The 72,089-nt window shown below is 35.8% G+C and overlaps 1 protein-coding gene across 1 annotated transcript; it reads left to right on the top strand.

Moving 5' to 3' along the window:
• Positions 1–23,606: 23,606 nt before the first annotated feature.
• LOC100477768 (disintegrin and metalloproteinase domain-containing protein 20) lies at positions 23,607–42,723 on the top strand. The gene is made up of 2 exons (XM_002930892.2): positions 23,607–25,722; positions 42,203–42,723. Exons 1-2 carry the CDS (start codon positions 23,607–23,609, stop codon positions 42,721–42,723), a joined length of 2,637 nt encoding a protein of 878 aa, XP_002930938.2.
• Positions 42,724–72,089: the final 29,366 nt, after the last annotated feature.

The raw sequence follows: 72,089 nt of genomic DNA, 5'->3' as shown, positions 1-72,089 counted from the left end.
AAATGTTATGAGAATTGTCTTCCAACTATGGGTTTTCCATACCTGGGGAGACTGATGTGGTGTCTGAGCTTCTCACTTCTCTGTGCTTATGGTGTTCCTCCAGTTTGTGCTTAGTTTTGCTGGGGGTTTTGTTTACAACCATTCTTCATCCCTCATACACTTTTCATTGTGGCTTCCTCTCTATGAGTAACTGAAATGTCTGTTCTGCCAGGCTTTGGGCCATTTTCAGAATTAGTTATTCAGATGTAGCTTTTTTTCAGTGTGTCTGGGATGAGGTGAGCTCAGGATCCTCCTACTCTGACATTTTCTCAGAATCCTATAATATGGTATTGTTAATTATAATCATCATGCTACCCATTTAATCCTCAGAACTTATTCATCTTATAGCTAAAGGTCTATACCCTTTGATGAACATATCTCTATTTCCTTCACACCCAGGTGCTGTACTATGTACTATGAGGTTGACTTTTTTAGATTTCACATAGAATGATATCATACAGTCTTTTTCTCTCACTGTCTAACTTATTTCACTTAGCCTAATACTCTCAAGTTTCATCCATGTGGTCAAGAAAAACAAGATTAATTTTTTTTGTCTGATTATTCTATTTTATATACAAACTGCATCTTCTTTAATCATTCAGGCATAGTTGGACACTTATAACTTAGGCTGTTTCCACATCCTGACTATCATGAATAGTACTGCAATGACCATGAGGACACAGATATTTCTTTGAGATATTGATTGAATTTCCTTCAGGTGTATACCCAGAAGTGGAATTGCTGTAAAATATGGTAGTTCTATTTTTAATATTAAAAAAAAAACTTTATGTGCTTTTCCATAGTGACTGTACCAATTTATATTCCCATCAAAAGTGCAAGGGGCTCCCTTTTTTCCATGTCCTTGCCAATGCTTGTTACCACTTACCTTTTTGATAATAGTCATTCTAACAGGTGTTGCATGATATCTCACTGTGATTTTGATTTACATTTTCCTGATGTATGGTGATGTTGAGCTTCTTTTCATGTACCAGTTGGCTGTTTGTGTATCTTCTTTATGAAAATATCTGTTCGGTTTTCTGCACATGTTTTAATCAGATTTTTTTAAATTGATATGTATGAGTTTCTTACATGCATTAGATATTAATCCCTTATTAAATGGATGGTTTGTAAGTATTTTCACCTATTCTGTAGGTAGCCCTTTTCATTTTGTTGATTATTTCTTTTCCTGTGCAGAGGCTTTGTAGTTTGATATAGTCATATTTGCTACTTTTGGCTTTCATTGCTTGTCCTTTTAATTTTTATTAAAAAAAAAATCATTCCCAAGACTGAAGTCAAGAATCTTTTTCCTTATGTTTACTTCTGGGTGTGTACACTTTTTGGTTTCCCTTTATAGTCTTAATCCATTTTGACATAAATTTTATGTTATGATTAGGGTTCCACATTCATTTTTTTTTTGCATGTGAATATCCAGTTTTTCCAACACAATTTATAGAAAAGCATATCCTTTCTCCAGTATTCTTGGCTCCCTTTTCAAACATTAGTTAATATGTAACATGGATTTAGTTCTAGTTTTTTAATTCTATTCCAATCACCTGTGTGTCTGTTTTATGCAGTTCCATACTGTTTTGATTACTATAGCTTTATAATAAAGTTTGAAATCAATAATTGTGATGTCTCCAGCTTTGTTATTTCTCAGAACTGCTTGGCTATTAGAGTTCTTTGGTGGTGCCATACAAAATTTTAGAATTATTTTTTTCTATTTCTGTGAAAAATTTTATTGGAATTTTAATATGTATTGCATTGACTCTATAGATGGTTTGGGGATTATGGACATTTTAATAATATTATTTTGATTCATGAACATGAAATATCTTTCCATTTGTTTGTGTTCAATGTCTTTCATTAAAGTCTCATGGTTTTTAGTGTAGATATTTTATTTCTTTGGTTAAATTTATCCCTAAGTATTTTATTGTTTTTTATGCTATTTTAAATTGGATTCTTTTCTTTATTTCTCTTTCTGATAGTTCATTGTTAGTATGGAAATGTGATCCTGAAGTATGTTCTGTGTATGCTTGAGATCATGTTTTCTGTTGCTGTTAAATGGAATTCTTATTCATTGTTGATGAGAATGAAAATGAGAAGGGCTCTGCATGTGTGGGGGCAGGCAATATATGGCAAATCTCTATACTTTAAATTTATTTGCACGGTAAACCTTAAACTGCTCAAAAAATCAAGTTTATTAAAAAAATAGTTCATCACTCTAGATGAATTTTTGGAATTAGTGGATAGACTGAAGTAGCTTGTTTCCATCATGGATGCCATTAATATTTTCCTCCCCTCTACATAAATGCCATTTACTCATTATAAGATGGAATTTATTCTTCTTTCTTCTCATCACTTTCCCATCAGCACTTACATCTGAGTTGGTCCTATATTTTCTTGACTAACAGAATTTGGCAAAAGTGACATTAGGCACTACCGAAGATAAGTCTAGGAAGCATTTCAGTCTCTCCCTGGGCCTCTAGGTATATTTATGCTTCAGACACTCCAGTGTACTAATAACTCCATGCTTCAAAAGTAATATTAGGCTTTTGAAACCCTGACAAGTCCAGCCTTCTGTCCATCTCTGAAAGGAAAACAGACCCTGGTGATGAACTGACCCATCAGTTCAATGCCACCAGGTGAACATTGTTTTTCGTCACGCAGAATAAAAAAAATTGCCCAACCAAATTCTGCTTTATTACTGGCCCACACATTTGTGAACTTTAATTAAGTGTATTTTTGAAGCCATAAAATTATCATCACTTGCTAAATAACAATAAATAATCTGAATAGATTGTGTCCAATAAGGTTTTCTGTGGATTAACTTCTTTTTACTTACCCATCCAGAAACAAAAGTCTCCGGTTCTGCTTTACAGAAAAATTATTTCAAGAAAGGGGACCTCACTGGCATATCTTTGAGGGAATCAAAGTGAATTGCATGTGATTATGAGAAGAAAATAAAAAAAGAAAGCTTTGGTTAAAAATGCTTCTTACTGGGGCGCCTGAGTGGCACAGCAGTTAAGCGTCTGCCTTCGGCTCAGGGCGTGATCCCGGCGTTACCGGATCGAGCCCCACATCAGGCTCCTCCGCTATGAGCCTGCTTCTTCCTCTCCCACTCCCCCTGCTTGTGTTCCCTCTCTCGCTGGCTGTCTCTATCTCTGTCGAATAAATAAATAAAATCTTAAAAAAAAAAATGCTTCTTACTGATAGCTAATCTTGGGATTTTGAACTTTCTTGCTGCCTAAAAATAATCAAAACTATATGAAAAAGGACAAATACCGTATGATTTTACTCATATGTGTAATTTAAGAAACAAACATATGAACATAGGGGAAGGGGAAACAAGAGAGGGAAGCAAACAATAAGAGACTCTTAACTATAGAGAGCAAACTGAGTGTTACTGGAGGGGTGGGGACAGGGGATCGGCTAAATGAATGATGGGTATTAAGGAGGGCACTTGTGACGAATACTGGGTGTTATATGTAAGTAATGAATCACTAAATTCTACTCCTGAAACCAATATTGCACTATATATTAACTAACTAGAATTAAATAAAAGCTTGAAACAGACAAACAAAACCTCACAGATAATTTTGGGTTCAGAAAGGTGGTGGGATGCCTCCTCTGATTTTTGGTCAAGAATATCCCTAAGACTCACTCCACAAAAACCTACTTGCAATACCTGATTGCATTCTTAGATTCTTCCATTAGTCTTTGATGTATTCCTTGACATGTCAATAATAAAATATACTTTATGAACATGTATCTTGGCATTCTCAGAGCACTTAAGCACTTGGGTCACTGTTCTTAATTCCTCCCATTAGTGACAAATATTTCTTATCTAAGACTAATTTAGGTTCTGATTTTGGTTCAAACATTGACAAGTATTTGTCTTCATTAGGGACATTGGTATGGATTCTGATTTTTAATTATGTAGTACATTCATTTACAGATTTCTGGTAGGTAGTATATGATTTATTTTTCAAGTGGCAAATGAATGTGAATTTGGATTTTTCATGTTGTTTGCTCATTTATATTTCTTTATGATTCAGATATTTATTGATATTTGAGACTACATGTCATAGAAGTCGTTAGTGTCTTGACATTTCTATCTCAGATAAAGCATCTATGTTTGTAGCATCTTGCATGAATATGTGATTTTTATTTTTTACTCAAATCACTGTCTTTTTACACAAACAAAATTCTTATCCTTTTCTATATCTATTCATATAGGCCATGTAGTTAACAATAACTATAGAAAGGAATTACTATACTAGATGGTATTTATATAAAATGGCTTACAATGAACTTTTGAATCTAGTACAGTGACGTACTTCAGTAGCACTTCAGAATAAAAAGAAAAATCTCTAGCAGAGTGATCAGCTTTTTTTCTTTCTTTTTTCTTTTGGTTAGCATGTAAAACAATTAGAACATAGTATTATTATCTTTTCAAGACTCTTCAAATAAGACTAAAGATGGCGGAAAAAGGAAAAACATTTCCTCAAAGTACAACAGTTATCGATTGTTGTATAAGGCATTTCTCCAAATCTAGTGGTTTAAAATAACACAAATTTGAGAGCTTATTATCTTAGAGTTTTAGTGAATCAGCTATCTGGGTACAGTATAACTAGGTCTTCTATTCAGGGTCTCACAAATGGTAATCGAGGTGTTGGTCAAACTGTGTTTTCATCTGGCAGTCAACTGAGAATAAACCCACTTCCAACCACATTCCCATTGTCAGCGTAATTTATATACGGCAGCTATGTCTATGGGTCTGGCTTATTCACTGTTTTTCAGCTGGGTGTCTCTCCACTACCCTGCCAGTTGGAAAATAAGTATCCTACTAGATTCACAAGAAAATTCACAGAACTTTCATACTTTTCCAGTGATGCTCCTCGGACAGATCTAATGATGTTAATTATATTGTTTAATTACTCACTAATCAACATTCTTAGTAAAAAACCAATATTTCTGTTTCAACTTTAAACCTTGCAGCTTATGACAATATGCTCAGGAATTGGTAAAAATTGTTTGGGGAGGATAAATTTTTTTAAAGAAATTTGCATAATTTTTCTACTTCTGAAGGTAATTAATATATCTAACTATAGATTTTCCAAAGCTTGTATGGAAGTGACTGTTTTGATTGGTTTACATAAAGAATATTCATATACATTATGTAAGGGAAACAAGTTTTTTTAGAAAAAATGTTCAACTTTTGCTTTAAATATGTTGCTCCTATAACTAGGGGGAGAAAGTAGCTTAGCTTTCATGATATAATGGCCTGAACTATGGGATTATAAGAAGTAAAAGAATTAATGGAAATTTACTACTTATGAGAAATATGAAATGCAATATTTCATAGCTAAAAGTAGCTGAAAACTTAATACAACATTCCTAAAGAAGGAATTGGCACAATTGACTCTATTAATATTAAAATAATGTTCACTCTCATTTTATCAGCATGTAGGAATAAAGTTAACTTAATAATCTATGAAAATCTTTTTAAAATTTACCTTTTCTTTAAATGTTAATAAACTTATTTTTAAATTTTAATGAATTTGTTTTATATTTATTTTATATATTTTACGTATTTATATATTTTTTCTGATTATACACTTAATGTGAGATCTAGCTTCTTAACAAATTTTTAATTTCACAATTCAGGCCCAATGTTGTACAGCATATCTCTATAACTTATCTATCTTGCATAACTGTAACTATATACCCATGAAACAGCAACTCTCTACTTCCTTCTGCCTTCCAGCTCCTACAACCACCATTCTGCTCTTTGTTTCTATAGTTTGACTATTTTAGATACCTCATAAAGGTGGAGTCATGCAGTATTTTTTTGTGACTGGCCAATTTCACTTAACATAATGTCCATCAGGTTCATCCATATTGTTGTGTGTGACAGAATTTATTTCTTTTAAATGCTAAATAAAATGCTATTTTTTGTATATACCACACTTTCTTTATTCATTCATTTGTTGTTAAACATCGAGATTTTTCCCGTAGCTTAGCTATTGTGGATAATAGAGGAATGAAGATATAAGTGCAATTATCTCTTGAGATAGTGATTTTAATTATTTGAGTATATAGCCAGCAGTGGAATTGCTGAACCATATAGTAGATTTATTTCTAATGTTTTGAAGAAACTTCATATTCTTTTCCATAGTAGCTGCACCAATTTACATTCTTATCAACAGCGCCCTAAGCTTCCTTTTTTCCACATCCTCACCAACACTTGCCATTTTTTTAATATACATAATAGCCATACTAACTGTTGTGAGATAATATCTCACTTTTGATTTGCACTCTCCTGATGATTTGTGATGTTGAGTGTCTTTTCATGTGTCTGTTGGTCAATTGTATGTGTTCTTTTGAGAAGTGTTTTTTTGAGTCTTTGTCCATTTCTTATTCAGAGTGTTTTTTTCTGTTGAGTTGTAAGAATTCCTTATGTATTTTGGATATTAACCATCACCAAATTATGGTTTGCAAATGTTTTCACCCATTCTGCATGATGCCTTTTTACTAGTTTGATTTTCCTTTGTTGTGTGGAAGCTTTTTGTTCTTCTATGCAGTCGCACTTGTCTTTTTTCAAAGTGCTTTAAGGTTTATTTCCTTCAGTAAGTTTATTCCTAAGTATGCTATTCTTCTTGACACTATTGTGATATTTTTTTTAATTTCTTAATTTCCCTGTCAGGCTGTTCACTGTCAGTGTATAGAAATGCCAGTAACTCTTGTATGTTTGTTTCATATTCTGCACTAAACTGATTTCATTTTTTAGTCTTAACAGCATTTTTTATGGAGTCTTTAGTGTTGTGCACATATTAGATTATGTCATCTGCAAGGAGATAATTTTATTTCATCATTTCCAATTTGAATTTCTTTTCTTTCTTTTTCTTGCTTGATTGCTTTGGGAGGGCTTCTAGTACTATGGTGAATAGAAGTGACTAGAGTGGGCATCATTGCATTGGTTGTAATCCTAGAGGGCACCTTTCAGTCTTCACTCTTAAGTGCGGTATTAGTAGTGGGCTTCTCATATATGGCCTTTATTATGTTGAAAAAAATTTCTTCTATACCTAGTTTGTTGAGAGTTTTTATCATGAAAATCTGTTTAATACTACCAAAAAATTTCTGCATTTCTTGAGCTAACCATGTGATTTTTATGTTTCATTCAGTTAATGTGTTTTATCACAGTAATTGATTTGTCCATGCTGAATGATCCTTGTATGTCAGTGATAAATCTCACATGGTATAAGATCCCTTAAATGTGTTCTTGGGTTCAGTTTGCTAGTATTTTATTAAGTTTTTTGCAACTATGTTCATCAGATAATAGCCTATAATTTTCTTTTTTTTATAGTATCTATGTGTGGCTTTGGTATGAGGTTAATACTAGACTGGCTACTGTTGGAAGTATTTCTTGTTTTTAATTTTTTTAACAACTTCGAGAAGAATTCCATTAAATGTCTAATGGAATGCACTAGTTTGGCCATCTGGTTCTACTCTTTTTTTGATGGGACATTTTTGTTTACTGATTTAATATACTCATTCTTTATTACTCTCTCTCTATTTTCTATTGCTTTGTGATTCACTTTTGGTAGGCCTTTTATTTCTAGAAATTTATCCATTTCTTCCAGGTTGTTCAATTTGCTGGTATAATTGTAAATGGTCCTTATTTATGATTTTTTTTCTGTTGCATCAGTTGTCCGTTTTCAGTTCTGATTTCATTTCCTTGAGGCTTCTCTTTTTTGTTCTTATTTTAGCTAAAGTTTTGTCAATTTGCTTATATTTTCAAGCAAAAAGCTCAGTTTAATTGATGTTTCTATTATTTTTCTACCTCTATTACGTTTATTACTCTTCTAACCATTATCATTTGCTTTCTTATGCTAACTTTGTCTTAATATGTCTTTCACTAGTTCTTTGAGATGCAAAATTGGTTTATTTATTCTTTTTAAAAGTAAATGTTTACCTCTATAAACCTCCCTCTCAGTAGTGTATTTATTGCGTTCCATAGGTTCTGATATTTGTATTTTTGTTTTCATTTTTTTTAGTTTGTTTTGTTTTTCCTTTTGATTTCTACTTTGACTATAGGTGTATTGCTTATTTACCAGCAATTTGTGAATTTTCAAGTTTCCTCCTGTTCTTGATTTCTAGTTTTATTCCATTGTATTTGGAGAAGATACCTGGTGTGATTTCAGTCTTTTAAAACACATTGAGATTTTTCTTGTGACCAACATGTGATCTTGCTTGAAAAATGTTTCATAGACCTTTGAGAAGAAAGTACATTCAGCTTTCATTGGATGGAATGTTCTTTGTATGTTTCTCAAGTTCATTTGCTCTTTAGTGCTATTCATTATGCTATTTCCTTATTGATATTCTTTACATTATTTAGGGTGGGGTATTAAAGCCGCCTGTTATTATTGTGTTGCTATCTACTTCTTCATTCTCTCAATATTTGCTTTATATATCTAGGTGCTCTAATGTTGGGTGCATATATATTTACAATTATGTTTTCCTGATGAATTGGTCTTTTCATCATTATATAATGAATTCATTTTTCTCTTGTTACAGTTTTTTACTTAGAGTCTATTTTTTCTGATGTAAGTATAGCCACTGCTTCTCTCTCGGTTTCTATTTGCACAAAATATCTTTTTTCACTCCTTCACTTTCAGCTTATTTGTGTCCTTAAATCTAAAGTGATTCTGTTGTAAACAGCGTATAGTTAAATCTTGTTTGTTGATCCATTCAACCTGCTTATGGTTTTAGACTGGGGAGTCTCATTCATTTATTTTTAAAATACTTATCCATAAGTGAGACTTTTTTTTCTCTTTAGCTTAGAATATTTGAGATACTAACATAATTATATCTGTTGGTGTTCTCCATATTTTATTTACTCAAAACTCCTCTCTTGGTCTCCACGTGCTGAATGAGCTTTTTATTTTCTTAAGCAAATATTACAACACCTGACCGTAGATAATTATAACATGCTAATCCCTTTCAACTATTCTTGCCTAGAGTGCCATGTTAAGTTTTAAAGAGGTTTATTCAAAATTAAGTAATTATTATAAGACCATTGACTTTCTTTACATTGCTCTAGCTTGTAGTTAAATTTAAATATTTCTCTTTTTACCAGTTATAGATGAGTGACAAACAACACCAAATCTTTTTCAGCTAGCCACTTACTCTAAAAAATTCTGCTTTCTACATGACTGTTAAATGGTGTGGCATTTAATAGTATGGCATATTACATCTATACTAATTCACTGTTTTAATAAATATAAGTCTTGTGATTGTCTGGTAATACTAAAATACAATGAATGCCTTTTTCTTTTTTGGCTGATATTCAGCAAAACAAAATGCTGTCAAGATATTATTTGATTATATTTAGTATCATAAGCATAATCAAGGTATACTATTTAAAAAGAGGTAGTGTTTTCTAGACACTTTGTAATAAAACAGTCTGTTAATCACAATTCACTCTATTCATCCCTGAAATGAGTATCCAAAGAAACTCAATTATTTAGATTAAAACTATATGTAAAAAAATTTCCTAGATGGCTATCATAAAAAATAATAGGCTATTATGAAAACTAATAGACTATTACAAAAACTATAAGAGTTAATAGACAATTCTGGGAAAGATGGCAGAGTAGGAGAAATCTAAACTCACTTCTTCCCATGACACACCAGGGCTATAACTATATATACTGCAACTCACTCTGAAAAAAGCCTGAAGGTTAGCAGAACAGACCTCTCATGGGTAGGAATGTAAAGAAAAAGACACATCAAGCATGGTAAGAAGGACTGAGATACTGTCAGGCACCAGACTCATGGTGTAACGATCCACAGTGGCAAGGATATCGCAAGTGCAGTGGTTCTTCCTGAGGATGAAGAGAATCAGGCCCCACAATGTGCCCTCTTTTCTGAGGACCTGCACTAGGAAGACAAGCCCCCACTATGTTTGACTTTGAAGATCTGTAGGGCGTAACTCTGGGTGCTTTTAAAATCAGTGAGGCTTAAATCCAAGATAGCTGGAGGGCTACAGGAAACTGATACATCACTCTTAAAAGGCTAGCATGATATATCACTAGGCCCAAGACTCGGGACAGAGGGAGCAGTTTGAAAACAACTGGGTTGTATATAAAAGAAATTTATTGACTAATTTAAGGGCATGTGTTGGAGGGGCAGGGATCTGAGCTTTCTCCAGGTATAGAAGTGTTATTGGGCATGATTTTTCTTGTCCTTCTTCAGCCTAGCTGGCCTGACACTGGTGGGAAATACTTCTGACATTCTCCATTTGACTTGCTAGCACCACTTACCTCACCCTGATGTTCCCTGAGATGCATTCCACTTAAACTTTTACCCAAACAAGTACCATCGAGAGTGGCTCCCACTCGCCACACACAATGGGCAGCGTCGGTCAGGGTGTTTCCCTCCAAAGTGACTACTGACATGACAAACGTGGTAGATAGCTGCAGCCAGGACTAGCATCCCTCCAAAGCAAGTCCTGCCCTGGGGGAAAAAGTGGCCATCCCTACTATCAACATATTCACAGCAGGTGTGACTAGGTCTCTCAACCAGCTGTGCTACGAGTTAACTATCCTAACAAGGACACATGCAGCAACTACAGCTGGGCCTCTCGGCCAGCTGTTCCAGGGCCAGCCCTGACCACCACTGCACCTGCAGTAGACATGGTCAGTTACTGCATACAGTTGGACTGAGGGCCATCCCTGCCATTCAACACACCCACATAAGTTGTGACTCAGTCACAACAGGAGGGCACACATGGCCAAAACAGGGAACACCTCTGGAGCATCTGGTTCTGGAAACCAGGGGGAATTGTGCTACTGGATCCCATAAAATGCCTTCAGCATAAGACTACTATTTTTAAAGACCAAGAGACACAGCTGACCTACCTAATTTATAGAAATAAATACAGAGATTCAGACGAAATGAAGAGATATAAGAATTGTTCCAAATGAAAGAACAAGACAAAACTTTTACAGTGAGAAGAACTAAATCAAACAGAGATACGAAATCTAGCTGATGAAGTGTTCAAAGTAATGTCACAAAGATGCTCACCAGTCTTCAGAGAAGAGTGGATGAACTCAATGAGAACTTCAACAAAGAGATAGAAAATATAAAAAAGAACAAACACAGCTTAATAATACAATAACTAAAATGAAAATCACACTATAAGGAATCAATAGCAGGTTAGAGGATATGGAAGAATAGATTAGTGATCTGGAAGAAAGGATAACGGAAACTTCCCAAGATGAACAGCAAAAAGAAAAAAGAAATTAAAAATAAGGATAGGTTAAGGAATCTCTGGGACAAAATCAAGGGCACTAATATTGCATTATTGGGATCTCTGAAGGAGAAGAGAGAAAAAAGGGAGCAGAAAACTTATTTCAAGAAATAGTAACTGAATTCTTTCCTAACATGCAGAGAAAAACAGGCATCCAGTTGCAGAAAGCACAGAGAGCTCCAAACAAGTTGAAATCAAGGAGGTCCTGTTATACACATAATAATTAAAATAACAAAACTAAAAAATAGAGAGAGAATCTTAAAACTAACAAGAGAAAATCTAATAGTTAAGTACAAGGGAAACCCCATAGGATAACTGACTTTTCACCAGAAACTTTGTAGGTCAGAAGGGAGTGATACGATATATTCAATTGGCTGTAATGAAAAGACCTACAACCAAGAACATCCTATCCAACAAGATTATCATTCAGAATCAAAGGAGAGATAAAGATTTTCTAGAAAAAATAGAAGTCAAAATATTCCATCATCACTAAACCTGTCTTTAAAAAATGTTAAAAGGACTTCTTTGAGGGAAAAGAAAAGGCCATATCTAGAAGTAAGAAAATTATGAAGGAAAAAAATTCACTGGTAAAGTAAACATATATTAAATTAGTAGATCAATCACTTGTAAAGGTAGTATAAAAGTTAGAAACATAATTAGTAAAATCAATTAAATCCTACAAACTATCATTTAGGGATACACAAAATAAAAAGATGTAAAATATGACATAACATATATATAATGTGGAGGTAGAGGAGAAAAAATGTAGTACTTCTAGAATGTGTTCAAACTTAAGCAACCATCAACATAAAATATACTGTTTTATACACTCATTAAATCACAAGGGAAGCGAGCAAGAGAAGAAAAAAACAGAGAACTACAAAAACAGCCAGAAAACAGTTAAAAACATAGCAATAAGTACATACCTATTAATAATTACTTTAAATGTAACTGGACTAAATGCTCCAATTAAAAAAATATATAAAATACATAGGTTGATTGAATGAATATGAAACAATACCCATCTATATTCTGCCTACAAGAGACTCATTTCAGACCTAAAGACACATACAAACTGAGAGTGAACTGATGGAAAAGATATTCCTTGCAAATGGAGACAAACAAAAACAAAAACAAATCCAGGGTAGTAATATTTATATCAGAAAAAATAAATTTTAAAACAGACTGTAACAACAGCCAAATAAAGGCATTACATAATGAGAAAGGGATCAATCTGACAAGAGGATGTAATAATTTTGAATATCTATGCTCCCAACGTAAGAGCACCTAAATAAATAAAGCAATACTAACAGACAAAAAGGGGAAAATTGATAATAATACAATAATAGTAGGGGACTTTGACACTCCACTTACGTCAACAAATACATCATCCAGACAGAAAATTATTAATGAAACAGTGGCTTTGAATGACGGACCAGGCCAGACAAACTTAACAGATATATAGAGAAAATTCCATCCAATTACAAAAGAATACACATTTTTTACAAGTGCACATGGAACATTCTCCAGAACAGAGCACATGTTAGACCACAAGACAAGTCCCAATAAATTTAAGAGGATTGAAGGCTATCAAGCATCTTTTCCTACCACAACAGTATGAAACTACAAGTCAATTAAAAAAAGAAACTAGAAAAAACATGAACACATGGAAGCTAAACAATGTACTACTGAACAAATTCAATGAAGAAATCAAAGAGGAAACAAAAAAATACATAGAGACAAGTGAAAATCGAATCACAATGGTTCAAAATCTTAGGGACAGCAAAAGCAGTTGGAAGAGAAAAGTTTACAGAGATACTAGCTTATTTCAAAGAACAAGAAAAATTTCAAATGAGCAATTTAACCTTATACCTAAATGAACTAGAAAAAGGACAAATGAAGCACACAATAAAAGGAAGGAAATAGTAAAGATCAGAGCAGAAATAAACGCAGTATAGATTTAAAAATAGATAACATAAATATTTTTAAAGCTGATTATTTGAAAAGCTAATCAAATTGATAAACTTTAGTCAGATTCAACAAGAAAAAAGAGAGAGGAGTCAAATAAATAAAATCAGAAATAAAAAAGAAGTTAAACAGACACTACAGAAATACAACATATAAGAAACTACTATGAAAACAAATTGGACAACCTAGAAGAAATGGAGAAATTCCTGGAAACATAAAATAGTCCAAAACTGATTCAGGAAGAAAGAGAAAATCTTAGTAGACTAATTACTCATAACAAAATTAAATGCATAATCAAAAAATTCCTAATATGCTTCATGATTTTCAAATCTACATCCAAATTAATAAGGAAGAAGTAAAACTGACAGTATTTGCAGATAGTATGATACTATATATACACAGAAAACCCTAAAGATTCCACAAGAATCTATTAGAACTAATGAATGAATTCAGTAAAGTCACCGGACATAGAAATCTGTTTTGTTTCTATACATTAATAACCAAGCAGCAGACAGATTAAGAAAACAGTCCCATTTACAATTGCACCAAAATGAATAAAATGCCTAGGTATAAACTTAATCAAGGAGATGAAAGACCTATACTCTGAAAACTATAAAACATTGCTGAAAGAACTTGAAGATGTCACAAACAAATAGAAAGATTACTATGCTTATGGATTAGAATAATTTACCTTAATGAAATGTACATACTAACAAGAGCAATCTAGATTTAATGCAATCCCTATCGAAATACCAATAGCATTTTTTAGAGAACTAGAACAAATATCCCTAAAATTTATATGGAACCACAAGAGACCCTGTCAAAGTAATCTTGAGAAAAAGAACAAGGCTGGAGTAACTGCAACTTCAGATTTCAAGATATACTACAAAGCTGTAGTAATCAAAAGTGTATGGTACCGGCACAAAAATAGACACAGAATAATGGAACAGGATAGAAAACCCAGGAATAAACGCATGCTTATATGGCCAATTAATCAATGACAAAAGAAGCAAGATATACAAGGGAAAAAGTCTTCTCCATAAATGGTGTTGGCGATTCTGGATAGCAACATGAAAAAGAATAAAACGGGAACATTTTCTTACACCTTATACAAAAATAAACTCAAAATTGAATAAAGACTCAAATGTGAACCTTGAAATAATAAAACTCCTTAAAGAAAGTATAAGCAGTACTCACTTGGACATTGATCTTAGTAACATTTTTCCAGCTATGTCTCTTTCAGCAAGAGAAATGAAAGCAAAATTGACTATTGGAACTACACAAAAATAAAACTTTTGAACAGAGATGGAAACCATCAACAAAACAAAAAGGAACCTACTTGAATGGGAGAAGATATTTGCAAGTGATATTTGATAAGAGTTTGACATCCAAAATATGTAAAAAACTTATAGAATGCAGCACCAAAAAAAAAAAAGAAAGAAAAGAAAAGAAAAACAAACAAACAAAAATAACCCAATTAAGGAACTAGCAGAGTACCTGAATAGACATTTTTTCCAAAGGCATACAGATGGCCAACAAATACATGAAAAGATGCTCAAAATCACTAATCATCAGGGAAATGCAAAAAAATAGTATCAAAAGGATGAGAAATAAGAATGTTGGCAAGGATACAGGGAAAAGGGAACCCTCATGTACTGTTAATGGGAACGTAAATTGTTGTAACCATCATGGAAAATAGTATCAAGTTTCCTTAAAACATTATAAATAGATACCATATGATCCAGTAATTCCTCTCTGGGTATTTACCCAAAGAAAATGAAAACGCTAAATTGAAAAGATATATGCATCCCTATGTTTATTGAAGCATAATTTATAATAGCCAAAATGTGGAAGCAACCTAAGTCTTTACCAATAAATGAGTAGATAAAAAGATGTGGTATACACAGTAGAATATTAGCCATAAAAAAAGAATGAGATCTTACCATTTGCTACAACATCGATGGACCTAGAGGGCACTACATTAGGTGAAATAAGTAAAGAAAACACATATGATTTTACTTATATGTGCAATCCAAAAACAAAACAAAAGCTTACCAACAAACAGAAACAGACAAATACAGAGAACAAACTGATGGTTGCTAGCTGTGATGATGGTGGGGCGATGGGCAAAATGAATGAATGAGGAGTACAGGCTTCCAGTTATTCAACGAATAAGCCATGGAGATAAAAGTACAGCACAGAGAACATAGTCTGTGGTATGATAATAGCACTGTGAGGTGACAGATGGTAGCTACACTTGTGTGAACATAGCATATGCTTAGAGTTGTCGAATACTATGTTGTACAACTAAAACTAATGTAACATTGTGTGTTAACTATACTTCAATAAAAAAAAGTTAGACAAAAAAATAAACAAACGAATAACCTTCTAACAAACAAAAATCCAAGACCAAATGCTTTCACGGGTGAATTTTACCAAACATTTAAAAAATTAATACCTATCCATCTCAAAGTATTCCAAAAAATAGAAGAGGAAGCAGTGTTTCCAAATGCATTTTACTAGATCAATATTACTCTCATAACAAAAACAAAAATAGTACCAAAAAAATAAAATTAAGACCAGTACCCATGATGAAATTATGTAAAAATCCTTAACCAACACATATTTAACAACACAATAAAATAATAATTCACCACACAAGTTATTGCAGATGTGCAAGAATGGCTTAATTTTTGCAAATAAATCCACATGACACCCCACATCAGCAAAATGAAAGATAAAAATTACATGATTATCTCAATAGATTCAGAAAAAGCATTTGACAAAATTTAACTTCTCATCATAAATACTCTTCAAAAAGTTGGTTTACAGAGAACATACCTCATAGAGACCACATATGACAAATCCACAGCTAGCATCATAATTAAGATAACAATTCTATTCACAATTGCACCAAAAAGGATAAAATACCTAGTAGGTAAAAGACCTACACTCCAAAAACTATAAAATATTAATGAAAGAAATTGAAGATGATACAAACAAATGGAAAGACATTCCATGCTCATGGATTAGAAGAGCTAATATTGTTAAATTGTCCTAACTACCCAAAGCAATCTACAAATTCAATGCAATTGTTATCAAAATACCAATAGTATTTTTCACAGAACTAGAAGAAATAATTCTAAAATTTTTATGGAACTACAAAAGACACTAATAGCCAAAGTAATTTTGATTAAAAAAGAACAAAGCTGGAGATATTATGCTCCTAGTTTTCAAACCATACTACAAAGCCATAATAATCAAAACAGTGTAGTATTGGCACAGATAGCACATAGATCAATGAAACATAATAGATTGCCTAGAAATAACCTCACATTTGTATGGTTAATTAATCTATGACAAAGGAGGCAACAATATACAATGGGGAAAATATCACCTCTTCAATAAATGGTATTGGAAAAACTGGACAGCAACATGCAAAAGAATGAAACTGAAACACTTTCTTACACCATATGCAAAAAAAATTTTTTTTCAAAATGGATTAAAAATTTCAGTGCATCTTGGACTCTGAGAAACAAGATGCACTGAAATTTTTAATCCATTTTGAAAATGGTGGGGGTTTTTTTGCATATGGTGTAAGAAAGTGTTTCAGTTTCATTCTTTTGCATTGCTGTCCAGTTTTTCCAGAGAACAAACTGAGGGCTTCAGAGGGGAGGGGGGGTGGGGGAATGGGATAGGCTGGTGATGGGTAGTAAGGAGGGCACGTATTGCATGGTGCACTGGGTGTTATACGCAACTAATGAATCATCAAACTTTACATCGGAAACCGGGGATGTAATATATGGTGACTAACATAATATAATAAAAAAACATTAAAAAAAAATTTCAGTGTAAAAAAAGCTAAATTCCTAAATGAGAACATAAGCAGTAACTCTTGGACATCAATATTAGCAATATATTTTTGGAAATGTTTTTTCAAACAAGGGAAACAAAGCAAAAATAAACAAATGGGACTATATCAAACTAAAAAGGTTTGCTAGCAAATGACACCATAAACAAACATACTAGAGGGGAAAATATATTTGCAAACAATATATTTGAAAAGGGGTTAATATCTGAAATACATAAAGAACTTATATAACTCAACAGCAACCCCCCCCAAATAATCTAATTAAACAATGGACAGAGAATCTGAATAGTTTCCCAAAGAAAATATATAGATGTCCAACAGACACATGAAAAGATGTTCGACAGCACTAATGATCAGAGAAATGAGAATCATAGCCACAATGAGGTATCACCTCACACCAGTCCAAATGACTAGTATCAAAAAGACAAAAAATAATGTGTTGGCAGAAATATGGAGAACATACATAAAATCTAAAATCAAGAAAAATGAAAAGAAATAAGCAAAACGATACAGAGACATAATCATAAATATAGAAAAAAGGTGGTTCCCAGAGGAAATAGAAGTGGGTGATGGGCAAAATCAGGGAGGTGATTAGAAAATACAAACTTTCAACTGTGAAATAAGCAAGTCATCGGGATGAAAAGAACAGCATAGAGAATACAGTCAATTCTATTGTAGTAACTTTGTGTGGTGACAGATGGTAGCTACACCTATTGGGGTAAGCAATTGTAATGCATGCAGTTGTGAATCACTATGTATATTGTATGTCAAATATATTTTGATTAAAAGCAAAAATCTAAAAATCCCTTATTAACTTAAGGACAATTATTGTTATAAGGACAGTTGTTCACTATGATTTCTTAATAAGAAGGATTTATTTTTAAAAATAATTTGACCTCATAAATTAAAATGATATCAACTCTCTCAATGTCTCTCATATAATCAACATTGTCCAATCTTCTGACCTCTATGCAACAAAGTCAAACACACAACTGACAGAATAAACTAGCTCAAACATTTATAAACATAATGTGGGTAAAATTTTACCCAAAAGTATTTGAATACCCAATAATGTATGGTGTGCAACTTTTACAAGCAAGATGAAATCAGAACAAGCCTTAGAATCTCTACTACAATAGTTATCTCCACAATAACGGTTGAACTTTAATCAGTTGCTTCAGTGATTGAAGACACATTTGGGGCACCTGGGTGGTTCAATTGGTTGAGCATCCAACTTTTGATTTTGGCTCAGGTCATGATCTCAGGGTCGTGGGATTGAGCCCCACATCAGGCTCCTTCCTCACCAAGGGGGTCTGCTCAGTAATCTCTCTCCCTCTCCCACTGCTCCTCCCCCCAGCTCTCTCTTTCTTTCTTTGTTAGAATAAATAAATCTTTAAAAAATTAATTTTTATCTTGTTGCTACTCTAATAGAATTCAAATTTTCCATTTTAAAAGACTAAAGTTTAGGAGCACCTGGGCGGCTCAGTCAGTTAAGCATCTGACTCCAGCTCTAGTCATGCTCTCAGGGCCCTGGAATCCATCCCCTGCAATAGACTCCACACTCAGTGGGGAGTCTATTTCTCCCTTTCCCTCTCCCTCTGCCCCTCTTCCTTCTTGTGCTCTTTCTCTCTCTCTCAAATTTTTAAAGATTTTAAATTGTTAAAAAGGCTAAAGTTTCCATTTTATCTCACATTCCAGAAAATAACATTGTGTTTTTCCAACAAGAGAGTATCTTTAATACTCTCTGGGGATTAAAAGTTGTAGTCAACATACTAGAGGGAGTATATAAAATACTCTCATTAAGTAAACACTTCAAGCTCTACTTCATTTCACACAGTTCTAGGAAGGTAAGAATGGACCTAGCCATGTTTTAAACTCAAAACTATCTAAAACATTAAAAAAATTCTAACTGAAGGGCACCCAATACTTCAAAATCTCCATAATGCTTGATATTTGGAGTTCTTACAAAGAGACCCAAATTTTTGGCTTGGTACATATTCTACCTTGATATATTCTGACCTTGTCGGGTATTTTCAGAAAACTAGTGTATTTGCTCATCGCCATACATCCAACAGAAGAGGTTTTGTGTCCAAAAGGGACATACGCTCCCGAACAGTTGCTCCTATTTTATAAGAACCAAACATGCTAACTTTGATTTTACCTCTGTGTTTGAGGATTTCACCTTGGCCCAAAGTTCCTAAACTATGATATGTGATTATAATTTTTGTAACTAAGATCTAAATAAATGAAAAAAATTCAAATAAAGACCCAACAAGCATATATTTTCATTGACTAAAAATAGTTCTCAACTCTTTTCTCATGAGCCAACACAAAATCCGTAAACTGACTTTGTCCATTCAAATGGATATAACAAAATACCACAGATTGGGTGGCTTATAAACAAATATATACATATTTAAATATATAAATATATGTATACATATATTGCTCATAGTTCTGGAGGCTGGTAGTCAGAGATCAGAATGTCAGCATGGTTGACTGTGGGCCCTTTCCCATGTCACACATTTCTTACATCATCACATAGCAGAAGGGGCTAGCTATGAGCTCTCCTTTACTAGAACATTATCCCGATTCTTGAATGCTCATCCTTATGACCAACTTACCTCCCAGGCCTCACCTACTCATACCAATACCTTTGGTGGTTAGGATTTCAACATATTCAAATAATATACAAGCATATGTAAATAATATCTCTTTTATGGCTGAGTAAAACTTGTACAAAGATGAAATACATAGTCTGTTATAAAAAGAAAGGCAACCAGTTAATTAAGTTGACCAAACAACACCTTTAATCTTATTCTTCTAATTACGGTGCCTGCAGGCTGATAGGGATAGCCTCCAGCAGGGTACTCCCAGAAGCTTGTGGGAAGAGTTCCTGCTGAGGTCCTGAATCCACAGTAGAAACTGTGTTCCTTTCATGACCTTTGAAATTATTGTCTGTTTTCTTTCCTTTCTTTGTCTGCCCGCAGTCGTGGAGGTACATTCTTAGAAATCAGGGTCTGCTGAAAAGAAACAGGTTTCTCCAGTTTTGACCCCACAGGTAGATTAACCTGACAGTCACCCACTGCTTTCCAACTACTGCTTGGGGAGGTCACCTCTTTCCACCATCTCTGTGAGAAACATCTCACACTGACAAAGAGGTTAGTACTGTGCAGTGCCACCTGGGGAGAGGGACAGCTTTAGTAGAGTTCCTCTCTGTCCACTGCTTCCAAACTCATTTTTATTCTTCTCCAATGGCAATGCTGAAATCTCCACTATGGCAGGCTGGGTTTTTTTATAAATGTTCTCTCACCTGTGTGTTTCTGTCCAGGCAGCACATCCCAGGTTTTTTCCTTGACCAAAGCAAGTGGAGGTAAGACAGGTTTGCTAACTCCCTTGGATCCATTCTTACTAAGGTCTTGTTTGTTTCTTTTCTGATGCACAGATGAACAAAAGTTCTCTTGGATTCCTCCCAGGTGCTGAGGTCCTCTTCTTTAATGTATGGATGTCTAACTCACTGTTTAAAAAATGGGGGAGGGGGGATAAATGAGGAACATCTATGACACCATGTTGCTGACATCACCACCTGTATTATATTTAATTCATCTCTCTCTTCTTTTAAATTCTGTTTTGCCTTTTCTTGCTAGCAATACTCCCTAATAGATGAGAAAATAATCTGGGGCCAGGGCAGCAGTATGGACAAAAATAGTGATGGTCAAGTGCTTCTACTGTGTGCAGGGAGCACACAAGATAGGGATAAAAAATACAGTCATATTTATTCACATTGAAGAGTAATAAAGAGACGAAGCTTGATGGAGACAATGGAACCTGAGTAGAGGAACATTTATCCAGTTGCCATGGTCTTTAGAATTGAGAAAGTCTTGTTGCTAAGCAGTTAAATCTAGAACACAAACAAATGAGAGATGAAAGGGAGGGGATTGTTATTTCTTTGTTATGTAAAGTTTCAGATCAAAGTCTGTGCATGAAGTTTGTACTACCTCTGTCTATGATAGGGCTAAATTAGAAAAGATAGTGGGAACCATTAATTCTACTGCTGGTAAGTCTTTCAAGAATTTAGCTGTAAAGGAGAGAAGCACTAGTATTTGTGCATACATGAATACACACACATACACAGTACATGATTCTTTGCCATTCTTTTCATCTTAAGGAGGATCTGTGACCTGGATTATGCCTTATTCTGGTCTATTTTTCTTGGTTGGATGAACAAAATTGTGTTTTTAATGTGTCGTTATTCGTTGTTTGGGAAAAACTTATAGGCTATAAATGGGAGTGAGAGGGGAGGTAGTAATTAGAGTAGATAGATTGATTAATTTGATGAAGCCCTGGGAGAGTAAAAAAACAAATTATAAAAGATGATGTATGACTTCTAAGTTTCTGTACTATTATGGCACTCTACCACATTATTAATGAAAATGGTTATTAAGAAAGGAATTAAGTTATGAATAAGAATAAGAGTCGTGGTTAACTGTTTAATATGTAAGAGTCAGGACAATGGAGGTTGATAAGGGTTAGGAGTAGGGTTATGGTTAGGGTTACAGTTAGAGTTTGATAATTACATACAGGTGATACTAAGATACAATGCTTAGCCGTAGGTCAATGTCTAAATGTTGAAAATGAGTTGTAAAACTAAAATAAACTAGGTGTTCTATGGGTTTTCCACATGCCCACTAAACCCAAAATATGGGTAAAATTATTGGTGGATAATATCCTAGTAAATCAGACACCTAATTTCTTGAGGTTTGTGTAGCATTGATTTGGGTATTGGAATATGAATAAGAAAGCAAGCTAAATAGTTACCTAATGAGATGGCTACCAGTTTAGTGGTTTGGAAGTGGCTTTGGTAATCAGTGCAAATTGGGACCAATCATCTGTTCTGTATGCCATATAGGAATACTGAGAATGGAAATCTTTCTTTCTGCCTGGTTTTGAATTGTTGACTCTTATGTTTAGTAAAGTGAAGTAGGAATAAGGAGGTTTCCCTGAAAAAGTGAGAGTAGAGAGATCTTTGTTTTTCATGAAAAGAAGATTCCATACATAACACAGAGATTCTGCAGAAAAGAAGTCAAAGAATGTAGAATCAAGATTTTTTTAAAAAAGATTAAGCATAAATGGGTATAAGGACTAGGAGATATAGGTCCCTAATCATGCATCTTTTATTTTGGTGTTACCTACTATGGGAGGTGGTTTGATCAGTTTACATTAGATCCCTCATAGCTGACTTACTTTCCTGGTTTTTCAACTAGAGCAAGAGTTCTTAGTGTCATTACTTCAAGTATTCATATTACTTTAATGATCTCATAAAGACTGTGATATTCTCACTAGATAATAAAAATTCCCACCCGTGAGGTGTGGATTGACAGATGAAATGTATACATAAAGTATTGAAATTTTATAAATTTTTAATGTGTAGCTTTGCCCCAAGCACTCTGTCCAAATTTAAGACCATTAGTACCTCCAGACCATTAGTATCTCATGACATATATGTTCACGTAGATTTCTTGAATGTGTCACACCATTATTTGCTTCTATTTTTCAAACAAAATATGTATATGTATTTTTATTTGAAGTAAATACACTTTACTGCCAAACCCAGGAACAGGTCACCTTGCAATCTTACAAATTCAGGCTTTGATGCCAATGTTTGTGAAAACAATTGATGCTTTGGTCCTTGCAGTTTTATAGGCTTAGATGAAAAGAGGAATGCAGGAAGGAGATAGGATAATTAATAATTTGTCACATGGAAGCATATATTACAGACAATGAGAAAAAATAATAATATATGTGAGTAAACTTTATATCTTCCCTGAATAATGTAAACAACTAAATAATTTATCATTTGAAAGTGAAAGGAAGACCTATATAGTGATATTCATACCCAGTCCGTATATATAAATTGAGACTACTACATTAAAACATGATAGGTGTTCATGCTTCCATTAATACCCTTATATTTTATATATTTACTATGAAAATGTTGATATACATTTATATATTTATAGAACAGTATAATGAATCAATACGGTTCTGCAAGTGTCAACCTATGGCCAATCACCATTGTTTTGTACACCCAGTCTCACTCTGCCTTACCATTATTTAAGAGAAAATGCAATGCAGTATACTGATTCATGAGCCAAACACTAACCCATTTTAACCCATAGCCTTCTCTTCATCCTTCACCTTGATTTGCTTATATCTCCCACTCCGTCTCTGCCCTTCTATTTTTTTTCTTTTAGTGTTGCTGCTCTGATGGTGTGACTGCTAGAAGACAGATCTTTAAATATCAGCACTTTCTTTATCAGCATACATCCAGCTCAGAGGGAGGAGGCAGAACAGTAATGCTTCCTGACCTGCTCTGGTTTACTCTCACCAATGGCTGAATATGGTGGCTCCACAATGGCTGTGGGTGAGGTCCTGGTACATGTGAGGATCACTGCCCCCATTCTCTGGCTCAGGGTGTTTCTGCTCCTTTCTGGGTGGTCCCATGTTGGACACTGCTATCACCATGGTCCCCCAGAAGTGGTGATTCCTTTGAGGATAACAGGCACTGGCATGCTCAAGAAGCCTCCAGGCTGGATCTCTTACTGCCTGCATTTTGGAGGCCAGAGACATGTTTTCCACATGAAGGTCAAGAAGCTTTTGCTGTCCAAAAACTTCCCAGTGTTCACATACACAGACCAGGGTGCTCTTCTTGAAGACCAGCCATTTATCCGGAAAGATTGCTATTATCATGGTTACGTGGAGGGGGATCCAGATTCCCTGGTTTCTCTGAGTACCTGTTTTGGGAGCTTTCAAGGAATATTACAGATAAATCACATTGTTTATGAAATTTTGCCCAAAAGGCTTTCTACCACATTTGAACATCTGCTATTTAAGGTGTACGATGGGGAGAAAAAATTCCCACCCGTGAGGTGTGGATTGACAGGTGAAAAAATATCACAACAAATGAAGTTTCAAGAGAACAATAGTTCCACTTTGCGAAGTGGATATGAAGGTCTGTGGAGGCAAAAGAGATTTGTTGAAATGGCAGTGGTGGTAGACTATAATCGATATGCTTATCACGAATATAATGTCACAACTGTGGAACTGCGAGTGATTACTACCATGAACTATGTAAATACCTTCTATCAACCACTAAATATTGATGTGAGTTTAGTTGGAATGGAGGTCTGGAATGAAGGAAACCCTGTTGAAATAAAGAACATGGATGTACTCTTGGATTTATTTTGTGCCTGGAAGGAAAAAGGCTTTAATGCCCGTATGCCCCATGATGCTGCACATGTTTTTGTAAAAAGAGAATATGGTATGTTTGGCATATCTTATGTTGGATCAATATGTACATATAATACTAATTGTGCAGTGGATGCTTTCACAAGTGACAATTTGGGGTTTTTTGCATTTGTTGTGTCACATGAGCTCGGTCATTCTCTGGGTATGTGGCATGATGAGGAAACATGTAAATGTGCAGACAGTGTGTGCATAATGCATGCAGCACAGTCTCAGGCGACTAAATTCAGCAACTGCAGTTATGCTCAATATTGGCACACCTCTGCAGGATCAAGATGTATCTTCCACCCACCCACTCCAGAGAGAGCCTTCAAGTTTACACGCTGTGGAAATGGTGTGGTTGAAGAAGGAGAAGAGTGTGACTGTGGCTCCTTAAATTTGTGTACAAAAGATTCATGCTGTCAGTTAGACTGTACCCTGAGTCCTGGGGCTACTTGTGCTTTTGGGCTTTGTTGCAAAGACTGCAAGTTCATGCCATCAGGTGAGGTATGTAGAGAACAGGCAAATGAATGTGATCTTCCCGAGTGGTGCGATGGGACATCCTATCAATGCCCAGAAGATGTGTATGTGCAAGATGGAGTCGAATGCACAGGTGGTGGCTACTGCTATGAAAAGAGATGCAATATCCGTGACAAACTGTGCAGCAGACTTTTTGGCCCAGATGCCAAAAGTGCGAGTCAGATTTGCTACAGTACAGTGAATATCCGAGGGGACCGTTTCGGTAACTGTGGTCTCAAGAACAATCAATTTATTAAATGTAATACCTCAGATACCCTGTGTGGGAGGGTGCAGTGTAAAGATGTGGCAAAGATCCCCACTCTGAGAGATCATTCTACTCTGCACTGGCTTCACCTCAATGATAACATCTGTTGGGGTATAGACTTCCATTATGGGATGCCCTTGCCTGATCTTGGTCAAGTGAAAGATGGTACAGAGTGTGGTAAGGATCATATCTGTGTCCAAAGGAAGTGTATCCCTTTGGCATATTTGAAAACGAACTGTTCGCCTGAGACCTGCAATACAAATGGGGTCTGCAACAATAGACATCACTGCCATTGCAGCAATGAGTGGAACCCCCCTGACTGCCGGGTGAAAGGCAATGGAGGTAGTGTTGATAGTGGCCCACCCCCAATAAGAATCAAGACTGAGGTACCACAGAAGAAACAGCAAAAGAAGACTTACCAGCTGTTATTTTGGTTGATTCCTTCTTCAGTTTTATTATGTTGTATGTTAATTTTGTTTTTTATGAGAAGGAAAAAAAAGGTTAAGAAAGAAGAGCAGAATGTTTCACCTGCACCCAATGATTAGCAGAATGAGCCACCGAAACCTAATCAAGAAGTGAGTGATCCATCTCCACCTGAGAATGAAAACTAAAAAGTTATGGTTTCCAAAAAGAAACCCAATCCCAGATGAATTTGCCCATTTGTTAAGTTTTAGTCCCCCAGCAGGAAAAATGTTACAGCTTGTACCACAGATCGCTGACAGAAAATCCCTGAGATTTCTTTTTTTATCATTTGGGATCATAAGCACTAGTCATTGGACAATAAACAAAATATATTAATTCTCAGCACATTTCTCTTTTCCATTATTTTAGGCAATTTTAGCAATTATTTTTTATGGAATTATTCTGTATTTCCTGAGCAATGGCAGTGCCCTCAGAGGATGTGTGTGTGTGTGTGTGTGTGTGTGTGTGTGTGTAACTTGCAGTCTGACAATTCCAAACATCCTTCCCCTTTGTAATCTGCTTTCATACACAGGGAATAGAAAACTACAAATCACATTTCTCCTTCATGAGTCCTCCATTTTTAGCTGCCACAAATAGTGGAAACCAGAGGGAAACTGGACATGGGAAATGTCTTAAACGTTGTTCATGTCTGAGTTGCCTCACTGACTCTCACCCTGGCAAAGGCAGTGCCTTACAATCTTTATATTACCACATACAGATATAAATGTAGATATAGATAAGGACAGAATGATATAATATATATGATATGTGAGATATATATACATATATCTATAATATATATGCATATACATTATTTTCTGGTAATTCTCAGAACCAACAGTACTGTCAGCCTCAGAGAACCTGGCACACCTATCAAGTGTCTTACCCTTGCAGTTCTAGATCCCAGGCCTTGGAGTCCTCCACCAAATCCCTGAAGTGCAGAACCATGTTGGCCAACCCTCTCCCCAGAGTCCAAGATCCATGGGACCTACTCCAAAAGTTTGGGTCTCAAGAAGCACACGTCTTTCCTTTAATCTGCAGTCTTCGGTGCAATAGCTGCACTTCCTGTTAGGAAAGCATGGCTTCTCAGGGAGGGCTTTGCTTGTTGTGACTGAATTCTGACTGATAGGGTACTTATCTTGGAATAATGGAGAACACGGGAGGGAGTCTGTCATCAAAAGCTTTTGAATTTTCCACACCACTGCCTTTACCGTCTTGGGGACATATTTTATACTCTGGTATAATTACTTCAAAATCTCATAAGAGAGGAAAATGGTACTTGCCACTCAACCCTTGGTAACTTCACTCATAAAATAAGACAAAGAAGATATTTACAATTCCATGTAGGATAGCTAAGTCTTAGCAGACCATGTGTCCTCTGCAAGGAAAAAAAAACTAGGAAAAAAACTAGAAAATCCCAATTTTATATTAACCCGTGTTTTAAGAACATCAGAGAGCCGAGGAAGTAATATGGAATAGGTGAACTGAAATCTCAGGCAGAGTAAAACAATTCTAAAAAGCACTGAATCTTGCCGGCCATTTTAGCCTCTGAGTATTTGCTGATGCCAGATGTGACTTGAGTCTTAGGCCTGGCCCAGGTGCAGGACCTCTGCTGAGGGAAAGAGAAATCCCCAGTGTCTTAGGTACTACACAGAGTTAGATGGACTCTAAACATTAATATCAAGGGCTCTAATTCACCAGCAGATTTCCCCAAGTCACAAGAGCTTAATCTGAGAGCTCCATGAGATGCTGATGAGTTCCTCTTGGAAATTTCTCAAAGACATCAATCCCCAAAATCATGTTATATTTTGAACACAAGACATAGTAAAAGGAGGCTTACCTCAAGCACATGATCTCTCTCCCCATAATACACTTAATCTGATTTTGAAGTTGCAAGTGGCAAGAGGTACAGGCTGGGTTGTGAACTTCTCGGTGATAGAGCCCAACCATCCATAAGCTGGCAGAGCTACGAAAATAGAGTCACATAAACTCACAATTGAAAGCCCAGCAAGCCCATGCCTGAACAACATAAGAAAAGGAGAATTAGCCCAAGCTTTACTAAAAGCCCCTCGCCTTTGACCTGGCACAAGCTACGATTAGATATAGGTGATCAGCTCCTCAGCCTATCTTCCTAACAGAGGAAAGAGAGAAAACTTCAGAGTCACCTAGAGCTGCTACAGTTGTCTTATACACAATTCCTGCACCCAGTAAAAATTACCATACATGCTAAGAATCACAATTCATGACTTATTTTTTTAATATTCTTTTTTTTAAGATTTTATTTGTTTGAGAGTGAGAGAACACAAGCAGAGGGAGGGAGAAGCAGGCTCCCCACTGAGCAAGGAGCCAGATGCAGGGCTCGATCCCAGGACTCTGGGATCATGACTTGAGCCAAAGGCAAAAGTTTAACCGACTGAGCCACCCAGGCGTCCTTCATGACTTATTATTAAGAGAAGCAAAAAAAGGAACACGGAAAAGAGGGAGGAGCTATAAGTATGATCCAAGTAGTGGAGCAAGAGTACATAAAAAAAAATCAACTATGATTATACATTTAAAATGGAAGAAGAATATACAAAATATAAGAACAAACGTAGGCTATGCTCAGTATTTGGTATCCGTACAAAAATTTCAGGTGGATATCGTAGAACTAAAAAGTAAAATACATAATAGATAATTCAATGAATGATTTGAACCATAGTTTGGGCATAGCGGATTACAAAATTACTCATCTGGAAAGGTCAGTGGAAAAATCCTCACACTGCTGTACACAGAAAAATGAAAGCAAAATAAAGATTAAGAAGCAGATTTAAGAATTTTATAACTTTTTAGAGATTGCCTAATTATAGGTAAGGAAAGATAAAAGGAAAAAATCAAGTTTTAGTAAATATTTTTTAGCCTTTGAATGTGTGCTGTTATAAATATTGCTTATCTGAACACTGTAGGCATGAGTTTGACAGGAAATCTAATTGTGCTATCTTTATCTTCATGAAATTGCAAATGTAAATAGCAAAATGCAGGTTTAGCTCTAAGATGGTTTTAAATAGTCAAGAGCTTTCAAACATTCAGGATTTTTTCTTAATGTTCATCTCTGAAATTTTGAGAAGGATTTCACATTACTAATTTATTTTCTATATTTTATTCTCACATCCTAATTATACATTTTTACTCATTTTATTTTAACTCCAGTGGAGTTAACATACAGTGTTGCATTAGTTTCAGGTGTACAATATGGTGATTCAACTATTTCATATATCACCAGGTGCTCATCACTACAAGTGCACTCTTTAATCTCCATCACTATTCACCCATCCCACCACCCACCTCCCCTCTGCTAACCAACAGTTTGCTCTCAAAAGTTGAGTCTGAATAATGATACACTTTTTTCAAACTTCTTTAACTCAATTGCTATGAATCATCACATGAGAAGAATCACTGGACCCTAGTTTTTAAAAGAGATAGACAAAGCTTTTCCTATAGTACTCATACCATTTTCACTTTCCCACTAATAATGATTGAAAGTTCTGGTGACTCCACATTTTTGTTAATATTTGTAAATTGTGCCCATTCTGTTTTTTTTTTCTTGGCAGTGACTTTGTGTAATGAGATATTTTTATTTTTGATGAGCCTTATTTATCAATTTTTCACGTTTTCTTCTCTGTAGTCTATGAAATCTTCATGTGCTTCCATCATGAAGATATCTTCCTATGCTTTCTCCAAAACTTTCATTAGTTTTGTTTTTCACTCAGGTCTAAAGCCTATCTCAATTGTCTTTAGTATGTGATACAGTAGAATTTAAGGTTCACTTTTTTCTACAGAGATATATGCCATCTCTTTAAAAGACAGTCATTTCCTCCATTTTTTGTTATTGAAAAATGAATGACCATAAAAATATTGTCCTTTTTCCAGAGTCATTATGTTGTTCATTGACCTAGCTGCTGAACATTATACCAGTACTGTCTTCTCTTGATTACTGAAGCACTGCAGCAAGTCTGAAAACAGGTAGTGTTACTATAGCAACGTTTTACTTTGCAAAGATTGCTGTAGATATTGTAGATACTTTGAAATTCCATATAAATTTTAAAATCACTCACCGTATCACTCACCCTACCACACACACACACAGCCTGATAGAATTGTGATGAGGCTTGCATTGAATCTGTACCTCAATTTGGGACAAATGGTTATTTCAGAAATAATGAGTCTTTATATCCATGAACATGATATAGATCTTCATTTCTCTAGTTCTTTTTAAAGATATTTCAATAATACTGTATGGTTCCCAAGAGAGAGGTATTGCATATAATTCATGAAATATCTATGGTGTTTTTATATTGTGCATACAATTGTGCATGTAATTAATGTTCTAACTGGTGCTAGTATAAGAATATAATTCATTTTGTAAATTTACATAATGCCCTATCACTGACTAAAAATATGTTTTACTTTAAGTGTGTGTGTTTTAAGGAACCCTTGGGATTTCCTATGAAAACACCCGGCACCCGGTATCTTTCTTGTAATGCCAGAATATGAGGAAGTTCCTAAAAGACAGCATGGTGGTATGTCAAAGGCACACAGGAACTAACTGAAAGTCCTCTCAAAGGTCAAACCTAAACATATTGTACATTTACAACATATTGTAAAATAAACGTCAGCCCGTACTGATACAAACGAACAAAAGAAGAGAGAAGTAAATGGGGGAGAAGAGAACAGTTTTCGAAACAGTAGAATTCCAAATACTCTGTGTCAACACTGTCCTCAACTCCCACCCCTTAACTGTGAGCTACGGAGAGTGACTTCTTTCTAAATAATTCAGTATGGACATGGAGGAAGGGAATGACATTACACTGAGCAACCTGAAAAAGACTATCTGTGCCGCAAGATGATTGCTAACATCACACGGATAAGTCATTTTGATGGCATGAACCTTTGAAATGATGGATGAAAAATGTTACTTTATCTGTGTTGCCTTCCTCTCCAACATCCATAACCCCTGTTTCACCATCAAAAAGAGATCCCTAAATTAAGGGGCCTTTTGCAAATACCTGAGCAGGATTCTTGAAAAATATCAAGGCCATTAAAATAAGGAAAGTCTGAAAAAGACTCACAGCCAAGAGGAGCCTAAGGAGGTATGGCAACTAAAAACAATACTGTACTCGGGACAACAACAACAAAAAAGAACATTGGATACAAATAAAAGAAACTTGTAAGAAGTATGGACATTAGTTAATAATAATGTGTAAACATTTTCTCAATATTTGCGACAAAGGTGTGATAGTAATGTAGGAATTAACAATAGGAGAAACTGGGTACAGGATTTGATTTACCAAAATTCTCTGAAGTATTTACAGAACAGTTTTGTACACCTGCAATAACAAAAAGGACATACGGGTGTCTTGGTGGCTCAGTCAATTAAGTGTCTGTCTTCAGCTCAGGTCATGATCTCAGGGTCCTGGGATCAAGCTCAGCACTGAGCTCCCTTCTCAGCAGGGAGTCTGCTTATCCCTCTCCCTCTGCCCCTCATCCCCACTCTCTCTCCCCTCTCTCTCTTGCTCTGCTCTCTCTCTCTCTGAAATAAATAAAATCTTAAAAAAGGACCTAAATTCATAAATAAATAAGTATATAAACAAAATTTACCTGCTTAAGATGGTATAAACATAGTGAGTCAGACCACTATTTTATATTTTATAATTTTGCACTCATGACTGCCTTGGGAAGAAAATAACTGTTAGTCTTTATTTATTTCATAGTACTACGTAGGTTCAGAAACTATCTTTCCTTTTAAGTTTATTTTTCCATACTATCCTTATATGATTGTTTCATTCTGCTATGCTAGTTTTGTAAAATAAGGTGTATGGTGTCAGCTCTTATATATTAACTTGAAGTATCTGCATTGAATTTGGATATTTATTAAGATTTATTTATTCATCTGAGGGGTAAGGGGCAGAGGGAGAGAGAGAGTGAATCTCTAGCAGACTCCCCACCTAGCGTGGAGCCCGACCAGGGGCTCCATCTGCACCCTGAGATCATGACCTTAGTCAAAATCAACATTTGGACCCTTAACCAACTGAGCCACCCAGGCACCCCTGGATTTTTTTTAATCCTTGAATATTTGGAGACCTGTCTGTAATCTTACTGGGGCTGCTGGTTTTGGTGTGGGTAGACTTTACACTAATAATCCAATTCCTTTATATATTATAACTTGTTCAGTGTTCAAAATTGATTTCTGTGTTTGTCACATTTTCAAAAAAAGTCCACTCAACATTCAGAATTTACTCATGTTGAGTTTCCATATTATTTTTAACATTGTGTTAGTCTCCCTTGGATCTGTTGCCTTATCTTCATTTTTTGATCTGTAGTTTTTCATCTTTGTCTTTCATTTTTCCCTAATATCTCTAAAGACTTTCTTACTATACAAGCCATTAATTCTTAACAGTACCTATTAGAATGTGGGGAAGGAGAAACTGTCCTCCCTACTGAGAAGGCACTTTGAGACCACAACACAAAGCAGATGAGTCCATATAGTTTATGCAGAGTTTTATTCAGGATAACTGACTGACAGACGGGAGCAGCTGGGTGGCAATACAGAGTAGCACAGCTATTCTCTGCAATGTCTGGACCTTAGTCCACAGATTTTATAGAGCAAGTGGACACGCAGAAGGCATTGTAATGAGATCAAAGGGTTCACAGGCACTTAATTGATAGCTGACCTTTAATTAGATCTTGAGGCACCATCTATGAGTCAGGAAGGTAAGAAACTCTGTTATCTTTAACAAATTTATGGAGGGCCGGAGCCAGCCTTTCCTGATCACAGCCTAGGCAAGCATTTTCTAAGGGGTGTGTGTGTGTGTGTGTGTGTGTGTGTGTGTGTGTGTGTGTGTATAATAAAATGTTCCATGATATATATATATATATAAATCTCCAAGGGGCCTGGAACATGTAGCCCCAAGAGAGGACAAGAACAAGATGGAGGGCCAAAGATGAAGTCAGTGTGGTTAACACTCCTGCAGCACCTTAATTCATGCCCTTTTCTGTGTTTGTGTATCTTCAGTGGTTTATTTTCTAATTTCATGGTTATATACTTAGCTTTTTAATATTTACTGCTTTTTCTGATGTAATATATAACCCAGTGATCTAAACTAAACTCTATCATTTCTCAGCTATCATTTTGTTTTACATACCCATTGATAAAAATTTTATATGATTTTTAATACTTATGTGTAGACTACTTCTAAGATGATCTGGAAAATATGGATTTCACAATAGTATGAATGTACCAATTTATCCTAAGAAATCAGTGTTCTAGTAGTCAAAGGAAAACTAGGTAGTATATTTGAAAACTAGGTAGTATATTTAAGTATAGAACTCTGGCCCAATGAAATGACAGTCACAAGATTAATACTATAAAAATAAATAAAATCCATTAAAGAGGTTACTAAGTCACATACCAAAGTTACATCACTCAAGGAAATATATGCTCCACCTCTACAGGAATTGAATCATGTCAAAAAGAAAAATGAAAATTCATAACTCTTCTTCTTACCATTTGGTTAGTGTAAAAACTGATGAAAACTTCACGTCAAAATATTAGTCAAGCAGTTGTGTTTTGAAGTAAGCAATAATAATAATAATAGTAATAATGTAAAAGCCATGCTCATTTAGCAGAAACTCTTCTTTAATTAATAGCACCAATATTTTGAAATAAAAAAAGAGGTTGACAGGTTGACTTGGGAAAGCAATTTTATACTAAATTATTATTATTATTATTAGTCACACTATTTCACCCACAGTATGTATTTATTTGTTTGTTTTTCTTCCAAGTTTTTATTGAGATTCCAGTAGGTTAACAAGAATATTCCTATTAGGATTTACTGATTCATCACTTCCAATCAACACCTAGTCCATGGATTTTAATTTTTTTTTTTTTTAGATTTTATTTATTTATCCATTTGACAGACAGACAGCCAGTGAGAGAGGGAACACAAGCAGGGGGAGTGGGAGAGGAAGAAGCAGGCTCACAGCAGAGGAGCCTGATGTGGGGCTCGACCCTGGGACTCTGGGATCATGCCCTGAGCCGAAGGCAGATGCTTAATGACAGCCACTCAGGCGCCCGGGGTTTTAATTATTTTTTAATTATTGGGTTTTTTTAAATATTTTATTTATTTATTCGACAGAGACAGAGACAGCCAGCGAGAGAGGGAACACAGCAGGGGGAGTGGAAGAGGAAGAAGCAGGCCCACAGCAGAGGAGCCTGATGTGGGGCTCGATCCCATAACGCCGGGATCACGCCCTGAGCCGAAGGCAGATGCTCAACCGCTGTGCCACCCAGACGCCCCTAATTATTGTTTATTTTTAAGTAAGTTCCACACCAAGCATGCACCCCAACCAGGGGCTTGAACTCATGACCCTGGCATCAAGACCTGAGCTTAGATTAAGAGTCAGAAGCTCAACCATCTGAGCCACTCAGGCACCCTGGCTTTTAATTTTAAAGTCTCCTGTCTTTCTTGTGTATTGGCTTAGTATACCTCCCCTTACATATCTATAATTAGATTCATTTTCATTTCGTAAAATGACTTAATTGATTTCACCATTTTGTTTAGTTTTTCCATTTGATTTTTAATTTCATTTTTTTATGTTTAAAAACGTTCTATGGACTAAAACAGACAAAATCTCCACCTATTCTAATTAAACGTGTGTCTTAGCATGAGCCATATATTTGAAGAGAAGTCAGAATGCATAGATAAAAAGAAACAAATGGAAAATCTTGAGCTGAAATAAATATCAAAAAAATTATTAGAAGAGATCATTAGACTTCAGCAGGCAGCAATGCTTTGAAGATAGGTTATTTTTTTAATAATAATCTTTTATTATATTATGTTAGTCACCATACAGTATATCCTTAGTTTTTGATGTAATGTTCCATGATTCATTATTTGCGTGTAACACCCAGTGCACCATGCAGTATGTGCCCTCCTTAAAACCCATCACTGGCCTATCCCAATCCCCCACCCCCCTCCCCTCTGAAGCCCTCAGTTTGTTTCCCAGAGTCCATAGTCTCTCATGGTTCATTCCCCCTTCTGTTTACCCCCGCTTCGTTCTTCCCTTCCTTCTCCTACCAATCTCCCTGCTATTTCTTATGTTCCATAAATGAGTGAAACCATATGATAATTGTCTTTCTCTGCTTGACTTATTTCACTTAGCATAATCTCCTCCAGTCCTGTCCATGTTGTTAAGAATCTCACAAACTAAAAAGAAAAAAAGAGAGAGAAAAATTGGCCAGGCTTCTGAGAAATAAGTGACCCACAGTGAAACAATGTCTTCCTTTTTAAAAAAATTGCCAACAAAGAGCTGTTGAATATTATTCTATTCACATCTCTCTTGCTACTTTTTCTGGGTTCCGATATTAGCGATGCTAGAACTTTTTATATATTCCATATATTTCTTAGGCTTTTATATTGTGCTTTTATTTTTCTGCACACAGCAGTGTGGGGATTTTTCCACTAACCTTTTCCAGATGAGTAATTCTGTAATCTGATACGCCCAAACTACGGTTCAAACCATCCACTGAATTACCTATTATGTATTGTACTTTTTAGTTCTACGATATCCACCTGAAATTTTTGTATGGATTCCAACATACTGAGCATAGCCTACATTTGTTCTGATATTTTGTATATTTTTCTTCCATGTTAAATGTATAATAATCATTGTTGTTTTGGTTTTTATTTTTTGTTTTTCATGTACTCTTACTCCACTATCTGGGTCATACTTACAGTTTCTCCCTCTCTTCTTTCCTTCCTTTTTTTCTTCTCTTAGTAACAAGTCATGAATTGTGATTCTTAGCATGTATGGTAATTTTTACCGTGTGCAGGAATTTTGTATAAGACAACCATAGCTGCTCTAGGTGACTCTGGAGTTTTCTCTCGTTCCTCTGTTAGGAAGATAGGTTGAGGAGCTGATCACCTATATCTAATCGTAGCTTGTGCCAGGTCAAAGGCGAGTGGCTTTTAGTAAAGCTTGGGCTAATTCTCCTTTCCTTATGTTGTTCAGGCAAGGGCTTGCTGGGCTTTCAATTGCGAGTTTATGTGACTCTATTTTTGCAGCTCTGCCAGCTTATAGATGGTTGGGCTCTATCACCGAGAAGTTCACAACCCAGCCTGTACCTCTTGCCACTTGCAACTTCAAAATCAGATAAGTGTATTATGGGGGAAAAGGTCATGTGTTTGAGGTAAGCCTCCTTTTACTACGTCTTGTGTTCAAAACATAACATGATTTGGGGATCCACATCAAGAACATATTACATACTGTTCCAGTATAGGTCATGCCAATGTCAATACCATGGTTTTCTTTACAAAAATAAATGCAAGATCATGAGGCAAATGGGTGCCAAAGTCGCCCTTTTTCCATTTGCGAAATGGTACTAGTAGAAGTTTAATGTTATCAATTGAAAGGAGGTTTTGTGCAGTCCATATCTCAATTCCTATTAAAATCATATCAAGATCTGGCGATTTAGAAAACTGATTTACATAATCGATAATAAGGCACAGTGTATTCTGCACATTTGAGGTATTACCACAAACATATTGATTGTGGTCACCCACTACTGTCAATTTACGAAACCACTTGTGGTCCACTAATCTTTATACACACTCTACATCGAAATGGAACTTTCACTTTCTAGTAACTTCAACTGTTGTGCTATTTCTTCATCTGTCAATGCACATTTCATGAGTTAGAATTGTGTTTTCTTATTGTTGATATTATATATCAGCTCTTCAAATGTGGTAGAAGGTCTTTTGGGCTCGATTTCAAAAGCAATGTCATTTGTCTATAATATTCCTTGAAAGTGCCCAGAACAGATACTGAGAGCAACCAGGGATTCTATGTCCCCTTCCACATAACCATGATAGCAGCAGTCCTTCAGGACAAAAAGCTGATCCTCAAGGAGAGCACCCTGGTAGGTAAACACTGGGAGGTTTCTGGACAGAAAAAATTTCTTGACCTTAGTGTAGAGAATGTGCCTCTGGCCTCCAAAATGCAGGCTATAAGAGAACCAGCCTGCAGGCTTCATGCCAGTGCCATGCCTCAAGGGAGTCAACACTTCTGGGCGTCATAGTGATAGGGGAGCCCAACCTGGAATCATCCAGAGAGGAACTGACACACCCCAGCCAGAGTGTAGGAAGAGATCCTCACATGCCACATGCACCAGGGCCTCACCCACAGCCATTGTGGACCCACCATATTCAGCCATCAATGAGAGCAAAAGAGGGCAGTTCAGAAAGCATCACTGTTCTGTTTCCTCCCTCTGATACGGATGTGGTACTGACCTTTAATCTGTCCTCTTGCTAAGTTACATCATTAGAGCAGCAGCACTAAAAGAAAAACAATAAGACAAAGGACAGAGACTAGACAAGGGTGGGGGGTTTGAGCTGGAGGAGGAAGAGAAAGCTATGAGTATGGGTTAAAATGGGTGCATGTTTGGCTCAAGACATGACTCACTATAATGCATTGCATTTTGTCTTAAATAATAGTAAGACAGAGTGAGACTGGGTGTACAAAACTATGGTGATTGGCCATAGGTTGACAGTTACAGAGCTTAGATGAAGGACACATACGGATCTGTTATACTGTTTCCTAAATATATGAATATGTATGAACATTTCCACAATAAATATATAAAACAAAATGTTCTTAATGGAAAGGTGAACACCTATCATGTTTTGATGAAGAATTCTTGATATACACATATGAGCTAGGTATAAATATCAATACATAGGTCTTCTTTTCATTTTTCAAGGAATTATTTAGTGGCATTACTCAAAAGATATAAAAATTACTCACATATATTTTTTTCTCATTGTAACATAAACTTCTGTGTAACAAATTATTAATTATCCTGTCTCTTTCCTGCATTCCTTTTTTCATCTAAGACTGTGAAACTGCAAGAATCAAGGCATCAACTGTTTTCACAAATATTGGTAGCTACTATAATGGTACCTTCATTCTGTAATCAATACATAACGGTAGTATTGGAAGAGGAAGTATATCGGGTTGGTGATGGATGTTACTCATATATGTTTATCTTTGATTCTGCTCTTAAGAACAACAGCATTTTAAAAAACTTCTAGCCATGTAAAATGGAAGGAAATCAAACTAGCTGGAAGAGTAACAGCTGGAGATCAGCATATACTGAAGGCAAAATTAAAAGTTCCTTCAGAAATGCAAAGGAAATCAATAATCCTTGAAGGAAGGAGGAAAGCTTTGGGGAAGGTAATATTATCTTACAGCAGCAAGGCATCAAAGCCTGCATTTCTAAGATTGCAAAGAAATTACATTTATTTCATAAATAAAAATACATATACATATTTTATGTGAAATATAGAAGCAAAAAATCATCTCAATAACACAAATGTATTACCACATATTTGTGAAAATGAAATCTGGTATCAGCACAATGCCTGGCTGATAATAGTGATTTGTTGCTTGCTTTTTTCAATAAAGCATTTATAAAAACACATAATGTACACACATGGTGCTGCAAACTTGGGAAACCTAAATGAACATACATGTCAAGAAAATTTAATAATATGGAGCTCAAATTTAGACAGAGGGGATGGAGCAAAGATACACATTAGGAATTTTAAAAATTGAATTCAGGGGCGCCTGGGTGGCACAGCGGTTAAGCGTCTGCCTTCGGCTCAGGGCATGATCCCGGCGTTGTGGGATCGAGTCCCACATCAGGCTCTTTTGCTATGAGCCTGCTTCTTCCTCTCCCACTCTCCCTGCTTGTGTTCCCTCTCTTGCTGGCTGTCTCTATCTCTGTCAAATAAATAAATAAAATCTTTAAAAAAAATTGAATTCAATATTTTTACAGATAAAATTTTTATTTTTATTTATCTAGGGAAATACCATGGTCTTCATCAAATCATAAAGTGAGAATGTTTAAAGTAAAAACTCTTGGTGCAGTTGAAAACACACAAGATACTGAATTTCACTATAAGAGATCTAAAACAGATTAATTAAATCCACTTCCCATAGTTGATAATACAGAATTGAAAGATGCCTAACTAAAGACCTATCATCTCTTAGATCCTGTACCCATTTTTGCTTATTTTTTTAAAAAAATCTTGATTCTATGTTCTTCAACCTTTTTTCTCTGGAATTATTTTCCTGTCATTTATGGAATTTCCCTTTCATAAAAACAACAACAATCACTTCTCTATCAAGCTTCTGCATAGACAGCTCCTTATTCATGGCTAATTCTACTACACGAAACTTACCAGCCGACAGCTGAAAAGCATGGAAAGACCAGCAGAAAGATTTCCATACTCAGAATATCCATAAGCCATACTACCAGACATCTGGTTGCAGTTCACACTGTTGATCAAACCCACTTCCAACCATGACCCTGATAGCTAGCCATCCCATTAAACCACTGTGTAGCCCATTTTCCTATTCATACACCAACTACAAAAATTAGTCCTACACAAATTCAAAGAATTGAATGTCTTATTTCCTAATGTATTATCCACCAATAATGTTACCCACATTCTGGGTACATTCTGGGTTTAGTGAACATGTGGACAACTGATATAACACCTGGATTATTCCAGTTTTAAAACTCATTTTTGACAATTGACCTATGGCTACATATTGTATCATACTATCACCTATACTTATTAACAAACCCAAACCCCTTGCCTAACCCTAACCCTAACTTATTATTACTTTCCACTGTCCTAACTCACATATTAAATAGTTTACCAGAAGTCTCATTCTCATTCAAAATTTAATTTCCAAATTTCTAGGCAAAAATAACTTTTCATTCCGTTTTTTCCCACTTAAGTTTCCTTATTTTACCTCTTATCCTGGTAGCCTGGCTCTAGACTCCATTAATTCAACCACTGTGGGCTCAACCCAGACAGGGTTAAACTTTTTCCTGCTTCCTATACTCCTGCAACAACTCTCCAAACTGTAAGAAAATCAGAGTATCTCTAGGAGAATGAATGTGTGAAAGGTGAAAAGTAAAGACTGGATAAGATAGCCTGACATTTCAGCCTGAAGGATGAAGTCAGGAACAAATGTTTACTTCAACCCCTTGGCACTTCTAACAATTTGAGCTTTGTTGTCCGCTTTGTTTCATAATTTTTTTAAATTTCCTCATCAACACACAGGACCCTCAGCTGACAACCCATTGTCTTTGTTTTACAAGTAATTATTATAAAGTTCCAATAATGGTAGTTTAAGTTGTAAAAAAAAAAAAAGAATTTTTCGTTTGTGCATTTAATAAGGATCCAATATTTTTATTTGTCCTTCTTTCTTGTTGCAGATAGTTGGTGAGAAACTTATTTCAGGCTGAACATTTACCTCATAATTAGAGTGACCTAAATTCTTAGAGTGCATGGATACTTTTCTAGGACTAAAGGGAAGGGATATTTCACAAGATGCCAAGAGCCCATAAGAAGACATGAGATCCCTAAATTAGGGATTTAGAAGACACCTCCTCTAAATGGTGTGTAAAATCCTAAAATACTGATTTGCTTTCCATGGCCCTCTCAATATATATTTGGTAATTATTATGGAGGATTGATTGTAATAGAAAAAATTACTTTTAAATAATGTAGTGTTAAGAGTGAACTTAATCAATTTAAATCGACCAGAATTAATTCCTAAAATGTCAGCTTGCAAACAGGTAATAGGAAAAAAAACTCCAAAAATATTTTAATTAGACTGAATTTGTACTCGTAACATTCTTTTATAGAATGACACAAAAGACATACCTTCTAAGAGAGCACAACATTTTCTTTTATTTTTTTTAAAGATTTTTTAAAATTTGTTTGACAGAGAGATTGAGAGAGAGAGAGCACAACAAGGCAGAGTGGCCAGCAGAGGGAGAGGGAGAAGCAAGCTCCCCACTGAGTAGGGAGGCTGATACAGGGCTTGATCCCAGGACCCGGGATCATGACCTGAGCTGAAGGCAGCCGCTTAACCAACTGAGCCACCCAAGGGTCCCAAGTGTAACATTTTCACTAATGTGGTAGAGACCCATAATAGTACAGAAACTTCCAAATAGACTGTCATATATTATCTTTTATGAATTCTTTTCTTTCCCTACAGCTTAATAAAATTCATCAATCTAGTTACCCTAATTACCACCTCCCCTCTCCCGTTCACTTCTAGCCTAATTCAGTTTTTCCCAAGCAATGAGTAGCAACCCATTAGAAACACAATTTTGTGGCTCTCATAGTCCAGAATCAGGCATAATACAGGTTACAGATCCTCCTCGAGATTAAAATATTTGCAAATAATCATGTGTTTGTGTGTATGTACCTGTGTATGTATTCATGTATGCATAAATACTACTGCTTCTCTCCTTTATTGCTAAATTCTCGAATGACTTACCAGCAGTAGAATTAGTGGTCCCCCTGGTCTTTTCACACTATAGTCCTGTCATAGATAATTTGACCACTGATTGCTATGAACAGATTTTTATTTGAAACTTTGCATGACAAAGAGTAGTAACAATGCCCTCCCTTTCATCTCTCATTTAATTGTGTTCTAGATTTGACTACTTAGCAACAAGACTTTTCCAATTCTAAAGACCATTGCAACTGGATAAAAGTTCTCCCACTCTGGCCCCATCCTCTCCATCAAACTTTAAGTCTAATTACTCTTCAGTATGAATAAATGTGACTACATTTTTTATCCCAATTCTACGCGCTCCCTGCACACAGTAGAAATGCTTTATCTTCGGTACTTTTGCCCTGGCCCCAGATTATTTTCTCAACATTGAACCACATTATGGAATACCTGAATTACTATAGGTTCCAGAAAGAAGTCTGACCTTATTTAAACCATTTTACAAAGATACAGGCATCCGTAATCATCTGTGATTTTCACTATAAGGTCAATAAATAACTCCGAGACATTTCATATCTACAAATAAATATGCTTCAACTATTAGGAAAGAACTGCACCAGCAAGAATAAGGAAAGTAAAATTTAAAAAGAGACAGCAGTGAATTGAATACAGTGTGGGTGTTGAGGTCAGCACCATGGTGATACAAGACATTTTTCCTTTCTCCACGCCCCCCCTTTTTAAACAACCATTTAGACATCCATACAAGAACAAGAGTTCCTCAGCACTGGAAGGGACCAGAGAGGACACTTGCTCATTAGTGCATGAAAAAATCAACAATCAGGACCTTGGTAAGGGATGCACATCCAAGGGAGTTGATAAACCTGTCCCACCTCCATTTGCTTTGGCCAATGGAACAAAGAAACCAACCTGAAGAGTACTGAACTGGGTAGAAATAAACAGGTGAGAAAGAATTAATCCAAGTTCAGCCTGCCTGAGAGGAGATTTGAAGCATGCCATTGGAGTGGGATAAGGACAAGTTTGGTTGCAACGGACCGTGAGGAACTCCTCTAGAGCCACAGCCCCTCATCAGGGTGAGACTGCAGTGGGCTATGCTCTCCGGCAGCGGCAGCAGAGACATTTTCTGCAGAGGTTAAAGAGTCAACTTCCTCTTTGGAGGAGGTGGAAAAAGTTTGTGGCTGCCCAGCTAACCTAGTTTTGGGAGCCTCAAGTGGAGAAACCTGTTTGTGTCCAGCAGCTCCCAAGGTTCTAAGGAAGAACCACCATCACAGGGTGAAGAAGAAAGGGGAGAAAGCAGATAAGAATATCAAAGTTTATGAAAGGAACATGATTCATGCTGTGGCTTTAGGACGTCAGCAAGAAGTCTGCAAACAAGCCTCTGGGATTATCCCATGGGAGGAGCTCCTTACCAACCCAAAGGCATCTCCAAAGCCCCAATTGCTGAACCCACACCTCGCTCCACTGTGTGGTGGTCACTTTGTATATGTTCCTGAGTGTGACAGGGAGAGCAGGTGGTACTCTACGCTCTTTCAGAAAAGTGGTCCACAGCATGTGGGTGAGGGAAATCATAAACTGGAGCTGTGGCATCAGCTTCTGAAAAACAAAAGAGCTTCTCAGCGAGTTTGAGAAGTTATGAGATCAAAAGAAAAAAAAAAACAAAGCTTATGAATTTTGCCGTGAGAGGGAATAAAAGTGAAGTAGTTGTACCCATGACAAGCTTAGGATCTCTAGGGAAGCACACCAACAAACAGTACACATCTGAAGATAACCTTGCTCATAAGCCATTGACAATAGCTGTATTGAAGAAACAGCAAACTATGAGAAATCTCAGAAAGAGAGTTCAGTGAGATTCAGCAAAAGATAAATGAACAGAATGAGTTCTTCACAAAAAAGACAAAAACCATAACAAAGACCAAACCAAAATTCTGGAGCTGAAGAATCCAATGGATGAGATGACGTTTATAATTCAGAGCATCTAGCGTGGGGTAGAGAAGACAGGAGAGAGAATAGATGACTTAGGAATATTTTTCAAAGATTTTATTTATTTATTTGACAGAAAGAGAGAGCAGCAGAGGGAGAGGGAAAAGCAGACTCCCCGCTGAGCAGGGAGCCCTATGTGGGACTGGATCCCTTCATGACCTTAGCTGAAAGCAGATGCTTAACTGACTGAGCCACCCAGGTGTCCTACATAGGAATTTTGAAAGGCACCTCTATGATGCTGTGAGTGGATTTCTCAGCAGAAACCCTTCAGGACAGAAGACAGAAGAATAGGTATTTAAAGTGCTAAAAAATAAAAATTGCCAATTAAGGGTACTCTTTCAGTCAAAATTATTCTTCAGAATTGAAGAAAAGACTTTAGAACTGAGGGAATTTACCTCCACTAGACATACCATGCAAGGCATGCTGAAAGTTCTTCAAGCTGAAATGCAAAAATACTAATCAGTGAGATTAAAAAATATAAAGTATATGATACACCGGTCAAGGTGAAAAATATATGGTCAGGTATAGAAAACTCCAATTATGTCATAGAATGGTGTATTAACCACTTAACAATTGTGTAAAGGTTAAAGGAAAAGAGTATTAAAAATAACTGTAGCTACCACAATTTGTAACAAATTCATAACACAAAAAGAGGTAACTTGAGACATCAAAAATTTTTAAAAATGGTTAGTGAAAGGGTTGTTGCTTTATAGGCAAAGAAGTGGCTATCTTCACAAAATGGACTGTTTTATCTTTGAAATGTTTTCTATAAGCTTCATGGTAACTGCAAAGCAAAAATCTAGAGTAGATTCAGGAAACAAACAAAAAAATTGGGGAAACAGAGTACACCACTACAAAAAAACATATATTTAAAAGGTAGACTGAAACTGAGAGAAAAAGGAATAAAATAAAAAACAAATAGAAAAGCAATCAATGGGATGGCCATAGTGAGCTTTTACATATCAATTATCACTTTACATTTAAATCGACTGCATTCACGAATTAAAAAGGCACAGACTGACTGGAAGGAATTTTTAAAAAACAGTCCCAATTATATGCTGCCTACAAGAGACTCATTTTAGTTTTAAAAGACACATAGGATCAAAGTGAAAGAATGGAAGAAGATATTTCATGCAAGTGGAAATGAACAAAAGGTGGGAGTAGACAAACTTAAATCACACCAGACTTTAAGCCAAAAACACCAACTAGAGGCAAAGAAGGTCATCATATAATGATGTAGGAAAGATGTTAGGGTTCAAAGCCAACAGGCAAAAAGAATTCTTAAGTGCAAAAAGGTGATTTTATTGAAGCACGGGGACAGGACCCGTGGGCAGAAAGAGCTGAACTGGGGTCAGGAACAGTGGCCCATTATATACTTTCAAGTTGGGCAAGGGGGTGGGGGTTAAGATAAAGGAAGTTCCTAAAGGAATTGTTATGTTAAAGTAGACTTACATAATCTTGGGCACTGGGCCTAAGATTGCCTTTTTCTCTTAGCAAAGTATTAACATCAAGGCAGCTGAGCTCCTAGAGGAATGTCACTCTGCCTTTTTCAAGGACTTGTCAATGGGCTGTAGGTATTAAGGAAATATAATTCTGCCTTTGTTTTCCACATCATATAATAATAAAGGGGTAAATATTTAAGAAGACATAACAATTGTAAATTAACATGTACCCAACCAACATCAGAGCACCTAAATACACTGAGCACATACTAACAGATCTGAAGGGAGAAACGGATAATAATACAGTAAGAGTAGGGGATTTTATTCCCCACTTTCAGAAATAGATAGATCACCCAGACAGAAAATCCATAGAGAAACTTTGGAATTGAACTCTACTTTAGACCACATGGACCTAACAGATACAGAATATTTCATCCAATAGCAGGAGGATACACATTGTTCTCAAGTGCACACAGAACATTCTCCAGGGTAGGTCATACAAAAGGCCACAAAGCAAGAGTTAGCAATTATAAGAAGACTGAAAACATGCCAACTATCTTATCACACCACAATAGTATGCAACTAGAAATGAACACAACAACAGAAAACTGGAAAATATGAATATGTGGAAACTAAACAACATATTTTATAACAACCAATGGGTAAAAGAAGAAATCGAAGAGGAAATCAAACTTTTAAACAATCTCAAAATAATTGAAAATGAAAATGTAACATACCAAAATCTATAGGATCTATACAAGCAGCTTCAAGAGGTAAGTTTTTAGTGATAATACATATGTTAGGAAATTAGATAGACTTCAAATAAAGAACCTAACTTTACACCTCCAAGAACTCAAAAAAGAAGAGCAAAGTAAGATGAAAGATGAAAGAAGGAAGAAAATAAAGATAACAGCAAAAATAAATAAAATAGAGAACAGAAAAAAAGCAGAAAGAATCTGTGAAACTAAGAGCTGGTTTTTCACAAAAATAAACAAAAATGATATTCTTTACCTTGAGCAAGAAAGAAAGAAGAAACTCAAATTAATAAAGTTAGAATAAAAGAGATATTATAAAGGAAACTACAGAAAGACATAGGCAAAAACCTCCTAACACAGAAAAAACCAGATGGCTTCTTTGGCAAATTCCAACAAATGTTTAAAAATTGGGGGAACCTAAAATGGAGGCTGAGTAGAAGGACCTAGGTTCATCTCGAGATCACTATCAAATCATCCTATATACCCCAGAAATACTGACCTGAAGACTGACAGAACGAACTCCATAACCAAAGAGAGAGAAGAAGCTACATCCCAGAAGGTTGGAAGTGTGGAGACATGGTTTAGGGGAGAAAAGTATCACTATCACAGGTGCTGCAGAGGGAAGGGAGCTGTGGTCTTGGAGAAGGATGAAAGAGAGAGAGGGAGGGAGAGAAGGGAGACCAAGAGAGAGGGAGGGAGGCAGAGAGGAGCACAGAGGAACACACAAGAAGACTATTTCTCCAAAGTCATTAGCTTGGAAAACAAGAGGGGCTGAATTTCCTGTGTTCTTGAAATCAGTGGGACTTAAAGCCTGGAGTTTAAAGGTCAGTGTGTGGTGTCTAAATGGGGTGTCTGTCTATCTGATAGGGGTCCCCCAGATGTGGGGCAACAATTGGGTGGAAGCCAGTGGTGCTGGAGGTGAAAGAATTCACCTGAGGCAGAACAAAGGAGATAGAAGTTTATTGAACACACTGCAAGGGAGCAGCAGGCAGGACCGCAGAGGAGAGGCTGTCTGCAAGGAGGCAGTGGATAGGGACTGTTTTTAAAGGGAGAAGATGAAGAGTTATGGCGATGTGTGGAATCTTCCCTTTTTTGGTATCTGTGCCTAGGTGTAAGTAGCCCTATGCATATTATGAGGTGGGCCACCCACCCTATAGGCCTGTCTGTATTCAGTCAGATGGTCCCTGTGGGCCCTTTCTACATTCCATTCCCCAAGCCTGTTGTCTAAAAGCAACCTCTACAAGTGGGCTTGGCTGGGATAGAGCCCAGAGGGCACTGTGCTGCCCCCGGAGAGAAGGCAGGCCAACAACCCTGGGAGAGACGGCAGGGAGACAGTGATCTGCAGAATGCCTGGGTCACACAGTAGGGAGATTATTGGCTTATCTCAGAGAGTGTTCCTGGGAGGCAGTGTTCAAAGAAACCGCTCCAGGAGCAGGGTCCTGGTAGGAGTCGTTTCCCTCCCTGACCCCTTAGCATAAACAGAGCCACTGGCAGGAGGCAGCGCTGACACTGGCTCCCTAACTTGCTTACACTAAGCCCCAATCCCCTGAGCTCTGATGGGACTGTGCCTCTCCATCAAGCTCGCCTTAGTCCCCATGTTTTGCATATACTGGTTGTGGCAGGAGTATCAGTAGCAATGACAGCTATTGCTGCGAACCACTGTACTGAGCATGGCTCTTCTTATACAATCTCTGTTAACTGGATGAAAGCACTGCTGCGTATGTGTCTTAGGTAATTAGCTTGGGAAATTTGGAACCAGATTGTATTTTTACCACACTATCAATTCTCCATAAAATGTAGATTTGGTTGAATTAATTACTTAGTTAACTTCTATATGAAACTTCTTTTACAAACAAAAAATTTTGGGGGCATCTGGTGGCTCAGTCAGTTAAGCACCTGCCTTTGGCCCCGGTCATGATCCCGGGGTCCTGGGATCGAGCCCCACATCCAGCTCTCTGCTTAGAGGGGAGCCTAAGCAATATTTTACTAAGCAATATTTTACTACAGGTAATGGTCTATTACGTCACAGCTTCTTGTTACTTTTATCTGGGCATCTTAGACTGTTATTTATGTCTATTAACATAACAACAGTCTTAGACTGTTGTTTATGTCTATTCAACTACTGAATTGCATCCAGTTGGATAAAACACCCCACAGACTTTCATGCCTGTTGTGATTCTTCTGCTTTCAGATATGTGGCATTCAGAGACTATAAAGCTTAACACTTGAGCGACTTACAGCTTTAAATACTTAACTGTTGTAACAGTTTCTGTCTATCTAGGAGTAAAATACAGAGCATCAGTACTCAGACCTTTCTCTTTGTTCTCTCCTCTATCTAAAAGGAAAAGGAAATGACTGAACTAAAGATTCAAGCAGCCCATTATTACTTAGTGGGTGGAGGGCTAATCTGGGTGTCTACGAGATGTCTCTAGTCACAATTTTTAAGAATTATTTTTGGGATTTTCCCAGTCATCTTGTACTATATTTACAAATTTTGCATGAAATGCAAGTTAGCTAGGTCAACATGAGTTTTAATTGACATGACTTAAAATGCAAGATGTTTGGGGCTGACAATGGTTTCTGGAATTGAATTTATGAATGTTTGACTCTAACCCTTCATTGTTTTTAGATCAGAGTTCTTCCACTGTGGAGTACCTCTTAAGTGGTATAGACGCTTATAACTGCAGCAGTGCTTTGGAATCCTTTCATCAAAGGTACTCATGCAGAGACTTAAAATACATCCAAAACCATCTATCTGAAAATCTGCATAGAGATTATTTTCTGCCTCAATTAAAGTCCAGCTCGGAGGGCTATTGTTCTTTGAGTCAGCTGTAAGATGGTTAGCCCTCTACCATCCACACAAAATGATAAGACAGCCTTTTAAAATTCTGTCTAAAAAATAAAATAATAAATAAAATAAAATAAAATAAAATATAAAATAAAATAATTCTGTTTCTGGTTAGCGAAACACCTACATCTCAGGTGCAGTAATTTGCACTCAGAAGTGTTATTTTCCTCTTCTCTAACTAGAGAAATAGTGTGTGTGTTTTCGGTGACTAGTGGTTCTTAGTTTTTATTATTTTCTAATTAGCACATTTTATCTATTTTTGTCTAAATAATAACAGTGATTTAATTGGCTGATCCCTTAACATTCTTGTTCAAAACATTTTAGCCTATCTGCCAGCTTTTGGCAATGTCTCATTTAGGGTGAGAGGCATGGTTATATAACTAGAAAGCTCAGGAGAAGGGCAAGTCCTTCAGAGGGTAACAGACACTGAAATTACAGTTTTCATGGACACTTCATCAAGCTATTTATTGCAAATCCTAAACTTCTAAACTTCCCATGATAACTGGAAGATAAATGGCCCCAGAGGAGTAACAGAAACTTCTGGACTATGCAGCTTGTCACTCACTTCTCAAAATAAGGAAGAACTTTTATTGGAAATTCTTCTAACGTCATATTTCTGGATTCCTAATACCTCAATCAGGTTCCCTAGAATCATATCCTGTGATGGGGAATCAGCTTCAAGGGCTTTAGAATGATGATGCTCTGACACAAAAGTGTTAGGAAGGAGAGGAAATAGGATAGGGAAGGGGACAGTTCTAAGGAAGAATGTGTTTTTGCTACAATGTCATGTGAGCTCATCCACACAGGCATTTCTGGAACATGAATTTTATCACTGAGTACATTTCATGCTGAAGCTAGAGGAATGGTCTTTTGTTCACCCAGCTCAGTAGCTCAGTATCGATCAGTCATAGGCTACAGGCCACTTGGGTGAGCAAGTGTTGGAGAGAAGGAGGAAAAAGATCATAAAACCATCCAGCCTCAGAGGCTTATTCAAGTTTATTCAAGGACAGTTCTCAAGAGAACAATACAGCTGTGTACCATAGCAGCCTACCATCATGTCAGTTTAGGTGAAGAGGGATAGCCAGCTGGTGGGGAAGGGGTGCACTAGCCCACTAAAGGGAACTGGGGCAGACCACCAATAGTGTCTTCAATACTAGATAAATATGGCATGATACTCCAGTTTACTTAGGCATTTTTACAGAGGAAACAAAAGTAAGGAATAAAAGAAGGGAAGTACCATATAAGCCCTGAAAATATGATAATAGCCCAATTAAACATGCGAGTATTTAGGGAATTGCACTCACTTTCTCAGGATTATTTCCAATTACCTTACCCTTTAGTAGGACATTTGAAGTAGTTTATCAACTAACTCACCACTTTCCCCTATGTCCAGATAGATTTCCAATAAAATAACAGAGTTTATATTTCATTTTGACTTGAAAACAGAATCTTTCTCTACTCATCAAATTGAATACATATGAAAGTGTTAGATGCAAAAACAAAAATTTAAAGGACTGAGAAATTACTGTGTATGCTTTCAGTTTTTTATCTCTTTATTGGTTTAAAATGATATAAAACCATGGCATGGTTATTGATCTATTGAGTCAAGTTCTAAAGCCACACTTTATTCTCTTCTCTCTGTCACCTATATAAATAGTCTGCAAATGACACTTCTCCTTTGCCAGATGGCTTTCTGCCAACAGGGAGTCCTCAAAATCTCTTGGAAGAGAATGCTCTGAGAAGGCACATATATATATTTTTTGTTCAGTTAGCCACTGTATTGTACATCATTAGTTTTTGATGTAGTGTTCAATGATTCATTAGTTGCATATAACACCCAGTGCTCATTACATCAAATGCCCTCCTTAATACCCGTCACCTGGTTACCCCATCTTCCCACCCTGCTCCCCTCTGAAGCCCTCATATTATTTCCAGAGTCCATAGTCTCTCATGGTTCATCTCCTTCTCTGATTTCTCCCTCTTCAGTTTTCCCTCCTTTTCCCTATGGTCCTCCATGCCATTCATTATGTTTCACATATAAGTAAAACCATATGATAATTATCTTTCTCTGCTTGACTTATTTCACTTAGCATAATTCCCTCCAGTTCTATCCATGTTGATGCAAATGGTAGATATTCATCCTTTCAGATGGTTGAATAATATTCCATTGTATATATGTACCACTTTTTCTTTTTCCATTCATTGTTGAAGGGCATCTCTGCTCCTTTCACAGTTTGGCTATTGTGGACACTGCTGCTATGAACATTGGGGTGCATGTGACCCTTCTTTTCACTACATCTGTATCTTTGGGGTAAATACCTAGTTGTGCAATTGCTGGGTAGTAGGGTAGCTCTATTTTTAACATCTTGAGGAACGTCTATACTGTTTTCCAGAGTGGCTGTACCTGCTTGCATTCCTACCAACAGTGTAAGAGTGTTCCCCTTTCTCCACATCCTCACCAGCATTTGTTGTTTCCTGCCTTGTTAATTTTTGCCATTCTAACTGGCGTAAGGTGGTATCGCATTGTGGTTTTGATTTGTATTTCCCTGTTGGCTAGTGATGTTGAAAACTTTTTCATGTGTCTTCTTTGGAGAAGTGTCTGTTCATGGCTTCTGCCCATTTTTTGACTGGATTATTTGTTTTTTTGGGTGCTGAATTTGAAAAGTTCTTTATAGATCCTGGATATCAGCCCTTTATCTGTAATATCATTTGCAAGTATCTTCTCCCATTCCGTGGGTTACCTCTTAGTTTTGCTGACTGTTTCCTTTGCTGTGCAGAGGTTTTTTTTTTATTTTGATGAAGTCCCAAAAGTTCATTTTTGCTTTTGTTTCACTTGTCTTTGGAGATGTGTATTGAAAGAAGTTGCTGTGGCCAATTTTGAAGAGGTTACTGTTTATGTTCTCCTTGAGGATTTTGATGCATTCCTGTCTCACATTGAAGCTTTCATCCATTTAAAGTTTATCTTTGTATATGGTATAAGAGGATGATCCAGTTTCATTCTTTTGCATGTGGTTGTCCAATTTTCCCAGCACCATTTATTGAAGAGACTGTCTTTTTTCCATTGGATATTGTTTCCTGCTTTGTCAAAGATTAGTTGACCATCATAGAGTTGAAGGCCCATTTCTGGGGTCTTTATAATGTTCCATTGGTCTATGTGTCTGTTTTTGTGCCAATACCATACTGTCTTGATGATCACAGGTTTGTAATATAGCTTGAAGTCAGGCATTATAATGCCTCCAGCTTTAGTTTTCTATTTCAACAATCCCCCTGGCAATTCGGGGTCTTTTCTGATTCCATACAAATTTTAGGGTTGTTTGCTCCAGCTCTGTGACAAACGTCGATGGTATTTGGATTGGGATGGCATTGAAAGTGTAGATTGCTCTGGGCAGCATAGACATTTTAACAATATAAGAGAGTCATCATTGCTTTGTAAACCATAGTCCCTTTCATCATTAAAAAAAAAGTGCTAGGCCAAAATTAAATTATATTGTGTTGAAGGAAAGAAAAAAAAAGGGAAGAAAGAAGGAAAAAAAGAAAGAAGAAAAGGAAGGAAAAGAAAGAAAGGAAAGAGAGAAAGAAAGAAGGAAAAAGTGTTGGAGGGTGGCAGGGAAGGGGGAAGAAAGAAAAAAGTAAGTAAAGAATAAAACCCTAATGTGGTTTGTTTTGGTTTGTTTTGGTTTTGCTGTTTTGTTTTTCTCCCTGAACCTGGAAACTAGATATTCAAAGAATTAATACTTGAAACAACCAACCCATTTCGTTTCCTTTAGTTGTCTTGTATATAGTTATAAAAGGTGTTAAAACATTAAGGAGAACCCCCTTTATTAGATTTTTCAGAGGTTTAACTAAATACAGGTCTTCCTCGACTTAACGATGCAGTTGCATCTCATTAAACCCATTATTAGGTTGAAAATGTCATAAGTTGAAAATGAATTTGGGTGCCTGGGTGGCTCATTCGGTTAAGTGGCTGCCTTTGGCTTGGTTCATGATCTCAGCATCCTGGGATAGAGCCCTGGTTCCCTGCTCAGTGGGGAGTCTGCTTCTCCCTCTCCCTGGACCCCTCCCCCTGCTTGTGTGCTTTCTCTCTCTCTCTCTCTCTCTCTCAAATAAGTAAATAAAATCCTTTTTTAAAAAAAGAAAATGAATTTAATGTATTTAACCTACAAAATGTCAAAGCTTAGTATAGCCTACCTTAAATGTACTTAGAACACTTATATTAGCCTCCGGTTGGGCAAATCACCTAACATGAAGCCATCTCACATAATTTATTGAATACTGTACTAAAAGTGAGAAACAGAGTGGGTGTAAGTGTGGCTGACTTGTGGTTCCACTCCCTGCCACCACTCAGCATCATGAGAGTAGCATACCACACATCACTACTCCAGGAAAAGACCAAAATTCAAAATTCAAAATAGCTCCTACTGAATGCTTATAACTTTCACACCACTGGAAAGATAAAAAAAAAAAGTAAGTCAAATCATCGTTAAGTCAGGAACTATCTGTATAGTGCCATAAATATTACATTTAAGTTAAATTTTTTTATATTCATATGTTTCATTAATTGTGTAATATGAAACATTAAAAAGAATATTAATTTTTTAATGATAAGCAAAGTTAGGAATTATTACATGTGTGGGACTGTATTACAAATAAATATAAAACATTGGCCTTTATTAATGGGTATAATAATATTTATACTTGTAAGTTTATGTCTTTGTAAATTAAGTTTGCTAAGAAAAAAGTATAGCAAATAAAAAACAAGATATAAGCATTCTAACTGAGTTTGATTTTATACTCAGAAATATATGTTCTTAGACTAATATTAAATAGAGAAGAATGTCAACAATGGGTTTTCATATTAGAAACAGTCACAGCAAATAATGGGATTTGTTAGGTACATATAACTCAATCTTCCAGCACTTTGTTTACAGATATATTTTGAGTTTCAAAAAGAGTTTTGAAAATATTTTTTACTTTTATTCCCATTTTGCAGATGAGGAAATTAAGGCACAGAGCTATTTCATTGCTTATCCATAATTCGTGTATTATTATGCTTAAATGAGTTGTTCTATTTTCAAATAAAGATATAAAAGTTCTCTTCTGATCAGCAACTCTGCCTTAAATTGCTCAACTTTGTGTAACCTATATGTGTACTCTTCTTAGATCATTAACTTTTAAGTAGAAGGGTAAACTATTTAGATATTGTTGTATGTACAGTAAGCATGCATTTTAGAAATGGTTTCTAAAGATTTATAAGACGTTTGTGGCTATCTGAGTCAGGAAAACCTGAAAGTCTTTGAATTACATGTAGATGTAAATTCATATGAAGTTAAATCTTTAAATGCCATACTCTGCAGGAAAATCCATGGTTCCTGGCTTACAATAGTTAAAACAATACTTAGACAATACCTATCTTAGTATCCTATTGCTTTTAACAAATCTTACAAATTCAGTGGCTTAAAATGACACCTTTTTTTTTTTTTTTTTTACTGTTCTAGAGGTCATAAGTCTGACATGGGTTTACCTGGGGCTGAAATCCAGACCCATGCTCCCTCTGGAACTCTAAGGGGAGTCTTTTCCTTTATCTTTTCCAGCTTCTGGCCGTCATCAGCATTCCCAGGCTTTTTGACCCATTCTTCCATCTACAAAACCAGCAATGAAGTTCTTCCAATCTCTCTCTTACTCTGACCCTGTGTTTTGGGGTCACATCTCCTTCTCCGATGCTGAATGCTTGTTTTTTCCTCTTACGAAGACTTTTGTGATTACATTGTAGATCCTGGATAATGTGGGATCCTTCTCAAGACCCGTGGCTTAATCAACTTAGAGTAGGCAGTTAGTTAGGTTTTAACAAGGCGCCTGGAGGCCAGGGAAGGGGGAGTCATGGACAGCTATCAGGAGAGTCAGAGAACCATGCTGGCAGTGCTCCAAAAACAAAGCTACAGAAAGCCTTGACAGGCCCACGACAAAGCAGGCCAAAGACCCTGACCAAGTAAGGGAGAAAGGTGTGAAACCCTGCTTCTGAGAAATCCCCTCCCCAGGTAATAAATATTCCACCCCCTGGTTAATGACTGTCGATAAAAGATAAAGACCCAAACCCCGCTTCAGCTCTCCCTTGAGCTTGCCCACCCTCAGAGCTCCATAGTGTACTTCGCTTCAATAAACTTTCCTATTTGGACCACTCAACCGTTGTGTCTGGTCTGTCCTTGAATTCTTTCTTGTGACAAGACCAAGATCCTCCAGCAACATTCCGGAGACAGGCTGGGCAGAGATCTGTGTTTCAGGGTTGCAGGCTTCTTGTCTCATGGAGTTGAACAATGAATCTCACAGACAAAAGAGCTAAGTGAAGTGAAAGTTTATTAAGTGAAGGTGAGAACAGAAAGGAAAGAAAAGGAGTTTTCTAGAGTGAGAGGGGACACAAATGGGTTGCCATTGAGAGATTTTATGGTTGGTCTTTTATAGAAAACTGACCAGGGAACTTGGTAAATATCTTGTCTATAACGTTTAAGACAAACACAGCGGCTTTGTAAATATTATGAAAAGATCTCATCTATATTTAGAACAAACAAGGTGGATTTGTTATGTTCCCTTTTATCTGGTTAATATCTTGTCTTTAACATTTCTCCACATCTGAGACTTCTGTGAGCCTAGTCATGTAGCTCCCTACCTGTCTGTTCCTACCTTGCTTCACCTGTCCCTTATTCATTAGGGCCCAGGGGCTCCCCAGTCCACCCAGCAACAATCATATCTGCAAAATCCTTTTTTTGTGTAAAGTAGCACATGCACAGGTTTGGGGATTAAAACATGGACATCTTTCAGGGTGCATTTTTCTGTCTATCAAAGCAACTCACGTTCATTTACTGATTTAGCATATATTTATTCAGCCCTAAACATGTGCCATGCATTCTAGGCATGGAAATAGCACTAGACAAGAAGGTCAAATTCCATACCCTTCTGGAGTTTATACGCTAGTGAGGAAGACACAAACTAAGCAAAACTGAGTAAGGAATACATAATATATCAGACAGTAATAATGTTCTCAAGAAAAATTATATAGGAAAGCAGAGTACAGAGAGTTAAGGGAACTACACTGTAAGCATTGTGGGTAGAGAAGACCACTCTCAGAAGCAAAAATCCCAAGGTACCAAGGGTCTCAGGTAGGAGCATGTCAGGTGTGTGTGAGTGGCCACATCGTGAGCACAGGTGAGAGCTGTGGGATCTGAGGTCTGAGAGGAATAAACAGAGAGATAAACTTTGCAGGGCCTGATAGCACACCTCTGTAAGTTTGGCCAGTTAGTGGTGATTCTCAGTGAGATAGCATCTTGGTAATAAACAGTATTGTAATAAAGTTGGCTTGGATTTTAACAGGTCCGAAATGGCTGTTATTATGAAAATAGATGGAAGGAGAAAGAGGATAAATAGAAAAGATCAATTAGGAAACAATTAAAATAACCAAATAATGACACCATGAATTAAAAATGAGAAGAGAGGAAGCGGCATTAAAAAACAAAATCCTAACGGGCACCTGGGTGGCTCAGTTGGTTGAGAGATCAACTCTTAGTTTCGGCTCAGGTCGTGATCTCAGGGTCATGGGATCACCGCCCACATTGGGCTCCATGATCAGAGTGTGGGCTCTGTTTGGGACTCTCTCCTTCTACCTCTGCTCCTCCCCTTGTGGTCTCTCTATCCGTCTCTAAAATAAATAAAGTCTTTTAAAAATCTGATGAAGTAAATTTGAAGATCTAATTGGTTTTATTAAATAATTCAGGAATCAGGCAGCATCCCATCCAGCAAGTAAAGGGGCACTCTGAGAAGTTGTGCAAAATGGAAGCTTTTATAGGAAGGATCCTGGGACAAGAAAGTTACTAACAAAAGGAAAAGATTATTCCTGGCAATGTGGATTTTTAGGGGAAAGAGCAGGGTTCTTATCACGCAGATGACCTCATCTTCCTTTGGGGGGTTGGAGAGGGCCCATGTGACAGATTACCTCTTTAGCACTAATCAGAAATTTCTGTCTGACTAGTTAAGACTCCATTTCTGGAGAAGGTTGAAACTGCAATTAGATTAGGTATTAATATCTGCTTTGGGGATTTGGCCTAAGTGATGCCATTTTGGGCCTATGGTTTTCTTTTTATTAAGGGATAGACTGTGTGTGTGTGTGTGTGTGTGTGTGTGTGTGTGTGTGTGTGTGTGTGTGTTTGGTGGTGGAGGCTCAGGGGCTAGAGTTTGGATTAGAGCTCACTGGGATGTGTTAATATGAGACATTTCTGCACAAATGGTAGTGTCTATTGCAGATGGGTATAGGAAGCTGGAATTCAGGGAAAGAGCCCTGGAACAAGCTGCAAGTTCTCAACCCATGAGATGATAAATAAAGCCAGGAAACAGATGAGATCACCAAAGACATGTGTGCAGACAAAAATTAGAGAAGATTCAAATACTGTGCCCAGGGGCACTCTGGATTCAAGTGTCTCAGTCACAACATCCAGACACTGATGAACTTATGGCAACAACATTAAGGTTTTCATAATTATTAGATACCATCTGTAATTGTTACGTGTATGTATCTATTATTTTTACAAGCACTTAAATCATATGAATTGTTCATTGAAATGGCATATTATATTATTTCAACAAATTATATTTTTTCATCCTATACAGCTTACCATTTTTCACCAAGCATTAAAAGTTAACAAATTCAAAGGTTTTCACCCTATTTTCACATCATATTTTCAAATTATTAGGCCATTTAATATTTCTGCAGAGCCTATAATTTTGTTTCATGCAGTATACATCACAATTTTTATAAGACATTCCACATTTTTTGGCAATTTCATTTATTTAGTGTACTGGCCTTCACATTTTTTATCATTTGGTTTTATGATTTGACCATTGTCAGTATTAATAACTAAAATATTGTTTTTATAGAAGACTAAAGAAAGTATTAACAACACTATAAAAATATCACTTATTAAAGTCAAATTTATTTTTTAAAATTATTTTATTTTGTCCATACTTTAATTGGCATTAGAGATATTCTAAGCTGCTATTAAGGTTCAATGTATTGGGATTTACTGTTGATTTGTTTCTTTATATTTCTGCAAATTCAGAGATACGCAATTATTATGTTTAAGAAAAATGTAAAAACAATTATGCTTGCATTATTCTTTCTTAAATTTGGGTATCCATGTTTAATAGCACATTATAAGCTTCGAATTTATAAATATAAATATACTTCATGTTTATTACTTACATGTAATGACAATAAACTAAAAAACAAAATTCTTTGTAAGATAATGGTAATGTCATAATTCAAGTTCATTATAATTTCTATCAATAATTGCACAACACTTACCACAAATAATATGATACATATAGCAAGCTGATATGGAATTTTTTCAATATGTTTTTAAAAAGTGTAATGATGTCTTAACTAGAACCATAGAATGACTATTTTAGATATGGTGGTTTTTGAAAGACTTTCCTAAGGCCTATCATGAAAGCAGCAGAAAAGCCTGCAAATGTAAAGTTGTTTCAAAGAGAAGAGAAAGATTACCAGTGCCAAGAACTCTAAAAAGAGGAGAGAAAGAGAGAGAGATAAAGAGGGAACAGAGAGAGAGAGAAAGACTGTGTGTGTCTGTGTGTGTATAATCTTTATATATGTATGTGATATACATATACACACACACATAAAAACAAGGTATTATATATATAATTCTATATATACATATATATTCTTTGAACAACTAATCTTATTAATCTTTTCTTAGTCACAGGAATGATTGCAAGCAGTCTCTGTGCTTCTGCAGTCCTCTATATTCAAGACTCAAAATTGTAGTCAAGAACATCTGATTGGTGGACCTAGGTCAAACACCTGTTCCTTAGCCAGGGAATAGATATGGGAACATCTTTTATCTATGAGTTCAGTAACATAAGGTGTATCCCTACATCCCACTTAGCTGAGGATGGGCCAAAAGGAGAACACTAGGTGATTAATTTACCCAATGTTGCCTCAAAACATGTGCTAGAAACCTGGAAAAAAAACAAAATTACAAGCCTGTAACTGTATCCACTGCAGCTGTTATTGTTTCATATTATTTGTGACTTGAGTATTGTGGAGATGTTGGCTTCATGATCTTCCCTAAATCACTGCCCTCTCCTGGGCAGCTTTACTGCTGGCTGCCTCACACTTGGCCTGTAGCAGATGGGGTTTCCACCTATTTCGGCTGTGGTACTTGCAAAGACTTTAGGGAAGAGCTGGCGGAGTTCTTCCAATGGTTTAGCTCATTCCAAATCCAGGTCTTATATCAACCGCAACCCCTTGCATGCCTATTTTGGCTTTCATGTCCAACGCAAAATCACTTGGAAGCTTTACTGGGCACTCCTGTCTCTCTTCGTTTTCTAGCCAAAGAAGTTAAAGTGTAGAAATCTTATCTAAGGAAGCCTTTGGAAATTTTCTTTTCTCTTGTTGGTAAATTAACTCGATTCAGGATTTCCCTTCTATGCTTTTGTTGTTCCCTGGTAAGGATGCCAAGATAGTGAGACCATCTCACAAATAAGAAATCCAAAGACCATAATAGTAGGAATCCTTTGTAAACACTATTTCTATCAAGGGTACCCATAATCAGCAACATCCTGGGAAAAACTCCTCAACACAGTAAAAAGGAGTCTAGCTGTTTTGCAATGCAAATACTACTGTTTTGTCCATAGCTCTCAAATTCCTTTACCTCTAACTGTACACCTGGCGCAGCCTTGTGCTTATTGTTCTGTGTCTTCCTCTTTTCCTCAAATTATCATAACCTGATGGGACAATTCCAAGTCAGCAGGACATTTTTGTTCTGAGAGTCTATTTATTATTTTATTCTTCGGTTTGTCTGATGGCTTACAACATCACCCTGGAATTATTTTTGTTCATGAGTCTTTAATATCAGTTGTTTATTTTGGTTTTATTCTCTTCTTTCCAAGATCTGGCCAATCTCAATTTGGAACCAAAAGTCCTAAGATTATTTCATTTATTATTGTTATCAAATTTAGAGGATCTCTGAATATGGAAAGGGTCTTCTGATGACTAGGAAATGTAAGGGACTCACTTGGGGCAAAGAATGAAATAAATGGATCTGCAAAGAAAGCCAAAAATTTCATTATTGTACTCTACAACGATGACTACAGCAATATACCTTTATCTTCTATCAATGATATACCAACGGTATATCTATCAATGGTATATCAACGCTCCTCCAAGGAGAGACGTACCCTTGAATATTCACTGGCACTAGTAACCAGCTTCTAATGAACGATCTGACTGAAGTGACCCTGCATAACTTCCTAGTCTAAGTTATGCAAAGTGATACAGTTTCTACCTGGCTTATCTCACTGCGCATATGGACCATGAGAGCCCTGTGCTGACAAGTTAGAAGTTCAACATCCCTGACACTGTCATGCTGAAAAAAAATCATGTGTAAGGCCATGTAGACATGACAAAAATTAAAGATTCAGACTGATCTAGCCATCAACTTTTTGAGTCTCTCAGTTCAAATATCAGAAATATAATATAGCATCTCCAGATTTTTCACTCTTTACTTTGGAAGCTGTCACCAGGTAAAAGAGAGAAAAAGTATCCTCACCAAGTGGTATTGAGATACAGACTCATGCGCAAGATAAATATGTTAAGCCACTCAGTCCCAAGAGTTTTTTCTTTTTAATGTAGTAAAAAATAACTGAAAAAGTGGGGAAAAAATACAGAAACAAGAAATGATCTAGGCCAATAGTCACCAAACACTGTAAAATTTTGTCTTAATTAAGGAAAAATGCTTTGGGTGAACATTTTTTTAAAACATAAAGTGATACCAGAATTGTAGGTATATTCGGAGACCAAACCAGCAGAATTAGGCAAAGAGTATCGGAGATATTGAAATTTATACATACATCACAGGTTATCTCAGCAACTGATACAGAAAATGAAATGAAAATAGTCTTACACTGAAGTCTGTCCACTGTCAACACATTTAAAAGAATAAGTGTAGGTTAATTAATTGATCACAGTCCAGCATTTGGATCTTATAATTTAAGGAAAAAGAATATAGGAATACCTTGTTTGTTACACTTCATCTTACTGTACTTTTCAGATATTGCACTTTTTTTTTTTTTTTTTACAAATTGAAGGATTGTGGCAACCCTAAACAAAGCAAGATTATTGGCACCATTTTTCCAAATTTTGCTCACTTAGTGTATGTCACATTTTTGTAATTCTTACAATATTTCAATTTTTTCTTTTTTTTTAAAGATTTACTAATGTATTCGAGGTGGGGGAAGGGGCAGAGGGAAAAGGAGAGAGAAATCCAAGCAGACTCCATGCTGAGCACACAGTCCAATACAGGGCTAGATCTTATAACCCTGAGATCATGATCTGAGCTGAAACCAAGAGTGAAATCCTTAATCAATTGTGCCACCCAGGCACCCCCTCAATGTTTTTTCATTATTATATTTGTTATGATGATCTGTGATCAGCAATTTTTGATGTTACTATTAAAATAGTTCTGAGGCACCAAGAACCACACCCATATAAGATGGCAAACTTAAGTAAAAGTTGTGGGTGTTCTGACAGCTCCACAGACCAGCCTTCTTCTACCTGTCTCCCTCCCCTTGGGCCTCCCTGTTGATTGGGACAAAACAACATTGAAATTAGTACAATTCTTAACTCTATAAAGGCCTGTAAGTATGCAAGTGAAAGAGAGTCACAAATCTCTCGCTTTAAACCAAAGGCTAGAAATGATTAGGCAAAATGAGAAACGAATTTTGGAAGTTGAGATAGCCCAAAAGCTGCGCTTCTTGTGCCAAATAGTTAGCCAAGTTGTGAATGCAAAGGAAAAGTTTCTGAATGAAATTAAGGTGCTACTACAATGAACACACAAGTGATAAGAAAGCAAAGCAGCCTTATTGCTGTCGTGAAGAAAGTTTGAGCGGTCTGGGTAGAAGATCAAACCAACGACTACATTCCTATAAGCCAAAGCCTAAGCCAGAGCAAGCCCCTAACTCTCTTCACTTCTACTGAGTTTGAGAGAGGTGAGGAAGCTGCAAAAGAAAAAGTTGGAAGCTAGCAGAGATTTGTTCATGAGGTTTAAGGGAAAAAAACATCGCCATAACAGAAGCGTAGAAGGTGAAGCAGCAAGTGCCGGTGTGGGAAACGCAGCAAGTTATTTAGAAGATCTAGCTAAGATAATAATGAAGGCGGCTGCACTAAACAATAGATTTTCAATGTAGACAAAACAACCTGCTATTGGAAGAAGATGCCATCTAAGACTTTCATAGCTAGAGAGAAGCCAATGCTTGGCTTCAAAGTTTCAAAAGACAGGTTGACGCTCTTGTTAGGGGTTAATGCAGCCAAGTTGAAGTTATGCTCATTTACATTCTGAAAATCCTAGGGCCCTTAAGAATTATCCTAAATCTACTTTCCTTGTGCTCTATAAATGAAACACCAAAACCCGATGACCACAAATCTGTTTACAGCATGATTCACTGAATACCTTAAGTGCACTGTTGAGACCAACTGCTCATAAAAAATTATTCCTTTCCAAATATTACCGCTCATTGACAATGTACCTGGTCACCCAAGAACTCTGTTGGAGATGTACAGATTCATACTGTTTTCATGCTGCTAACACAACATCTATTCTCTAGTCCATGGATCAATGAGTACTTTTCGCTTTAAGTCTTATTATTTAAGAAATACATTTCTTAAAGCTGTAGTTGCCATAGATAGTGAATCCTCTAATGGATCAGGGCAAGTAAACTGAAAACTTTCTGGAAAGCATTCAACATTTCAGATGTCATTAAGAACATTCATGATTTAGGGGAAGAGATCAAAGTATCAAGATGAAGAGGAGTTTGGAAAAAGTTGATTCCAGTCCTCATGGAAGACTTTGAGGGGTTCAAGACTTTAGTGTGGAAATAGATGAAGATGTGGTGGAAAAAACAAGAGAACTAGAATTAGAGGTGGAGCTTGAAGATGGGACTGAATTGCTGCAACCTAAACTTCAACAGATGAAGAATTGCTTTTTACAGATGAACAAAAAAAGTTGTTTCTTGAGATGGTATTTACTTCTGGTGAAGTGCTGTGAAGATTGTTGAAATGACAAAAAAGTATTTAGAATATTACATAAACGTAGTGAACAAGAGAGTAGCAAATCTCGAGAGGAATGACCCCAATTTGAAAGAAATTCTGTTGTAGGTAAAATGCTATTAAACAGCAATGTAGGGGCGCCTGGGTGGCTCAGTCGTTAAGCGTCTGCCTTCGGCTCAGGTCATGATCCCAGGGTCCTGGGATTGAGCCCCACATCGGGCTCCCTGCTCCCACTCCCTCTGCTGGTGTTCCCTCTCTCACTGTGTCTCTCTCTGTCAAATAAATAAATAAAATCTTAAAAATAAAAAAACAGCAATGTATGCTATATAGAAATTTTTCATGAAAGGAAGAGTCAATTGCAGTAAACTTCGCTGTTGTCTTATTTTAAGAAATTGCCACAACTACCCCAACCTTCAGCAACCACCACTCTGATCAGTCAGTAGCTATTCATATTGAAGCAGGACCCTCCACCAGCAAAATAAACAAATAAATTATATATATGTATGTATATGTATTGTATACATATACATATATTGTATGTATACAGATAACGTATATGTATACAGTATAATATATATGTATATAATATATATGACTTACTGAAAATTCAGATGATGGTTAGCATTTTTTAGTAGTAAAATATTTTTTCAGTAAGATATGTACATTTTTAGACATAGTGTTATGTCATACTTAATAGAGCACATTATAGTGTGAACATAACTTTTATGCATTGGGAAACCAAAAAAATTGATTTGATTCACTTTATTGCAACATTTGCTTTATTGTGATGGTCTGGAACTGAACCTTCAATATCTCCAAGGTATGCCTGTACAAATGTGTTGAGATGCTAGAGGATAATTCAATACAGAACAATAGAAGACAGACCAGAACACTGACTAATTTACAACTGAAAATTCCCATTTGCCATCTATGTACACCGTCTTGCAACAAGATACCTATCACAAAAATAGATATTACATCTCCAGTATAAGAATAACTCATTTAGGTGACTGTGTACCTCTATTCTAAAGACAGATAGTTGAAAATTCAAAATCTTCCTAACTCTCTGGCTTTTCTCAAAAATCTATGTACATGGAGATTATAGTCAATCTTTTGACAAAGACTTCAACACTAAACAGTATTGTCATTACAAATCAGGGTATGGTACTTTGTTTCACGCATCTCGGTACCTTGTCTATCAGTCACATTTAATCTTTCTTAGTTTAGTTACAAAAGGGTAAACTTATCTACCAATTCTGGAACATTTTATCTAAAAATTTATGTATTGAGTATAGAAATATACAAACAGCTCTTTATTTGACTAATGACAGTAACGATACTGGGAAATGTGAAGTAGGAAGTAGTTTCCAATAAGTCACATATTTGTATTATTCGATAGCCATGAATAATTCCCAGAATTGTGATTTTTATACTGCATCAAATTGCTGTTTGTCTTCTATCATGTAGGGATACTGTGATTCTGGGCTGATCTCTAGGAATAGATAACTTATTTAAGCACATATGTCTAAAACAAGCTTCATCCTCATGAAATAGAGACTTGTACCTTTAAATAATGAAGTTTATACTTGAATATATGACATATAAGCCTCATTATTTAAAACAGAAGATATAAAAGATATATAGGAACACATACATTTTTTTGATGAAGTTCATGTCGATATGCTAAATTCCAACCCATTGAAAATAATATTTTGAAGTAACACCAAAAGTAGAGACGTGATAAAGCAACTTGCGTGGAGAATAGTAAGTAAATCAAGTCAAAAGCCACTTCCAGGAACATAAATATATATATTTTTTAATTTGTTTGACTGAATTCATCATTATGCTACCACTTGAGAATTCTAAACCTTGAAACTGAAGCAGAAATCTGAAACTTAATTTGGGAAAATGTGCAGGGTAATGGATATAATGAAGGATAATCCTGTGATCTCCCAGATTTTATATTGACTCTAAATTGTTTAAAAAGTATGAATTTTGAGAGATAATGAAATGCATTCAATTTAGAAAGTAGTATGTAAAATAACTATAGTAATCATATTAGTAAAGGGGAACTAAACAAAATACTATGAAATACTTTTTCAGAGAGAGAGAGAGAGAGCACGCACGCAAGTGGGGGGCAGGTGGAAGCAGAGGGAGAGGGTGAAAGAGAATCGTAACCAGGCTCCACACTCAGTGCAGTCCAACATGTGGATCTCATGACCCTGAGATCATGACCTGAGCTAGAATCAAGACCCAGATATTTAACCAGTTGAGCCACCCAGTCACCCCTGAAATATTTTTGGACTACAAAAAAATTTAGTTTCTAATCAAGATCCATACATACTTCAGGAATTCAATATTCAAAAATTAAAAAGGAGTTTATTTATTTCACAATTATCAAATAGTTTTGATAGTCTAAATATGACAGCGGTACTATTCTTGGTACAGCATGTATAGCAATGAATAAAACAAGCAAACTGTCTGATTTGTGGTCTCTAATGAGAGGAGATAAAGAGTAAGTGATTCCATATTAAACACATAGACATTGGTGTGTTCAAGGAGCAGTAAATAATCCAATATGGTTGGAAGGTAGTGATGACAATAGAACAGTAGAGTTAGATACAGTTGGGAAGGTAATCAGGTAATCATAAAAACACTGGGGTTTTACAACATTGTAAGTAATCATAAGTGATACTGGAAGCCATTAGAAAGTTTTTGAAAAAAGACAAAATGAAGGTAGATTACATTTTTAAGTCTCTCTGGATGTTCTATTGAGAAAAATCTGTATATAACTAGGAGCAGAATCTTAGAAAATGTTTAGAAGACTATTGAAAAAAAATCAAGGACACAGGTATGTTACAATATGATAGAAGGGAAAGATGATAAAAAGTAGTTAGATTGTAAAAATGTTTTGACATCAAAGAACAATATTTCTCATCTCCCCGAAAAGAGTTATGGAAAAAGCAGCAGTCACAGATGAGATCACAGATGATTGGTCTAGGGAATACAAGATGGGTTTGCCCTTAACTGAAAAGGGGTAGACTACAGAACAAGGAGATTAAGGAAAGGGAAGAATAAGAGTTGAGTTCATAATATCTTAAATTTATGATGACTGTTAGAACTCTAAATGGAGGCATTCAGTATGTTGTTGATATATATGAAAGCTACAGTTCAGAATATGAGGCAAAGCCAAGAATATAAATTTGATAGTCATCAACATAATCATATTTAAAGCAATGAAACTGAGTGATATCATCAAGAGAGTGAAGGTAGCAAGAAAAATGAAGAATTTCAAACACTGAGGCTAGAGCCCTCAAATTTTATGGATAAGAAAAGAAAGTAAAGATATCTGAGAAGAAAAAGACTGAAAGTTAAGAAGTAAGACAGATATATGGTGTCCTAATGAGTCAAATGAAGAAATTATCATATGAAACTGTCAAATGAAAAATTTGTCAACAATGTCAGATGTAATTAACAATACCAAAGGGAATGAAGATATTCAGAGAATGTTTAAAAATTTCAATGATATATTCTGAGATTTACTACATTTTTAAACATCAGGGAGGGCTTATGTAAACCAAAAGCATGTACAAGAATGCTCATAGAAGATTTACTTAAAATTGAAACTAGAAATAACACCAATTTCCCTCAGTATTAGGATGGATAAATAAAATAAAACATTTGCACAATGGAATTCTATGCAATAACCATAAAGTAAAACAATAATAACAGAAAGAATTAACCACAGATAGGTACATGAATCTCACAGACACATGAGGAGTAAAAGAAGTCAGAAAAAAGACTACATAGTGTTTGATTCCATTCATGTGGAGTACAGTTAGGTAAAATCCATCTATTGTTAGAGATATTTTGATTGATTGATTTTAGAGAGAGAGAGAACCGGGGGAAGGGTAGAGGGAGAGGGAGAGAGAATCTCAAGCTGATTCCCCACTGAGCATGGAGCATGATGCAGGACTCGATCTCATAACCCTGAGATTATGACCTGAATTGAAATCAATAGTCCGACACTCAGACTGAGCCACCCAGGTGCCCCTATTGTTAGAGATATTAAAATCGTGGTTACCTTGAAGATAACGGTAGGGGGAATGAGGAAGCCTATTGAGGTGCTGAAAACAGACTATATCTTGATCTGGGTATTAGATCTAGCTATCTAAAAAAGATAAGTTTGTATATTTATACACGGATGTATTATAATATACAAATTATATATTAATTATATATATATATACACATATATATTTTATATAACTATATATATAGTAATGATCTGCTGACATAGACCAAATTTCTCTGGAAAAAATCAAAATAATCAAAGGGACGCTCAACTCTACCTATTGATGTCTGTACCAAATAATTCTACCTTCCCTTTTGTAATTATAGAGGTTTTTACACTCATGTTTAAAGCCAAATCTATGAACTTTGCAGCAGATTTCATTCCCTCTAGTTTATTCAATAACTTCATTCCAGCAATTCTTTCTTCTCTACCCTTACCTTAGTCATAAAGTCTATATTAAAACAAATCGAAACAGAATTTACTCAATGATTCAGTTGGTAAGAAGTGAAAATATAGTGGAAACAGTAAAAGGTGGAGAAGTTTGAGTTTCAATTTGTAGATTGGAACACTGTTAGGTTTTAAATAGTTCATTTGAGACAAGAGAGTAGTGTTGTTTTAGAAAATAAATTACATAATAATATAATATGTGTAGTTGCTCTTGAAGTTATGAGAACAGAATGCACGATGGTACACCACCCTAATGACATATGACCTTTACATTTCTATATACTCAGTTGTAAAAACCTTCAATACCAATACTAATGCACCACAAAACCTGCCCAAGAAAAATTAAGGTCTTTTCCAACAAATACGATTATTATATAGTAAAATGGGTTTTTTCCGAAAATTTTATTTATTTATTTATATTTATTTATTTATTTATTTGAGAGAGAGAGAGAGAGCACAAGCAAGGGTGGGGGAAGGGCAGAGGGAGAGGGAGAAGTAGACTCCCCACTGAGCAGGGAGCCCGATATACGATTCCATCCCAGGACCCCATGATCATGACCTGAGCCGGAAGCAGATGCTTAATTGACTGAGCCACCCAGTTGCCCTGTAAAATAGTTTTTATGGTAAAACAGGAGTTATGGCCTCCTAAGTATTTGTACCAATTTCTCTCATGTTTCCTAATCTTTTGAGTTGTGCCTTTGGCTTCCTGTTGTTTAGAGTCTGTGAACTCTAGGATGCATAGGATGCTGCCATCTTAAATACTCAAATAATTGAAAGAAAAAATATTTACTTTTTTAGTCCATATTAATATTTAATCAATAAATTTCAGGCAATTTAAAATTTTATTCCAAAAATGTAACAAATTAAATATTATATCCCTTTCCATGAGCTGTCCTGTTAATGGAGTATAATAGTTAGTTGTAGAGACAAACTAAGTAAGGCCAGATCTATTTTTTTTTAAGATTTTATTTATTTATTTGAAAGAGAGAAAGAGCATGAGCAGGGTCAGGGGCAGATGGAGAAGCAGACTTTGGCTGAGCAGGGAGCCCAACATGGAGCTGTAACCCAGGACCCTGAGATCATAACCTGAGCTGAAGTCAGACACTTACCCAACTGAGCCACCCAGGCGACCCAAGGCCAGATGTTTTCTAAATTAAAATGTGCTGTCTGTCCCTCCAGGTAATTTCTGTCAGTGGAGCCATCATACTTAAAAACTACTTTAAGTATACTGAAGTTATAAAAGAGCTATAATGAAAACTTTAATACCCAAATTATCAAGATTTTGCCACATGCAGTTAACATGCTCCTTTTTCTTTCTTGTCTTTCTTTCTACAGCATTTACAGCATTTAAAGCAAACCACACATGCCATTTTACCTGTGAAATGCTAAAAAAAAAAAAAGACACCATGAAACCATTAACACCAAACTTAAGTATTTTCTTGATACCAGTTAATAATCAATAATAAGTTTTTCTGTCATAAAAAAATTTCTCCGTGTTTATGTAAATGGGAATCCATGCTAGGTTCACACTACATTTCACTCAAAATTGTGTTTCTGAAGTTACTTGTATTCTAGATAATTTCCCCTCTACCTACTTATTTTTGTGTTTGTTGTTGTTAATGCCTTTAATTTATTATGGAAATCAAATTAGTCATCTTGAAGAAAGCATTATTCCTTGGATGTGTCTGTTTTTTTGAGGTGTGCATTAAACTGTTCCTCTATCACTTGTTTTTCCATGTAAATGTGATTAGACTCTCCAATTTTGATTACATGCAGACCAAGTCTTCAGCAAGGAGGCATAAGAGATTGGTCTAATTGCTTGGAAAGCACACTAAGGCTTGTTGTCCCATCTTTTGGGATGTGAAAGTTGAAGAATAGATTTAGATGGTGACAGCTTCATTTTTATATTTGTATAGTATTCCAATTAATTTTTCATGTCACGAGTTTTCCACTGATACCATGAATCAATTACTAAAATGAAATTTTTCTGCACTGACTTCATTAGACAACCATGATTGACACAAACTAATATTGAAAAAAATAATTCAATGTTTCTCTATTTCTGAACATCATACTTTGAGACAACAGGAGTTGATCATTTCAAATGAAAATTCACATTGAGATTAATTATTGAATGTTTATACACTGACCTTAATTATTAATTAATGTTATTTTAAAGCTATTCTTCCCACTGCTTTCCCAGTCACACACACACACACACACAATGACTATGAATCCTTCTCTAAAAAATAATAACACACAAAATACTATCATTAACTTATAGAGAGGAAGCAGTACTAAATACAATAGAAGTTTTAAGTGACTAATTTTACATGGATTTTTACCAGGAGAAAGTGCCCCTGGGAAAGCAGCAGAAGCCAGTGAAGCCTTATGGAGTCAGAGAATTCACATGCAGTATATGATTAGACTAGAGAGTTTTTATCATGATACATTAAACATAAATTCTCTACAATAAATAACACAAGATACAATAGTGCTTAGCATAAATTGATTTGAGATCCAGTGATAATAAACATTTTTCTTTTTTAAAAAATATTGTATTTATTTATTTATTTGATAGAGAGTGCACACAAGCAAGGGGAGAGGTAGGCAGAGGGAGAAGGAGAAGCAGGATCCCTGTTGAACGGGGAGCCTAATGTGGGGCTTGATCCCAGGACCTTAGGACCATGACCTGAGCTGAAGGCAGACGCTTAACTGACTAAGCCATCCAGGCACCCCTATTTTTCTAATTCTCTTTTTATTTTCTATTCTGAAATGGCCTAAAGCATTTTTCTGTGGTATATGTCTTAAATCTGTAAGTCATAAAATGAGATGATAACAAAGATAAATGGTTTTTAAACATTTCTTTGAAATTCAAAATCATTTTTAAATTGTTTTCCAATCTGTTGAGATATTACTAAAATATGACATATGTAAATTTAAGGTGTACAATGTGATTATTTGATACACACATATATATATATACAAAAATGACTAACACAATAAGGTTAGTATCCATCTCCACCCCCTGACATAACTAACTTTGTACTGCCTTTTTGTACTGCCTCTTATTTTGTTATTCCTTCACAGCACTGCTCTGGCTTTCTGGGACGTTTTCTGTTTCCATACTTTTTTTTTTTAATTTTCTGTTTCTATGAAAAATGTCACTGACGTTTTGATAGGGATTGCATTGAATGTACAGATGACTTTGGAGAAGTACGGACATTTCAACAATATTAATTCTTTGGATCCAAGATCATGAAATACCTTTCCATGTATTTGTGTCTTCTTCAATTTCTTTTATCAAAGTCTAATAGTTTTCAGTGTATGAGCCTTTCACTTCTTGTTGAATTTATTCCTAAGTATTTTGTTGTTTTTAATGCTATCATAAGTGAAATCGTTTTCTATCTTTAAGATAGCTCATTGTTCACTGAATATGTTTATTAGTTCTCAGAGTTTTCTGGTGGAGTTTTTAGGATTTTTTTATATAAGGGAGAACATCTTAGCAGAGACAATTTTACTTCTTGGATGTAAAGAATCCATTCTGATTTGGATGACTTTTATTTGTTTTTTCTATCTGATTGCTCTGGCTAGGAATTCCACTACTGTGTTGAATAGGAGTAATGAAAGTGAGTACTTTTGCCTTGTTTCTAATCTCAGCAGAAAGTATCCACCTCTGACTGTTGAGTATGATGTTAACTGGACTTATCATATACGGTTTTTATTATGTTGAGTTTATTCCCTCTATACCCAAATTGTTAAGAGTTTTTATCATGAAAGGATGTTTATTTTTGTCAAATGCCTTTACTGCATCTACTTAGATGATTATATAGTCTTCACTTTTAAGTATGTCAACATGGAATATCACATTTATTGATTTGCATTTCTTGAACCATCCTTGTATCCCAGGGATAAATCTCACATGATCGTGGTGGCTGATTCTTTTAATGAGTTGTTGAATTTGGTTTGCTAGTACTTCGTTGAAAATTTTTGTATCTATAGTCATCAGAAATATTGCTCTATATTTTTTAGTATTTTTATTTTATTGGCTTTGGTATCATGGTTATTCTGATGCCATAAAATTAGTTTGGGAGTGTTCCCTTCTCTACAATTTTTTGGAAGAGTTTAAAGAGGATTGGCCTTAATTCTTCTTTAAATGTTTGGGTGCATTTACCAAGGAAACCATATGGTCTTTGGTTTTAATTTATTGGGAAGTTTTTGATTGCAGATTCAGTCTCCTTACTTGTGATTGGTCTGTCCAAATTTTCTATTCCTTCATTATTCAGTCTTGGTAGGTTGTATGTTTCCAGAAATTTATCCATTTCTTGTATGTTATCCAAATTGTTGGCATATTATTGTTCATAATAGGATTTCATGAACTTTCATATTTCCCTGGTTTCGGTTGCATGTGTTCTTTTTCATTTCTGATATTATTTATTTGAGCCTCTCTCTTTTTTCTTTCTTAATCTAACTACAAGTTTGTCAACTTTATTTATCCATTCAAAAAACTAGGCCTTACCATGTTGATATTTCTTCTGGGTTTTTTTTTGGTCCCTATCTTATTTGTTTCTGCTCTGATCCTTGTTATTTCCTTCCTTTGTCTAATGTTGGCCTAGTTTGGTTTTTTTTGTTGTTGTTCTTTAAGGTATTAGGTTGCTTTGGTTGTGATATTTCCTTCTTAGTGTAGGCATTTATCACTACAGACTTGTCTCTTAGAACTGCTTTTGCTTTACTCCACGTTGTGTTGTGTTCCATTTGCAATTTCGTTTGTTTCTACATTTTTTTAAATTTCTCTTTTGATTTCTTCTTTGATCCATTGGCTGTTCAAGAGTGTGTTGTGTAATTTCCAAGTATTTGTGGACTTTCCAAGTTTCTTTTGTTTTTGATTTCTAGTTTCATTACACGGTCATTGGAAAAGATCCTCGGTTTGGTTTCAATTTTTTTTACATTTGCTCACGCTCCTTTTTGTGACCTAACATGTGATATATCTTGGAGAATGTTTCCTGTGAGCTTGAAAAGAGTGCATATCCTGCTGCTGTTCAGTGGTATGCTCACTCATTGCTGATAGCTATAAAAAATGGTAGAGAACTTGGAAGACAGTTTGTGGTTTATTGCAAAGATAAACTAACTCATTGTAAGATCCAGCATCAGTTTAGATGATAGAAATAATTTTTCAATGAATATTTGTGTACAAGACTTTGTATGGATATATTTTCATTTTTTATTTTTCTTTTACAGAAAAAGTTCCTAGGTCATAAAAATAATTAAATTAAAATTAATAATAATTTTAATCCATTTTCCACATTGGATTAATCATTTTACATCTTCAATAATA

The sequence above is a fragment of the Ailuropoda melanoleuca genome, chromosome 5, assembly GCF_002007445.2.
Source record: "Ailuropoda melanoleuca isolate Jingjing chromosome 5, ASM200744v2, whole genome shotgun sequence".
Taxonomy (NCBI): domain Eukaryota; kingdom Metazoa; phylum Chordata; class Mammalia; order Carnivora; family Ursidae; genus Ailuropoda; species Ailuropoda melanoleuca.
Note: the sequence above shows the minus strand (reverse complement) of the source record. Positions and strands in the feature narration are given on the sequence as shown.

Bases quoted from the DNA above. Each gene is read 5' to 3' on its own strand.
- LOC100477768 (XM_002930892.2), top strand. From the start codon at position 23,607: ATGGCTGTGGGTGAGGTCCTGGTACATGTGAGGATCACTGCCCCCATT. The intron at 25,723-42,202 runs GTATGTTAATTT...GCTCTCCGGCAG, and splicing joins TTCTTCAGTTTTATTATGTT to CGGCAGCAGAGACATTTTCT.